Source organism: Cynocephalus volans, chromosome X (assembly GCF_027409185.1).
Source record: "Cynocephalus volans isolate mCynVol1 chromosome X, mCynVol1.pri, whole genome shotgun sequence".
Classification (NCBI taxonomy): Eukaryota; Metazoa; Chordata; class Mammalia; order Dermoptera; family Cynocephalidae; genus Cynocephalus; species Cynocephalus volans.
In genome coordinates this window covers 63,998,497-64,070,585 of record NC_084478.1, presented here as the reverse complement: position 1 = coordinate 64,070,585, position 72,089 = coordinate 63,998,497, and the positions used below count along the sequence as shown (strand labels likewise).

Below are 72,089 nucleotides of genomic sequence, written 5' to 3'. Positions count from 1 at the left end.
GGTTTGTTGAGGGTGGATAAATTCATACGAAAACAAAGTGAAGGCTTTCCTTTTTACAAAGAAAAGGAAATGAGCTGCATCCTGGGGCCGTGACAGGGCAGGAGGAGGAGCTCGGCAGGGTTGGGGCTTGAGGAGGGGACTAGGGCTCCTCAAGGAGACAGTGTCCAGCTGTCACCCAGGCCCAGGGTCTACTTCTACACATCTCTGCTCTCCTTTCCCTTGCGCCCAGGTAGCCCTTTATCCTTATCAGTCCTCCTTTGTGTCCCCCACGTAACAAACCTGGAATCTAACCTCTTACTCCATATGCCTCTTGAAATCTCCTGCTAACATTTCTCTGCTCAAAATAGTTTAGAGGGCTGGCCAGTTAGCTCAGCTGGTTAGCGCACAGTGTTAACACACCAAGGTTCGGATCCCTGGCCAAAAACAAAGTTTAGAATCTCTCAATTGACCTAATGAATTGAAGAAGTCTATCCACGCCTGACATTAGCAGCATGCACATTTTGGCCCTGATTTAGTGTCCCAGTATCTGCACTTTCTTATATATGCATTTGTGTCAGACAAGCAAGCAGCTTTCCCTCCTAAATCCTCCTCCCCGGCCGATGGTGCTCAGGGCAACCCGTGCCAATGGGGGCACAGCACACCTGGGTGGTAAAGGCGGGCCCAGAAGCCTTTGGTGCAATAGATGGAATTGAAATCAGAAGACACAGAGGCGACATGTGCCAGGCACGTACCTAGTGCTCAGTACATCTTTGTGGAATAAAATAGACATTAAAATGCCACCTGCCTAAGATAAAATATTGGCAAACTGACAAGCAACTTGTAGAATGTTTTTTTTAAAAAGATCTCAAATACACAAAGATAGAGAATGAAACAGTGGTTACCATGGGGGGTGGGGGGACAGGAGGAAATGGGGAGATATAGGACAAAGGATATAAAATAGCAAATATGTAGGACAAACAAGTCCAGAGACTTTCCTGTACAACATGAGAACTACAGTTACTAAAATTGTATTGTATTAGGGATTTTTATTAAATAAGTAGATTTTAGCTGCTCTTGTCACAAAATAAGTTACTGTGAGATACGTTAATCTGCTTCACTATATAGCACTATATAGTAACCATTTTATTATATATATGTATCTATGTATCTGTGTGTATCCCATAATATCATGTTGTAAATTTCAAGTATACACAATAAAATTTATTTTAAAAATAAAATAATATACACATTCCATTTCAAAGTGTATAATACACTTTATAGTCACTTTTTAGGCACTGCTCAGGTTGGGCCCCTAAAAGTAACTTCCACTTAATTATATTGGGCTCAGGATGGCAGGTGAGGAATTGGCAGTCAGCCCTGACCAGGTGCTTCCCACGTGGGTGCAGGAGGACAGACTCGCTGGCAGCACAACCCAGAGGAAGACCTGACAGTGCCTGTGCAAATGTGAAGGGGAGGTAAGAAATGGAAGCTACCCCGATTCAATTCCCTTCACTCTCCTTCCCAGCCAGGCCCTCTCCTCCTGTGCTCTCTGCACCCGATGTGTCCCTTCTCTTCTGACTTGTCATTGTGACTGGAATAGATGGAGGGATGAGTCAGAACCTAGAGTGACTCAGGAGCTGGAAGGAAGGGGCTGGGCTTCTGTCTCTAATACAGTTACTGGCACAGTTACTGGCAACTGTTACTGTTATTCTGTCTCTGTTACTGGTAGCCAGTAATGTCTCTGTTACTGTTACAGCACTTGGTCTCTAGTGCTGTTACTAGCAGTGGGTGGCTTATAAACAACATAAATTTATTCCTCATAGTCTGGAGGCTGGGAAGTCCAAGATCAAACTGCTGGCAGATTCAGTATCTGGTGAGGGCCTGCTTCCTGGTTGATAGATGACACCTTCTTGCTGTGTCCTCCCATGGTGGAAGGGACAAGACAGTTCTCTGGGATCTCTTTTATAAGGGCACTAATCCCATTCATGAGGGCTCCTCCTGACCTAATCACCTCCCAAAGGCCCCACCTCCTAAAGACCCTCATATTGGGAATTAGGTTTCAACGTATGAATGGGGGGAGGGGGGAAACGAACATTCAGACCATAGCACAGACCACCAGACAGGGTACATATCGAAGTGGAACTAGAGAGATAAAGTGTGTTTGTGTATGTGTGAGTATGTGTGTGTGTGTAGAGTTTTACAATACCAGGACCATAGGGTTCTGGAAACTGCCTTCCTGCACGGTTGGCCTTGTGCTTACCTGCTCAGGTTTGGAGTTCAACTGTATCAGCAGTTTGTATCATATAAAGATCCAGAGGAGGATTCCAGTATGTCTTCCTTACAGACTGACTCACTAAGCTGGTAGAGTCTGACATGGAAAGGTGATTACTCATTAGGATGGCTACTATTGAAAAAAAAAAGCAGAAAATAGCAAGTGTTGGCAAGGATGTAGAAAATTGGAACCCTGGTGCATTGCTGGTGGGACTGTAAAATGGTGCAACCACTACAGAACACTTTGGAAGTTCCTCAAAAAATTTAAAATAGAGCTGGCTGGTTAGCTCAGTTGGTTAGAGTGCAGTGTTGTAACACCAAGGTCGAGGGTTCAGATCTCCATACCCGCCAGCCAAAAGAAAAAAAATTAAAAATTAGAGCTACCATAAGATCCAGCAATCTCACTTCTGAGTATATATTGAGAAGAATTGGAAAGCATGGTCTTGAAGAGATACGTGCACACTCATGTTCAGAGCAGCATTATTCACAATAGCCAAGAGGTGGAAGCAACCCAGTGTCCATCGATGGATGAACGGATAGATGAAATATGGTATATAGATACAATGGAATATTCTTCAGCCTTAAAAAGGAAGGAAATTCTGACACATGTTACAACATGGATGAATATTTAGGACATTATGCTAAGTGAAATAAGCCAGTCACAAAAAAGACAAGTACTGTATGATTCTACTTGTATGAGGTACTTAGAATAGTCAAATTCATAGGGACAGAAAGTAGAATGGTGGTTGCCAGGGGCTGGGAGGAGGGGAAAATGGGCAGCTATTTTTTAATAGGCACAGAGTTTCAGATTTGCAAGATGAAAAAATTCTGAAGATCTATTGCACAACAACGTGAATATGCTCAACACTACTGAGCTATACACTTAAAAATAGCTAAGATGGTGAACATTTTTTTGTTTTGTTTGTGTTTTTTTTTTGTTGTTGTTCTTTTGGCAGCTAGCCAGTATGGGAATTGGAACTGTGGACATTGGTGTTATCAACACCGCACTCTAACCAACTGAGCTAACTTGCCAGCCCAAAGATGGTAAATTTTATTTTATGTATTTTTTTACCACAGTAAAAAAGAAAGAAAGAAAGACATGGTGTCTGGAACTCAATTCTGAATATTCCACTGGGGGAGTTGAAGTACAGATAAAACAATTTTAGTTATATGTTGATTTTTTTTTTTTTTTTTTTTTTTTGGTGGCTGGCGGGTACAGGGATCCAAATGAACCCTTGACCTTGGTGTCATAACACCATGCCATAACCAACTGAGCTAACCAGGCAGCTGCACATGTTGATCATTGTTGAAGCTAGATGATAGATACATGAGGGCCTATTTTACTAGTATTTCTTCTTTTATGTAAGCTTAAAAATATCCATAATAAAAATAATAAACACTTTCAAAAGTAGGTTTCAAAATGATACCAGAGATTTTTGGATGCAGTGTGTAGGCGAAAATCATGGCTAGAAAAATACACAGAGAAGTATTAACGATGATAAAGTCTGGGATGTCAAATTATAAATGATCTTTTCCATATTCAAATTGTTTGCAATGATTGGATATTACATTTTATCATTAGGAATATCAGAGGAAGTAAAAGAAAAGATTTTTAAAAAACAGAGAAAAATATCAATGAAAGTAAATGAAGATGTATTTCCAAGAATATTTAGTGTAGCTCTTAGAAATAGTAAATAGGGAAAAAATTCCATAGTGGAATGATTTAGTAAATTATGGTACAGACTTAATGTGCCATAAAGGAAGAGTATGCAGCCATTTAAAGGATGAATCTTGACAATTTCCCTCCTAAATGTTTTTACCAATTGCATTTCCTCTGAGAGTGAATCAGAAGAACTGTTTCCTGACATCCTTGTCGATGTTGTATATTATTGACCTGTCCTAATGGGAAAATCAAAAAATGACATTTTCTTCTTCTATACTGGAGTTTTGTTTTGCAGCTGGTCAGTATGGGGATTGAGCGCTGGACCTTGGTGTCATCAGTACCATGCTCTAACCTACTGAGAGAATCGGCCAGCCCTATATTGGAGTTTTAACAAATCGTTATTGAGTTTAAGCATGTTGCCAGGTGGAATCAGCCCTACAACATGTTGGGCAAAGGGACTGCTGGTGGTTAGGGAGCAGGGGATGGTGTGGTCTTGGGTCTGGGGAGCTCAGTGCAGAGAAGTTGCTGTGGTCCTGTCTCCAGGGCCACAGGAATCAGATTCACTGAAACTTAGTTAAGAATCTGGGGGAATCAAGAAGCTCCTGAATGTGCCCTGTTCTTTAGTGTGTCATCCTACCTGAGGATGAGCCCAGAGGGGCAATGCTATCCCTGTTCTCACTGCAAAACTACCCCCCGTTGTACCACTACTGTGAGCATATGCCATGCTACAAGCCTGACGGTCTCTGCACGGGGGAGGAATTTACAGTTGTCATCAAATGAAAGTAACTTTATTGCATTGGGGAGTGAGTGCTATAGGGTGTTGAGTCTCCATGCATGTCTTTAATGTGTACTGCACACATTCCAACCAAATTTGTATTTAAAAACCCTGCTTAGGAAGGGTGAAGGACTTCTTAAAGAAAATCACAAATGCACAATCTACAAGGAAACAATTTGATAAATATCATTACATTAGAGAATTTCTGCTCAATTAAGGAAACCATAAAGTTTATAAACATAGGAAAAATTGTGAGAAGATATTTTAAATGTCTTACACCAACCAAGGGTAATATCTAGTATATACAACTAACTCATCCAAATTAGCAACCACAACAAAAAGGTAGGAACTCCAGCAGCAAAGTAGGCAAAGCATATGACAGGCAGATCACAAGAGAGATGCTAAGAAACATATGAAGAGATATTTGAACTCAATAGTTAGAGAAATGAAAGTTAAAACAACTAGGATGTATTATTTATACCCACCAGATTTTCATAAATTGGAGAGCTGGATTATGACAAGTATTGGCAGGGATGAGGGGATAAAGGAACTCCATGCCCAGTGGGTGACAGCAGCTCAGACTTCAGCAGTTCATCAGCTACGGTTTAAATCTCATACCCATTCCTGGCTCCAAAGGCTTCTACTCCTGGTAAGCTGTGATTCTCTGTATTTGTCTGTCTTTCCAGTTTTCAGGGCATCAGTTTGCCCTATGACCTCAACTCTCTGATAAATCTAGAAAGAGTTGTTGTTTTTCGGTTTGTTCAGCTTTTTTCTTGTTGTGAGGATGGGAGTGATGACTTCCACACTACAAGGTAATGGTGGTTGGTGGGCTTTTATGATGTGGGCTCTCTAGGGGTCAGTGGCTAGTGACTGTAGGTGGCTTTTGTTCTGTGTGGCCTGTGTGGGGCCTTAGTCTTATAAAATATATGCCATATAGTGGTTAAGTGTCAGTAATTAAGCAGTTTGGGGTTCAATTAAGTTGGTTTCCTGGGGGACAATAGATGCAGGTGATTCCAGATTAGTATTTGCTAATCAACAGCAGATTCTGGGGTCAGTGCTGCTGAGCATGTGATACAGTGATCTGGAGCCTTTGGAAGTCAGCAAATGTAGCATTCCATGGTGGTCAATGATTCACAGACCAGGAATTGCACCTTTAAAAAAAAAAAAAAAAAAAGATGACCAGTAAGGGGATCTTAACCCTTGACTTGGTGTTGTCAGCACCACGCTCACCCAGTGAGCGAACCGGCCATCCCTACATAGGGATCCGAACCCATGGCCTTGGTGTTATCAGCACCACACTCTCCCAAGTGAGCCACGGGCCGGCCCTCAATTGCACCTTTAGGAGATAGCTATTGAGAGATAGAATATATAACTCCCAAACATCTAGAACAACCTTGTTGTTGGGGCCATACTGTGCATTGTAGGATGTTTAGCAGCATCCCGGGCCTCTACTGACTAGATGCCAGTAGTGCCAACACTCCCCTATTGTGAAAACCAAAATACGTCTTCAGACATTGCTGAATGTCCCTTGGGGGGCAAAATTGCCCCCTGTTAAGACTCACTGATCTAGAAATGTGGCCAAAGAATCACATTGAATATAAATTATTAAACTAACCTAATAATGATAGAGAATCTCAGGTTGGATATACAGATGAAAGATAGCTATATCCAGTTTAGAATGGAAACACGTAAAATGAAATGGAAATGCTGAAAATGATAAGACAGAAGGTGTTTCTCTGTAAGCATGTTGGGTCTAGTTATGCAGCTCACTGTTGGCCCGCACATTTCAATTTGGGGAAATGACTGGATTTCTAGAGGTTAAATGACTGGATTTCATGGGAATTCGGTTCTGGAGAGGAAGATAATGGTGGGGTTTACTCGTATTCAGGGAAAGTGTGCGGTTGATGGGAAAGCGTGGAGTCTTAATCATGCTGTTAGCAGGCAGCAGATACTTCGTTTTGAGGATGTCTGTGAAGAGAGACAAGCATCCCTGTCCCTGTGGACTGTCTTGATTTTAAATTGAGGTTTGGGGCTGGTGGCAGGTAAGCTGCTGTCTTCTAATATTTTTGATTGCATAAAACTTAAAGCAGACTATACTTCTGGCATGATGGAGTAAGGAGGTTGGCAAATCCTCTCCCCAAAAAGCAATCCTAAAAGCTGGAAAAAAAAAAACTGTCAAAAACAACTGTTTCAGTATTTTGGAATTGGAGCAAATGTATACTACAAACTGAGAGGCGTTTAATTCATCAGAATGGCACAACTTGGGCCCAGCACAGTGCAGTCTGTGGTGGGTTTTTTTCCCAGCGCGGCCCATCCTTCCTCCAGCTCTGCTGGGCAGTAGTTCCCCCAGGGCAGGCCATGAAAACAACAAGCTTCACCCCTGCTGCTGGAGACGGCTAACAGGATTTGGAGCGTGGTAGTTTAAGTGACTATCTCAGCAGCAAGCAAATGGGAAGGGTGAGCAGTGCCATCAGCTTCATCTAATAGCCTGTTTGGGGCAAGCAATGGGCTTGTCTGCTGGGAATTTAACATGGAGATCTGGGAGGCAAAGGGGACTTGATAAACTCTCTCTATATCCTGGGCAGATTGGAGACTATGTGCACAGGGAGCATAGATTAGAGCAGACCCACACCATCCTCATATCCCCAATCTACTGAGCCTGCGAATGCACAGAGGAGACACAAGCAAGTCCAACAAAAAGTAAAAGCCAGGTGAGGCTTGTAAAAGGCCTGAAGTTTGAATGTGCTCCCCAGCAGTAAAGCAAGTCGAACATGGCTTGACATGTTTGAGCACAACCTCTGATCAATCTTTGGCTGAACCCAAAGCTGTACAGACAAGGGGTGACCCCTATAAAGCCAGCCTGAAGTATACAGAGTGAGAAAAAAGACCTGAGCAGAAACATCAGTGGTTGCACATTGCAGAGGAGACAGACTTCTCAGATTTCGTTCAGCTATAAAACCTGGACAAAATACTGTGAGATTCCATTTTTATTTTCCTCTGTACTCTCCCAGCCTGGAAGTATACATACACCTTCTTTGGTATAGACAGAAAGAGTACCAAGAGAAATCTTCTGTTTCTGGTTTAAGGAGCAAGAAAAGGAGCCCTTATGGGTGATAGAAAGTGGTCAAAATCTCCAGGGTTTTGCTGCTGTTGTTTTTCACGCAGGCGATCCTGCAACAATGCAGTAGCAGCAGTGGCTGGAGAGATACCTAAAACTAAGAGGAAGGGGACCCCTTCTCTATGACCAGAGGAACTGCAGTCCCACAACCATGGGGATCCCCATTGCTTTTCTCCCCTCTATCCTCTTGCTGCATGGCTAAAAGGCAAACCAAGCTGTGGGAAGTGTATGGCAGAGTGTGGAAACTAAAGTCATGGCTTTCTAGTCACAAGAAAAGAAGGGAGGCCACTAGAAGCAGGAAAGTGTCAAGGACACTGTGGAGATGAGAGAATTCAAGAAAATGATCATAAAGTTGTATATAACCTCCTGGGTAGACCCATGAGCTGCATCTGCATGGATCTGACACTAAAGACTAGGAGATTTGTTTTTGTTTTGTTTTGTTTTGTTTTGTTTTGCGGCTGGCTGGTAAGAAGACTGAGATCTGAGCTATGGGATAGACCACCACCTAAGTCCTGAACTGGCCACCGGGTGGAGATTCACAGGACAGATCTGAGTAGGACTGCAAAGGCTTTGAAAACTGAACTGACATTGTAACCACAGTCCCCAGAAGGTAGATAGGAACTTGTAGCCTGAACCTAACCTAGATTATTACCTGCTAAAGCAAAAAATTCAACACCTTATATAAGATGTAAACAAGACTGAGTTCCATAATATTCAAGATGTAGGGGATACAATCCAAAATTATTTGATTTTTGAAGAACTAAGATAATCTCAAAATCTTGCTCAGGAAAACACAATTAACAAATGCCAACCCCAGGATAACACAGACATTGGACTTGTCAGACAGAGACTTGAAAGCAGCTACTATCACTGTGCTCCAAAAAGTAAGGGGAGATTTTCTTGAAATTGATGGAAAGACAGAAAAAATCAGCAGAGAATAGAAGCTATTAAAAATGGAAATAGTAATAAGTGAAAAATACAATAACCATAATTTAAAAAGTCACTGGATGAGCTCAATAGTAGAATGGAAATGACAGCAGAAAGAGAGAATCTGAAGTTAAATCAAGAGAAATTGTCCAATCTGAACAACAGAGGGAAAAAAATTGGAAAAAAATTAAGTGAGCCTCAGGGACCTGTGGGACAATAACAAAAGGTCTAACATTAGTGCACTAGACTGAATAATGGGCCTCAAATAGCAGGACTTACTCCCTGGAACCTGCGCATGTTACCTTATGAAGACTTTACAGATATGTTAAGTTAATGATCTTGTAATGGGGAGATAATCCTGGATTAGCTGGGTGGGCCCTTAATGCAGTCACAAGTGTCCTTATAAGGGAGAGACAGAGCAGTATCTGACACATACAGAAGAGAAGAAGGCAATGTGGCCATGGAGACAGGGATGAGAGTGATGAAGCCACAGCTAAGGAATGTAAGCAGCCACTAGAAGCTGGAAGATTCCAGAAATGGATTTTCCCATAGAGCCTCCACAGGAAGTGGGGCCCTGCCAACACCGTGATTTCAGCACAGTGATCCTGATTTTGGACTTCTAGCCCCCAAAACAATGAGAAAACAAATTCATCTTGTTTTAAGTCATCAAATTTATAGTAATTTTTTTACAACATCTACAGGAAACTAATACACAGCTAAAGTAGTGATTAGTGGAAATTTTATAGCACTAAAGGCTTGTATTAAAAAAGAATAAAAGTCTTGAATCGACAACCTGTTTCCAATTTTAAAAACTAGAAAAAGAAAAGCAAAATAAACACAAAGCAAGCAGAAGGAAGGAAATAATAAAGGTAAAAGCAGAAATAATGAAATTGAAAATAGAAAAACAATATAGAAAAATCAATGAAACCAAAATCTGGTTTTTAGAAAGGATCCATAAAATTGATAAATATCTAGACAAACTGAGAAATAAAAAAAGAGAAGACACAAATTATTAATATCAGGAATAAAAGAAGGGATATCACTTCACACTCCACAGAAATTAAAAGAAAAACTCTACGCGCATATATTTAATAACTGACTTGAAACAGACAAATTCTTTTTTTTGTTTTTGTTTTTCTTTTTAATTTAATTTTATTTTGTCAATATACAATGTGGTTGATTATTGTGGCCCATTACCGAAACGTCCGTCCCTCCTCCCTCTCCCCCCTCCCTCCCAACAATGTCCTTTCTGTTTGCTTGTCGTATCAACTTCAAGGAATTGTAATTGTGTCTTCTTCCTCCCACCCCCGCACCCCCCCACCCGGTTTTCTGTCTATTTATTTATTTATTTTTAGCTCCCACAAATAAGTGAGACCATGTGATATTTCTCTTTCTGTGCCTGACTTGTTTCACTTAATATAATTCTCTCAAGGTCCATCCATGTTGTTGCAAATGGCAGTATTTCATTCTTTTTTATAGCTGAGTAGTATTCCATTGTGTAGATGTACCACAGTTTCCTTATCCACTCACCTGATGATGGACATTTGGGCTGGTTCCAACTCTTGGCTATTGTAAAGAGTGCTGTGATGAACATTGGGGAACAGGTCTACCTTCGACTTGATGATTTCCATTCCTCTGGGTATATTCCCAACAGTGGGATAGCTGGGTCGTATGGTAGATCTATCTGCAATTGTTTGAGGAACCTCCATACCATTTTCTATAGAGGCTGCACCATTTTGCAGTCCCACCAACAATGTATGAGAGTTTCTTTTTCTCCACAACCTCGCCAGCGTTTATCATTCACAGTCTTTGGATATTAACCACCCTAACTGGGGTGAGATGGTATCTCAACGTGGATTTGATTTGCATTTCCCGAATGCTGAGTGATGTTGAGCATTTTTTCATGTGTCTGTTGGCCATTCATATATCTTCCTTTGAGAAATGCCTACTTAGCTCTTTTGCCCATTTTTTAATTGTGTTGCTTGTTTTTTGTTGTAAAGTTGTTTGAGTTCCTAGTATATTCTGGATATGAATCCTTTGTCAGATGCATATTTTGCAAATATTTTCTCCCACTCTGTTGGTTGTCTTATAACTCTGTTAATTGTTTCTTTTGCTGTGTAGGAGCTTTTTAGTTTGATATATTCCCATTTATTTATTTTTCCTTTGGTTGCCCATGCTTTGGGGGTCATATTCATGAAGTCTGTGCCCAGTCCTACTTCCTGAAGTGTTTCTCCTATGTTTTCTTTAAGAAATTTTATTGTTTCAGGGTGTATATTTAATTCCTTAATCCATTTTGAGTTGATTTTAGTATATGGTGAGAGGTATGGGTCTAGTTTCATTCTCCTGCATATGGATATCCAGTTAGCCCAGCACCATTTGCTGAAGAGGCAGTCCCTTCCCCAGTGTGTAGACTTGGTGCCTTTGTCAAAGATCATATGGCTGTAGGTGTGTGGGTTGATTTCTGGATTCTCTACTCTATTTCATTGATCAGTGTGTAAACAGACAAATTCTTTGAAGTTCACACACTACTAAAATTCACCCAAGGTAAAATAGATAAACTGAATATTTCTATATGAAGTCCAATTCAAAGAAATTGAATTGATGCTTAAACACCTTCCCAAGAAAGATAATTCCAGGTCCAGATGGTTTCACTGGCAAACTATACCAAACATTTAAAGAAGAATGAACACCAGTTCTACACAATCTCCTCCAGAAAATAGAAGAGGAGGGAACATTTCCCAACTCATTTTGTGATGCCAGCATTACCTTGCTACCAAAACTAAACAAAGACATTACAAGAAAAAAAAAAAAAAGAAACAGTACACCAATATCCTCATGAACATAGATGCAAGAATTCTCAACGAAATTTTAGCAAACTGAATATAGCAATATATAAAAGAATAATAAACCACATCCATGAATAGTTTTTCCCAGGACTGAAAGGTTGGTTCGATATTTGAAAATGTATCCATGTAATCCATAATGTTAACAGAGCAAAGAAGAAAAAACACATTGTCACATCAATTAATACAGAAAATACATTTGACAAAATCAACATCTATTCATGAAAAACTAGGAGTAAACTAGGAATAGAATGAAACTTCCTGAACCTGATAAAGGGTGTTGTGACAAGCAGAATAATGACCCTGAAAGATGTCCATGTCCTAAGCCCTGGAACCTGTGATATGTTAGGTTATGGCAAAAGGGAATTAGAGTTGCAAGTGGAATTAAGGTTGCTAATCAGCTCACTTTAAGAAAGGGAGATTACCCTGGATTATCTGGGTAGGTCCAACTTAAACACAAGCGTCCTTATAAGTGGAAGAGGGAAGCAGGAAAGAGAGAAACAGAGGGATGACAGCATGAGAAGGACTCAGTCCTCTGTTGCTGGTTTTGAAGATGGAGGAAAAGTACCAGAAGCTGAGGAACTTGGGCAACCTCTAGAAGGTGGAAAAGGCAGGGAAATAGATTTGCCCTTAGAGCCTCTGGAAGCAATGCAGCTGCTGTGGATTGAATGTTCCTCCCAAACTCATTGGAGCTTAAATTGTGTTGCCCAAAGTTCCAGATATTAGAAGCTTGGCCCCCACTGTTAAGAGAGTGGGAAATCCTATTATGATAATTGAAAGGTGGGACCTTGAAGAGGTGATTAAGTTGATGGTTTGATGGTGGTCACGGGCATGGTTCTGAGGGCTTTGAAAGGAGAGCACAAGAGGACCTCTCTCTCTCTCTGCTTCCACCATCTCACAATGTGAGACCCCTGGGTCACTGTCGCCACCAATAAGACCCTCATTTAATGTGTTCCCTGGACTTTAGACTTTCAGCTTCTGAAATTGTATGTAATAAATTTCATTTTCTTACAAATTACCCAGCTCCAAGTATTTTGTTATAAGCAACAGAAACAGACTAATACATCAGCCCTGCTGACACATTGATTTTATCCCAGTGAGGACCATTTTAGATTTCTGACCTCTGTAACTCTAATATAATAAATTTGTTTTGTTTTAAGCCACTAAGTTTGTGGTAATTTCTTACAGCAGCAATAGAAAACAAATACAGATTTTGGTACCAAACATAAGGTGCTGCTGTAACAAATAACTAAAAATGTGAAAGTGGCCTTAGAACTGGGCAATGGACCAAGGCTGGAAAGATGTGAGGAGCATGATAAGTGAAAACATATATCACCTTAGAGAATATCTAAATCGTCATGAAAAGACAGTTGGTAGAAACACAGACATTAAGGGCACTGCTATTGAGGGTCAGAAGGAAGTAAGGAACATGTCATTGGAAACTAGAGGAAAGAGGATCCTTGTTATATAGAGGCGAAAAGCTTAGCAGAATTTTGTCCTGCAGTTATGTAGAAAGCAGAACTTGTAAGTGATGAAACTGTACATTTTGCTGAGGAGCTTTCTTTCTTTCTTTTTTTTTTTTTTTAAAGATGACTGGTAAGGGGATCTTAACTGGTAAGGGTGTTGTCAGCACCACGCTCTCCCAAGCAAGTGAACTGGCCATCCCCATATAAGGGTCCGAACCTGTGGCCTTGGTGTCACCAGCACCACACTCTCCCAAGTGAGCCACAGGCCGGCCCTGCTGAGGAGCCTTCGAAGCAAGGTGTTGAAGTTGTGACCTGGCCTCTTTTTGCCACTTTTAGTAAAACACAAGAGGAAAAAGAGAAATTGAGAGAATAACCGTAAAGGAAAAAGGAACTAGACTTAATGATTTGAGATAGTCTCAGCCTATCCAGATTACAAAAGATACTAAAATTAAAAGATTCATTAAAGATTCATTGTGAAGAAATCATGTTCTTGAAAAAGGTGTAACTGGACAACTTTTTCCTAATACATCAGAAAGATAAAAATGTCACAATATTCACTCACACAAAAGGCTGTGTGTGTGTGTGTGTGTGTGTGTGTGTGTGTGTGTGTGTGTGTGTGATTTTCGTGGCTGGCCGGTAAGGGGATCTAAACCCTTGACTTTGGTGTTAGCAGCACCATGCTCTAACCAAGTGAGCTAACTGGCCAGCGCATAAAAAGCTTTTGAAAATATTAAATATGTGACACATAGATGCCCTCAGCCATCACAGCAGAAGCCCAAAACAGAGATGGGATTATCTAGGAAACCTCTGTGGAGAAGCCTCTTGCTCTAATAGAGTGAATCTCCATGACACACACGGGAGACCTGCAAGGTTCTTGAGAATTTTATACCAACAGAAACAGTGCCAGCTTAAATTAAAGAGATGAAGAGAATATGGAAGAAAGCTGTTGGGCCCTTGAAATTCTACAGACAGGAAGCAGGATAATAAGACTCCTGAGCTACACATGCTATCTTTCATGAAAAAGCCCAGAGGGGAGGGCTGTGAGCCATGGAGTATTATTCCCAGGCCTTGATACCAAATGGAGACCGCCTAGCTGGATTTTAGAATTTCTTGGGACTAGTGATTCCTTTTTTCCTTCCATTTTTTCCCCTTTTGAAATAGAATATCTACAACTGGTATCCTTTGGCTATCTCACCCTTGTATCCATTGTATTTGGGGAGCAGATAACTCAGTCTTAAGTTTCACACATTCACAGATAAAGAAAAATTGTGCTCCAGGATGAATTACATCCAGAGCCTCATCCATATCTGAGTTAGATGACCTACATGATGAGATTTGAGACTCCTGAGCTGATGAGACTTAGATGCTATTTGGACCTAAATTGATGCTGTAATTGGTTGAGAATTGTGGGGACCCTGAGATGGGTGAATGTATTTTGCATGTGGAATGTGTTTTGGGGGCCATCGGGAAGACTGAGTCAGCAGAATAATTGCCCCCAAAGATATTCACATCCTAATCCCTGAAACCTGTGAATATATTTGGTTACATGGCAAAGGAGAATTGAGGTCATAGATGGAGCTGGAATTAAGTTTTCTAATCAGCTGACCTTAAGATGGAGAGATTATCCTGTATTATCTGAGTGTGCCCAATGTAATCACAAGGATCCTTATAGGTGGAAGAGAGAAGCAGAAGAGAGTGAACCAAAAGAACAGCAGTGTGAAAAGAACTTGACCCTCTGGTGCTGGTTTTGAAGATGAAAGAAGAGGACCACAAGCGAAGGAATGTGGGCAGCCTCTACAAGTTTCAAAAGGCAAGGAAATTTATTTTCCCCTAGAGCCTCCAAAAGTAATGCAGCCCTGCCAACACCTTAATTTTAGGCCATTGAGACCCATTTAGGACTTCTGACCTCCAGAACTGTAAGGTAGTAAATTTGTTTTGTTTTAAGCCACAAAATTTGTGGTAAGTTAGATCAGCAGCACTAGGAAACTAACACAAGCATCTACTTTTAAAACCCGTGGTGTCTGATGGTAGTGGGATATCAGAACTTATTTTAACAGTAGTGCCACAAAAGTTGGTATACAACCCTCTACTAATTTTGTTGTTGTTTTTTGTTTGTTTTGGTAGCTGGCTGGTAAGGTGATCTGAACCCTTGATCGTGGTGTTATAACACCAACTGAGCTAACTGGCCAGCCCCTGTCTCCCTAAATTTATCTATAGATTTAATGCAATTCCAATCAAAATTCCAGTATAATTTGTAATAGATATAGACAATCTGATATATATGGAAAGACAAAAGAACTAGAATAACCAAAATTATGTTGAAAAAGAATAAATTGGAGGATTCACACTACTCAATTTTAAGACTTACTGTAAGGCTACAGTAATCAAGACAGTGTAGTTTTGGAGAAAGGATAGTTAAATAGATCGATGGAATGGAATAGAGAACCCAGAAACAGACCCACACAAGTATGGCTGATATCTTTGGGGGGATGGGAAGTGCAAAGACAATTCAATAGAGAAAGAATAGTCTTTTTAACAAGTAATGTTGGAACAATTGGTTATTCATATGTGAAAAAAAGAACTTCACCCTAAACCTCATACAAAAGTTAACCCCAAAATGGATGATAGACAAACGTAAAACACAAAACTATGAAACTTTTAGGAGAGAACATTCATATTCCTTGGTTGAGCCAAGAGTTCTTAGATATAACACTAAAAGCACAATCTCAAAAAGTTTTTTGATATATTGGTATTCATCAAAGTTAAATAGTTCTGCTCTGTGAAGATAACAAAAAGAGAACACTTCTAACCCATTACATGAGGCCAGCATTACCTTGATGCCAAAGCCAGATAAAGACTTCACTAGAAAAGAAAATTACAGAAAAAACATTTTAAAAAACAAGCAAAAATTTTTTAAAAAATACCCAAAAGTAGAAAGAAAATTACAGGTCATGATCCCTTATAAATAAATGTCCAGAAATTCTCAACAAAATACTAGCAAACTAAGTGCAATAGCACATTAAAAGGATAATTCATCATGACCAAGTAGGATTTGCCACAGGAATGCAAGGTGGCTCAGCATAAGAAAAACAACCTTAATAGAACAAAGGATAAAAAAATGATATGATCATTTCAATTGATACGCAAAAAGCATTTCACAAAAGCCAACACCTTTTCATGATAAAACACTCAGAAAACTGGAAATGGAAGGGAATTTCCTCAACGTGATAAAGGCCATTTATGAAAATCCCACGTCTAACTCCATATTCAATAGTTAAAGACTGAAAGCTTTCCTCCTAAGATCAGGAACACGACAAGGATGCTCACTTTCACCCTGCTATTCAGTATTGTACTGGAAGTTCTAACCAGAGAAATTAGGCAAGAAAAAACAACAACAAAAAAAAACCAGTCATCCAACTTGGAAAGGAAGATGTAAAACTATCTCTATTCACACATGACATGATTCTATATATAAAAAATCCAAAGAATCCACAAAAAACTATAAGAGCTAATAAACAAATGCAATAAAGTTGCCCCATACAAGATCAATACACACAAAAAAAACCAGTTGTTTCTATATACCAGCAGTAAGCAATCTAAAAAGGAAATTAAGAAAACAATTCAATTCCTAACAGCATCTGTATTAGTTTGCTAGGGCTGCCATAACAAAGTACCACAGATTGGGTGGCTTAAACAACAGAAATTAATTTTCTCACAGTTCTAGAGGCTAGAAATCCAAGACCAAGATGTCAGCAGGGTTGATTTCTTCTGAACCTCTCTCCTTGACTTGTAGATGGCTGTCTTTTCTCTTCATCTTCACATGGTCTTTCTATTGCATGCATACATGTCTGTGTCCAAATTTCCCCTTCTTATAAGGACACCAATCATATTGGATTAAAACCCACCCTAAAGGCCTTATTTTAACTTAATTATCCCCTTAAATGCCTTATTTCTAAATATGATTACATTCTGAGGTAGGTTAGGACTTCATATGAATTGGGGGTGGTGGTGCACAATTCACATAACAGTATCCAGACAAATAAAAGACTTAGGAATAAATTCAACCAAAGAGGTAAAAGAGTTGTATGCTGAAAACTACAAAACATTGCTAAAAAAAATTAAAGAAGACCTAAATAAATGAGAAGACATCTTGTGTTCATGGATTGAAAGGTTTAATATTGCCAAGATGACAATACTACCCAAAGCAAAGATTCAAGCATTCTCTATCAACATTCCAAGAGCCCATTTGCAGAAATGGAAAAGCTGATCTTCAAATTCATATGGAATTGCAAGGGGCCCTGAATAGCCAAAAAATCATGAAAAAGAAGAACAAAGTTAGAGGACTCACTCTTTCTGATTTCAAATATACAACAAAACTACATTAATTGGAACAGTGTGGTACTGGAGTAACAGTAGCTGTATAGACCAAGGGAATAGAATAAACCCAGAAATAAACCCATTCATCTCTGGCCAATTAATTTTCAACAAAATTGTCAAGACCTTTCAATGGAGAAGGAAAAAAACAAACAAGAAAACCCCCCCAAAATGCAAAAAGTGAAGTTGGACTCCTTCTTCATACTATACATAAAAAATAACTCAAAGTGGATCAATGACCTAAACATAGGAGCTAAAACCATAAAATTCTTTGTTTGCTGTTTGTTTCAAGGTTTATTGAGATATGATTGACAAAAATTGCATATGTTTAAGGTGTACAGCATGATGTTTTGTTGTTTTTGGTGGCTGATCAGTACAGGGATAGAACCCTGTTATCAGGTTTTTGTTGTTGCTGCTGTTGTTTTAAATAAAGCCAGGTTTTTTGGTGGCTGATCAGTACAGGGATCAAACCCTGGACCTTGGTGTTATCAGCACCACACTCTAACCAACTAAGCTAACTGGCCAGCACATACAACATGATGTTTTGATCTATGTATACATTGTGAGATGATTACTACAGTCAAGCTAATTAACATATATATATCACCTCGCATTTTATTTGTTGGTGAGAACACTTGAGATCTACACTGTTAGCAAATTTCAAGCACACAATAAATACATTTTAATTAACTATAGTCACCATGCTGTATATGAGGTCTCCAGAACTTATTCATCTTATAACTGAAAGTTTGTACCCTTTGACCAACATCTCCCCTTTTCCCCCATTCCCCAGCCCCTGGTAACCACTCTTCTACTCTCTGTTTCTATGAGTTTGACTTTTTTAGATTCCACCTGTAAGTGAGATGCAGTATTTTTCTTTCTGTGTCTGGCTTATTTCACTTAGCATAATGTCCTCGAAGTTCATCCATGTTGTCACAAGTGGCAGGATTTCCTCTTTTTTAAGGCTGGATAATATTCCATTGTACATATGTACTTACCATTTTCTTTATCCATTCATCTGTCCATGGACACTTAGGTTGATTCCATGTCTTGGATATTGTTAATAGTGCTGCAATGAACATGGGCATGCAGAGGTACTGATTTTATTTTCTTTGGATATATACCCAGAAGTGGGATTGCTCGATCACATGGTAGTTCTGTTTTTAATTTTTTGAGGCACCACCATAGTGTTTTCCATAATGGCTGTAGCAATTTACATTCCCACCAACTGTGTACAAGAGTTTCCTTTTTTTCACATCCTCACCAACACTCGTTTTCTTTTGCCTTTTTGATAATTGCCATCCTAATAGGTGTGAGGTGATATCTCATTGTAGTTTTGATTTGCATTTCCCTGATGATTGGTGTTATTGAGCACATTTTTGTACACCTGTTGGCCATTTTTATATCTTCTTTGGAAAATGTCTATTCGGGTCCTTTGCCCAGTTTTAAATTGGGTTATGTGTTTTATTGCTATTGAGTTGTATGAGTTCCTTATATATTTTGGATATTAACCCCTTATTGGATATATGATTTATAAGTATTTTCTCTCATTCTGTAGGTTGCCTTTTCACTTTGTTGATTGCTTCCTTTGCTGTGCACAAGCTTTTTACTTTGATGTAGTGCATGTGTTTATCTTTGCTTTTGCTGCCTATGCTTCTGGTGTCATATGTAACAAATCATCACCAAGACCAATGTCAAGGAGATTTCCCCCTATGTTTTCTTCCAGGAATTTTATGTAAAACCATAAAACCCTTAAAAGAAAACATATGGGCAGTTACCTTGGAGTTAGCCATGGATTTTTAGATATGACATTGAAAGCATGAGCAAAAAAAAAGAAAAAAAATAGATAAATTAGACTTCATCAAAATTAAACACTTTTGGGCTGGCTGGCGAGCTCACTTGGTTAGAGCATGGTGCTGATAACACCACGGTCAAGTGTTCAGATCCCCGTACTGGCTAGCCTCAAAAAAAAAAAAAATTAAACACTTTTGTGTATCAAAGGACATTCTCAGAAAGTGAAAAGACAACCTACAGAATGGGAGAAAACATTTGCAAATTATATATCTGATAAGGACCTAGAATCCCAAATATATAAAGAACTCTTACAACTCAACAACAAAAATACAAACAACCCAATTAAAAAATGAGCAAAGGACTTTTTCCAAAGAAGACATACAAATGGCCAACAAGCACATGAAAAGATGCAGAACCTCATTAGTCATTAGGGAAATGCAAATCAAAACTGCAACAAGGTACCACTTCATACCCACTTAGATGGCTATAAATTAAAAAAACAGGAATTAACAAGTGTTAATAAGAATGTGGAGAAATTGGAACTCTCGTACATTGCTGGTGGGAATGTGAAATGGTTGAGCTGCTGTGGAAAACAGTTTGGTTTTCCACAGCAAAAAGTTAAATGGAATTACCATGCAACCCCAATATTCTACTCCTAGGTACATACCCAAAATAATTGAAAACAGGTACTCAAACAAGGACACATACAGCACTATGCACAACAGCCCAAAAGTGGAAACAACCCAAATGCCCACCAAAAGAGGAATGGATAAATGGAATGTAGAATGACCATGCAATGCAGTATTACTCAGCCAGAAAAAGGAATGAAGTACCGCTACATGCTACAGTGTGGATGAACTTGAAAACATTATGCTGAGTGAAAGAAGCCAGATACGAAAGGTCACATATTATATGATTCTATGTATATGAACTATCCAGAATAGGCAAACTCAGAGACAGAATGCATACTGGTGGTTGTCAGAGGCTTGGGAGAGGGGAGGAGGACAAACTACTTAATGGGTAAAGGGATTCACTTTGGAGTGATGAAAATGTATTGGAAGTAGATAAAGATGGTGGTTGTACAACATTGTGAATGTGCTAAATGCCACTAAATTGTTCACTTTAAAATGATTAATTTTCTGTTATGTAAATTTCACCTCAATAACTTTTTTTCCCCATCGACATGACGCTTTATTTAATCACCTCTTTACATCAAATTGTGTCTAAAAAACACCTTACTATGTGGCATGTCAACATCACAGGGCCCTGGGTCAGTCTGGCATGCAGCACTAACATGGTACAGGCTTCCCGAGCAGGACACGCTGTCACAGGAAAAGGGGATGCAGGTTTCCCGACCCCGCACAGGTCCCAAGAGATAGGAGGCCAGACCAGGGCTCGGGCCCTCAGAGGGTGATGGAGCACCTGAGGGACACCTCAGGGAAGGCAAGGCTCCTGGAATCTGGCCCCACAGCTGTGTGTCCAACGAGAGGAGCTCGCCCAACACCTGCCCGCAGCCCACGCTGCTGTCACAATAGCAGACACTTAGACAATTTCCATTTTGACTTCTTATGTATCAAATGGTCCAGAAATATTACTTTGAGTTGTTGCAGAAACAAGGATTTGATGGTCTCATAAAAATACTATTTCTACAACAGGTGTTTATATACAAACCAGTGATGTTGGAGATAAGGTCCAGGGGGCCCAATAGTCAGCCTCAACCTACACCATCCTCTTACCAGGTTCTTGATTCCGCCACAGGAAAGAACTCAAGAGCAGAGTCATGGTAGAAAATGAGAACAGCTTTAATATAATGTATAAGAGACACATATTTCACAGAGAGAGTGTAGCTTAGCTCCAGATGCTGAGCAGGGCCCACTCCAAGTTTAACACAAAAGCAAGAAATGCGCACTTAAAGTTCAGTCCAGAGTGCAGGTTGGCTCAAGAGAGTGAGCAGCTGCTTGCTGAAAGTAAGCATGATACGAAAAGAAAGAAATACACACTCCACAGGCAGAACACAGGCTGGCTCCAGGAGAGTTAGCAACAGCCCCGCCTTCTGCTGGGATCTGCCTTTTATAGTTTCTCTATCTAAATAATATTCAATTAAGGGGATGGTTCCCAGTTATGTAACATTTAGTCTTGCACATGCTCAGTTGGTCTCTTCTTGGAGCATGTTCATTGGTCAGACACTATCACATGCACCAGGTACATTCAAGAATATTCTGTGCTCTCTATCACCTCTAGTGGAAAGTCATCCAACTACCAGGGTTATATAACCCTTCTCTACTGAGCATGCCCAGCCACTGGATTTGCATAAGCCAGCCCCTTGTGGTCTCATTTTCCAGTGTTGGTGCTGCAAATAGGATTAACTGGCAACAGTAGCTCTCCTCTAGTGGAGGGCCCAGAGAAGGGGCCTGAGACCTCAGGGAGTGGCTTGTAACCCAGACGTGTGTCCTGAAACCCCCACCCAGGGAAACTGAGCACCTCCTCTATCACCAGGATGGGGGCTCTTGGGTGGAGCCAGCCTGGAACCCACTGTGAGAACTACTGCCTGGAGACTATTTTCAAGAATTACATGGTGCCCTTCATTTTTTCTTTTTTTTTTTTTAGAGTGGCTGTTACGTTTTTTTTTTTTTTTATTTTTATTGAATCAGAATTGATTATGCATATTTTGGGGGTTCAACATTGAGATATGTTGATCAAATCAGCCTTACTAGCATATATATTGTTATAAATCATAATTATTCTTTATGTCTCTTGTCCAATCTCTCCCCATCCCCCTCTCCTTCCCCCTCCCCCTCCCCCCTCTAATTACCCTAGATTTCTTCTCTCCCTCTGAAAGCATGATTACTGTTGATTTGTTGCCTAGATGATCTGCCCAATGCTGAGAGGTGTGATCAATCCCCCAATATTATCATAGAGCAGATGCTTCTTCTGTCACTCTGAAATGGGCTTTATGGAGAGAGACATCCTCTCCTTTTCTTTATCTCTGCTGGTGACTCTCCTTATGTCAGTGCACTCCAGTGGTAGGCAGACCATCTGCGTGGTGGTTGTGGCATCTAGCCGCTTTTGCGGCAGCCATGGTTATGGTGGGGGCTGTGGTGGGCCACCCACATGGAGGTGATGTTTTTGGCATGCTCCTTGGCACTGGTAGTGTGCCTGGTTGTGGGGAGTGTCTGGCCCCCAGATCCATGCCTTGGGTCCCCAGGCAGGCCCCGAGGTGCAGGCACGGTGTGCCTGGTTCTGGGAGGGGGGTCCAGTCCCTGACTCCATACCTTGGGTCCCTGGGTGGGCCCCAAGGCACTGGTGCAGTGTGCCTAGTTCTGGGCGGGGAGTCCAGTCCCCTTCTCCATACATTGGGTCCCTGGGCGAGCACCAAGGTGCTGGCATGGTGTGCCTGGTTGTGGGACGGGGGTCTGGTCTGCGGCTCCAAGCCTCGGGTCCCCGGGAAGGCCCAGAGGCGCTGGCATGGTGTGCCTGGTTATGGGAGGGGGGTCCAGTCCCTGGTTCCATACCTCGGGTCCCCGGGTGGTGCCCTTTATTTTTAAAAAGTGTAGACTGTGATATTCCAAAATGACTCTGGAAGTCACCTGCCAATTTCCCAAATCCCTACATGAGAAGTGGGCATTTAGGTGGAGTAGAGAAGGAAACACTGAATTCCCCTGTAGAGAATTCCACTTTCATTTTCAACAGGTATGGACATCCCAGCTCCTGAAAAGCCATGAAGGTTGAGAGCTCAGGCATGCGGGGAAGTCAATAACTTATTTTTTAAGAAAGCGGTACTGTATTTACCTCCCTCATCATAGGATACAATGTGATGTTGAGTTCTTCCTGAACAACAAACACAACTAGGACCAAAAAAAAGAAAGAAAAAGAAAAAGAAAATGAAAAGACAAAATACAGACTGGAAGAAGATACTTGCAAATCAAGTATTTTAGAGATGCTTTTGTTCATCCATCATTTGGCTACCGATGCTACAGGTTATTTAGGAAAGGCAGGATAAGTAATTTATTCTCTTCCCTTTATTAACCAGTTTTCAAGAAAATGATTTGGTTCCCTATCATCTTCCGGAGGCAACTACTTTTTAAAAGATCATTTAAACTCATGAATTCAAACATATTAGATGGGTCTCAGTCAAACTGCAATTATTACCTTCGTGAAGCTCACATTGTCTCATCTGTGGCCAGTGGAATTGGTTCCAAGTCCTTTTGACATGACCCTAGTAGGCTTTGATGGCTTCGTCACTATCTGCTATTATGATAAGATTCCGGGGTCATCTTGTACATTTCCAGTCCCAGACCTGGAAACAGCCATTTCTTCAAGAAGCACTCCATGGGAAATGGTATTTCAAGGCTGCATGCTGGTGCCAGGGTTGCTTATCATTACTTTGCTGATCATTGTTTCTAGGCCTCTTCAGCAGAGAGAGCTAGAAAATGCAGTGTCCATGCACACACGTCCTTTTTAAAAATAAACTATCTTATAAGATCATATTGGCATTTTCAACTCAAATTCAGGAATACAGGTTTGTTTTTTAACTTAACCTCTTCTATAAATTGTATCTTTGTTTCCTTTCTTCCACACCAAAAATGCAGGTCCTCAAAGATGCAGGGATGATTGGATTAGAATATCTCATAATTATTTATTTACTTTATCCCACTGGGCTGGGGGCTCCAAAGACCACCCCATGTTCAGTGGCTTGCTAGAAGGACTCACAGCACTGAGCATATAGTTGTACTCACAGCTAAGCTTTATCACAGCAAAAGGATATGCAATGGAATCATCAAGTGAAAAAGACACAGGCGAGTCTGGAGGATGCGGTGCTCAAGCTTCCCCATGCTGTCTCCCTCCCAGGAGGGCTCAGGCAGAGCACATTCTTCTCCTAGCAATGGAATTGCAGGAAGATGTGTGATGCTTCTGCCCAGGGAAGCCCATTAGAGACTCAAGTGCCCAAGGGTTTTATTGGTACCCTCTGCCTAGTGCTTACCGAAATTCTAGACTCCCAGAATGAAAGCCAATGATCAGCATATACCACTGTTTGCACAGTTTAGGCACAATAAGTTATCCTTATTAGTTAAGGAATGCTGGGAACACTCTCAAAATCCAAGTTCCCAGCTGCCAGCCAAGGGCCAATCTTGCAAACAGGCCTTTCAAAGGAGAACAGTCCTAGGACTGCTATGTTAACCACTGTATGCATAGTCTACTCTTTAGCCCTTGGCCAAAGCATCTTTACAGCAAAATTATCAGTAGGACCCATGCAGCAGGGGGAGAGCAGCCTGCAGGACTGACCTCAGGGGTCCTGGATTTAGCCAGTTAAAGTAAATCCCATCAAACATGAAGGTCTATCCTAGAAAGGCAGGTGACTTCCTGCTTAAGTTTCTGTATTAATTGTTTTTGCCTGGCCCAAGTCACTAATTGATGCTGAGCGCAACTCTGGCCACTAAGTAGAAGCTGACCTGAGTGCCTTCCAGGGTGGAGGTGATGTCAGATAGTAAGGGTACACATGCAAGTACAGTCCCAGGGGGCACTCATGGGCCCCCTAGAAACCAAGAGTTTACGATTGTTAGGGCACCCATGCAGGATATACATTCTTCAGGCAGGACAGCTGACCAGGAACCCCAGTGTGGCCTTCTACCGTGGGAACTTTCACTCTAGGGTTCCCCGTCCAGTCCAAACAATTCATTTGTGTTTTCAGAGGGACTTCCAGAAGGCAGTCAGTTCCAAATAGTTTTGCTAGTGCACGAAATCAGTTCATCTTCTTTATGGGAGTGTATGCCATCTGGAGGTGTTCTGTGTAGGAAGGTCAGGACTTGGGATCACTCCTACTGTCTCATAGTCAATGCTGTCAGGTGTATGATTGGAGGTTCAGCAGCCAGTTTAAATTCAAAGCACTCACAGCAGATTGGAAATGAAACATGGGGCATCTTTCTACAGGAAGAGGAGAAAGCTTTCAGGAGCAGTTCTGAGAAAACAAAAGATCGTTAATGCTTTCTCTACTCCCCTGCACCTCCCCAGGTTTTTCTTTTTTCTCCATTGTTACAAAATCATCATGTCTCATCTAGTCATTGTAACTTCACATTTCCCAATCATTTCACTCTCATCTGGACCTTTTGTCAGGGAAGGTTGTATGCAAGAAGGTAAGAAACATTTTCCTAGGAAAACATTTTTATGCAATTTAACCAGAAGGACACATCATGTTCAGGAATTGGTCAGGAAGAATTCTGAACTTTAAGATTTTTTTTTTTCAAAATGGGTTTCCATAACTCCCCATTCCTTTCATCTTGCTCATTTACCCAGTGAGCAGCCTAGAAAAAAATCCAGTGCAGCTAGGGACAGCTGCATTGAATAATCAAACTGCTTTACTAAGAGATGCGTGCACCAGGAGAAAGGTGAGGGAAGTAGAGTCAGGCCATCAGTCCATTGGTACAAACTGCAACTGATCCAGAAAGCCAAACACAAGTCAACACCCACAAGGGACCTCTAAGAGGGGACGCAAGACCAACCTGTGGGAAGCGGGTGAAATGAACACACTCGCTGTGATGTGTTCTCCCCAGCCCACAGCTTTCCAGAGGAATCACAAGTCAGGAATGCAGTTTGTCTCTGTATCAGAAATCTAGAGCTGCTCAGCAGCGCAATATCAGATGGTTTCATGAGAACATGCCCTTTCCTGTCAGCATTCATATGTGACCCAGACAGTCCAGTCAGCATCCATGTTTTTGTCATTTATGGCCCCACAGAGGCTGTCTTAAATGGGCAACAGTTCAGATGAGTCCTGCTCTTTGAAATGAGTGTTCAGTTCTGCACTGCACAGCTCACCGCGGCTGAAACAGCTGCAGAAGACAGCATCAGCTTTCAGCTCAGACTCAGGCCCTGGCAATTAGGATCTGTACTGGGATTTTTACAAAGCTGGCGGCTTTTCTTCAATAGCAGCAAAACCGAGACAATCAAAGGCCAGACCGCTGTGTTCCAAGTCCAAGTGACAAACAAGGCTTTCCTAAAGTCCTTTTTATCTTGTCCGTTTTAGAGTCTAAATAGACCCCCTCAGATGTATGCATTCCAGGCTGGAAGATTATCCGTCAGCCTCCTGGGGCAGGCATTTCACATCAACAAGAGCACATTAGCAAACTAAAAGCTGTTTTTGAAAACTCCAAAAGTGCGTGTCTACCTGAGCATCGCCTCTCTTTTCATGTTGTCTCTCTCTTTCCAGAGGCTCCAATAGGCAAAATCATTAGTTATGGAGACTTGTTTTCTTTCCAATACTCCTAAGAGTTTAAATTGTGATCCTCCCACAGGCAGCAAAAAGTAAGGGAGCGCTGATCCACTAACACTTTGTTTGTTTATTTGTTTGTTTTTGCAGCTTTCCCTACCAGAATGATCTGTCTAGCATTGATGAAATGAAGCATATAACATTTTACATCACTTTTTATCATACACCCAGATGTGATAGCCGCAAGATACAAAGCATTTTTTTTTTTTAATTCCCCCATTTTTCCCTCAAACCCCTAGCTGTAAAATCAGCACTTACAGGATTGACATTACAGCTGCCTGGAGACCCAGGCTGCAGTGTAGGAAGGACTACCTTGTTGCAGAGGCAGTTACTAAGCTGTAGAAAAGGCTGAAGTGCTTTTTTGTTTTTTACCCTTTTCTCCCTCTGGTTTATCTAAAGCCTTGCTCCAACCCTGGGAATTGATTTAACTACTTATTCTTCTTCCACCTGGAGGAGAGAGCAACAACAAATGAGCTTTCAGTGTCTTTAAATCATAGGAAGTTCATGTTTGGGCCCTTTCTCCTCCTACTTGGAGGAGAAAACAAAAACCAAAGTCGTCATCTGAGCTGCACTTTTTCCTCCCTTTAGCAAGCATGGCCAAAAGCAGCCAGGGGATCTAGCAAGCCAGCTGTCTATGGCTAAATTTATCATTTTCAAATCCCATAGGTAACTTTTACCTCACAAGAGACAGCAGCTCAGTTGCTATTTTACACCACAGGTAACTTCATAGCCACCCATGCACCATGATTTTCCCATCTTCTGTCCCTCTTTCTTTCTTTCTTTTTCCCAAGTAACACTGTAGCCATATTACAGTGTGGTGGGTTTGTTCTGTTGAATCCCACCACTGCCACCACTGTCACCACTGTGTCACTGGATCCCAAGATCACCCCCACATTTGATGATTTGCTTGCTACAAGGACTCACAGTACTCAGGATATAGCTGTCTTCACAGCTAAGGTTTATTACAGCAGAAGGAAAAAGGCACAGGCAGAGTCTGGAGGGTGCCTGCTCAAGCTTCCTCATGCCGTCTCCCTCCCAGGAGGGCTCACACAAGGCACACTCTTATCCCAGCAACAAAAATGCAGCAATGCATGTGTCATGTTTCTGCCCAGAGAAGCCCATTAGAGACTCGATGTCCAAGGTTTTTATTGGGACTTAGTCACTAGGCACCCTCTGCCTAGCACGTACTCCACACTCCCAGAAGGCAAATGGCCAGCACGAACCACGTCGGAACAATCCAGACACAGTGAGCTACCCTCATCAGTGAGGGAAGGGAGGGAGTCCTCCCAAAATCCAAGTTCCCAGATGCCAGCCAGGAGCAAACCTCACCAGCAGGCCTTTCTCACGATAGCAGTCCCAGGCCTGCTCTCTTAACCCCTTTCTGAGCACTCACGTCATTCAGTGTCAGAATAAAAATACTAATGCCACTGATATAATTAATGAGAATAGTTTAAACCTGTGAATATATTCTCTGCATTATCTCCCAATATTTTTCACAGTTGTGCTATACAAGGGTACTTCAAAAAGTTCATGGAAAAATACAATTAAAAAATAATACAAATCTTTTCATGAACTTTTTGAAGTACCCTCGTGTCTATATTACCTGAGCCATTACATACTAACCTCTCCCTTTTAACCGTTATTTAGTCTTAGCTCTCAGTTCAGTGCCCACCATCAGTCCTTACGTCAATGACTCTCTAGTTATTTTGATGTCTGAAGCTTGTTCTTTGATAGATTCTTCAGGAAGGGCTTATGAGGACAATTGTCCTTGAGTCCTTGCATGTTGAGAACAGTTTGTCCAAGTCTTTTAAAGTCGAAAGACAGCTTTGCTTGCTATAAATTCCTTGGCTCACATTTTCTTTCCTGCTATATCTTTTTTTTTTTTTTTTTTTTTTTTTGGCAGCTGGCCGGTGCAGGGATCTGAACCCTTGACCCCGGTGTAACAACACCATGCTCTAATCAACTGAGCCAACCAGCCTGCCTTTCCTGCTTATATCTTAACTGTTATTCTACTTTATTCTGGCATAAAGGATTGCTATCAAATGTGATGCTAATCTAATTTTCTTACTCTTATAAATAATTTCCTCTTTTTTTCTACATGCTGAAAAGATTTTTTTCTTTCTATTTAAAGTCCAGTAATTTGTGAGAATATGACTTCTTGTTGGTCATTCTGGGTGGATATTCTCAGGTACATGGTATGCTCTTTCAAATATTTTTTTTGTCCATCCCACCTCCCAGAGACAGCAACTACATGTGTATTAGGCAGCTTGAATTTATCCCACAGCTGATACTCTGTTCAGTTTTTCAGCCTTTTTTCCTTCTGCATTTCAAGTTGGATAGTTTCTATTATTATGTCTTCAAGCTCACTAATCTTTTCTTCTGCAATGTCTAATCTACTGTCCATCCCATCCAATGCATTTTTCCATCTCAGATATCATAGTTTTCACCTCTATAAATTCTATTTGGGCCGTTAAAAAAAATCTTCCATGTCTCTATTTAACATGCTTAATCTAGGCTTTTAAACATTTGGAATAAAGTTATACTGACTGTTTTAATGTTCTTGACTATTGATTCTATAGTCTGTGTCATTTCTGAGTCAATTTTAATTGATTAATTTTTTCCAAATTATTGGTCATGTTTTCCTGGTTCTTTGCATGCTTGGTTATTTTTGATTGGATGATAGCTGTTTTGAATTTTACTTTGCTTGGGGATAGATATTTATTTATTCCTATAAATATCATTAAGATGTATTCTGAGACACAGTTAATTTATTTGGGAACAGGTTGATCTTTTCAGATTTGCTTTATTAGGCAGGGCCAGAGCAGCATTTAGTCTAGGGCTAATTTTGCCCCCACTACTGAGGTAAAAGCCTTCCAAGTACTCTACTCAATTCCCTGTCAGTTATGAGGATTTCCACTCTAAATGGCAGGAATAGGAACTATTCCCAGCTCTCTGTGAATGTCAAGGGTTATTCCTTCTAATCCTCTCTGCTGGTTCTTTGCCCAACCTTGGGTAGCTTCCCCACATGCATGAGCTGAGGAATACTCAGCCAAAGACTCAGGTGCGGCCCTCTGCAGAGCTCTGGAGCTCTTCCACTCTCTGTGTAGCTCTGTCCTCTCTGGCGCCCTGCCCTGTGAACTCCAGCTGCCTTGGTCTCCTTGGACTTCCAGGTCCATCTCCTTAACTCAGGGAGAGTGCTGTGCTCTGCCTGGACTCCCCCTCTTAGCACTGTGACTATCCATAGTGAGGCATGGTAGGGCTCACTTCATTTCCCCTTCCTCAAGGATCACTGTTCTTCATTGCCTGATGTCCAATGTCTTGAAGACCACTGTTTCATATATTTTATCATTTTTTTAGTTGCTCCAGGTGGGAGGGTAAATCTGGTTCCTGTTATTCCATCTTGGCCAGAAGCAGAAGGAAGTATGGTGTGCTCTTTCAATATGTAGTTTCAAATGTTTTTCATTTTTAGGTTTTTTATTCCGGAAAATTTTCTTGAATTATAGTTTTTAGTGTTTGTTTTCTTCCCTTACTCCTTGTTTTCTTCAAAGACTCCTATAGCATGTGAACTGGATCTTCTTTTCCTAACTTTGATATTTATTATTTGCTCTCAAATCCTTTCCTTTTTTAAAAAAAAGTTTCTCCATTCTGTCTTCTGTTTCTCTTAAGTCAACATGTGCTGTGTTTATTTGCTTTGTGTTCCTTTAGTTTAATCTTCTATTCTTTTTTTTTTTTTTTTCCCCTGACCAGTAAGGGTATCGCAACCCTCGGCACGGTGTTGTCTGCACCACGCTCAGCCAGTGAGTGCACCGGCCATCCCTATATAGGATCCGAACCCACGGCCTCAGTACTACCAGCACCGCACTCTCCCGAGTGAGCCACGGGGCAGGCCCTAATCTTCTATTCTAAAATGATGTTTTCATTTCCAAATATTTCCTGAGATCTATCATCATTTCTGTCTTATTTATTTCATTCTTTCTTTGTCTTCTATCATTTTATTAATGACTTTTAGCTTGTTCAACACAACTGGGTATAGTTTTGATTTGTTCTGTGAGCATGTGTTTCATCATCTCAAAGAATGGTATTCTACCCCTTATTCCTTTATCCTTATAGCAATATTTTATGGGATTTGCCTTCTGTACATTTTTGTTGCTCTTCTTTATATCAAATTAGTTTTGCTGAACTTTCAGAAGGAGGTGGGGTTCAGGGTAGCTTTTCAAATGTCAGAGCTCCCTCTTCTGTTGTTTTTGCGTAGTGTTAAAAAATAAGGAAACTTGTTTCTGAGACTTCTTGGCTATGTTTTCTCTCTTTTATCTGAGATCAACCAAATAATGACCCCCTAAAAGAAATCTATGTCCTAATCCCTGGAACCTGGAACCTGTTACCATAGGCAAAAAGAACTTTCCAGATGTGATTGAGTTAAGGATTTTGAGATGGGGATATTATCCTGGATTATCTGGCTGGTCCCTAAATGCAATAACAAGTGTCTTTATAAGAAGGAGACAGAGGGAGATGACACAAATAGAAGAGGAGAAGAAATTGTGACCACAGAGGCAGAGATTGGAGCGATGTTGTCGCAAGCCGAGGAATGCCAGCAGCCACCAGAAGCTGGAAGAGACAAGGAGTGCGGGGAGCATGGCCCTGCCAACACTTTGATGTTGGCCCAGTGGTACTGATTTTGGACTTCTGACCTCTAGAACTGTGAAAAAATAAAGTCCTGTTGCTTTAAGCCACCAAGTTTGTGGTAACTTGTTACAGTAGCAATAGGAAACTAATACAGAGTTTGGTAATAGTGAGGTGTTGCTGTAACAAATACCTAAGAATGTGGAAGTGGCTTTGAAAGAAGGTAATTGGATAATAGACAGATGCTGGAAGAATGTTGAGGAACATGATAGAAAAAGCCTAGACTGCCTAAAACAGGCTGTTGGCAAAAATATGGATGCTGAAGACACCATTAGTGAGGGCTCAGAGGAAGTGAAGAATACAGTAAAGAAATTCTGTCTCATCTTGGAGAATACCTATATCATCACAAGCAGAATGTTGGTATCAATACGACCATTAAAGGTGCTGCTAGTGAGAGCTCAGAAGGAAATGAGGAACATGTTATTAGAAACTGTAGGAAAGGTGATCCTCGTTATAAAGTGACAGAAAGCTTAGCTTAACTGTGTCCTACAGTTACGTGGAAAGCAGACTTATAAGCAATGAACTTGGATATTTAGCTAAGGAGATTTCCAGTGAAAGTGTTGAAGTGCAGCCTGGTTGGCTTTTTCTTGCTGCTTATGGTAAAATGCGAGAGGGAAGCAATACACAGAGGGAAGAACTGCTAAGCAAAAAGGAACCAGGACTTAATATGGGAAATTCTCAGCCTACCCAGATTGCAAATGACGCTAAAATTAGGGTATTTGCCATTAGGAAAGCATTCTCCGCAGAGGACAAGTGTGGCTGGGCAACCTTTTGCTAGTACTTAAGAGATTAAGCATGTGATTCATGGATCCTCTCAACCTTCACAGTAGAAGCCAGGAATAGAGAGATGATTAACAAGGAAAGATCTGTGGAGGATCCTCTTGCCTAATGGTGTGACTCCCTGGAACAAACACAGGATATCCACAAGGTTTTTGAGAATGTTATATCAGCAGAAACACTGCCAGCTTGTACTGAAAGGGACAGAGATAGGATGAAATAAAAGAAGGCTGTCAGACTCCAAAAATTCTGCAGGCAGGAAATAGTGATAAAACTACTAGCTTCAAACATGTGGGAGTCTTGGGCCCATAGGGTGGATCCTCAAACCACAAAGGATTTTTCCTGGGCCTTGATGCTTAATGGAATCTGCCCTGCTGGATTTCAAAATGACTTGGTAACAGTCACTTCTTTATTTCTTCCATTTTCTCTCTTTTGGAATGGGAATGTCTATAACTGTTATCCTATGCCTGTCCCACTATTGCATTTTGGGAACAGATAACTTATTTTCTTGTTTCACAAGTCCACAGATGGAGAAGAATTTTGCATTGGGTTGACATACTCAGAATCTCACCCATATTTGGTTTACATGATGAGATTTGGGGTTTCTGAGCTGACGATATTTAGATGAGATTTTGGACTTGAGTTGATGCTGTAATGTGTTGACACTTTTGAGAGTGTTGGGATGGGTGGATGTATTTTTATGTGGGCTGGAAATCAATGTTTGGGAACCAGAGGGTGGAGTGTGGTAGGTTGAATAATGGCTCCCCAAAAGATATCCATGTTTTAATTTCTGGAACCTGTGAATGGCACCTTATTTGGCAAAAAAAGGACTTTGCAGATGTGATTAAGTATCTTGTGATGGAGAGATTACCTGGATTATCCAGATGGGCCCTATATGCAATCGCAAGTGTTCTTACCAGAGAGAAGTAGACAGAGATGACACAGAAGAAGAGAAGATAATGAGACAACAGAGGCAGAGATTGGAGTGATGTGGCCACAAGCCAAGGAATCCTGGCAGCCTCTGGTGGGAACAGGTCCCTGTCAACATTTGATTTTGGCACAGTGATACTGATTTCAGACTTCTGGCCTCCATAATTATGACAGAATAAATTTCTGTTGTTTAAGTCATCAAATTTGAGGTAATTTGTTACAGCAGCCATAGGAAAGGAATATGTAAGTTCAAGAGATGTATTGTACAAAGTGGTGACTATAGTTAATAACAATGTATTGTGTACTTGAAAATTCCTAAGACAGTAGGTTTTAAGTGTTCTCACCACAAATAAACAAGTATTTGAGGTAATGCATATGTTAATTAGCTTTATTTAGCCATCCCAGAGCATATACATATTTCAAAACATCATGTTGTACACCTGCAATATTGTGATGCGTAATAAGAAATATATAAGGGTTCTTCAAAAAGTTCATGGAAAAATGGAATTAAAGGATAACATGAATCTTCCCATGAACCTTTTGAAGTACTCTCGTATGTCTGTGGTCTTCATTTCCTGGCATAGAGCTCCTAAAACCCTTGGAATCTCTGGACTGATGAGTATCTTTTGGATGCTAATGAGGTGACTAATGTATGGTGATCCTTAGATACCCTCAGGATGGGTGCTGGTCACCAGAAAGACCAAGGCATGATTAAAGGGTTGGGACTTGTATCTCTACCCCCCAATCTCCAAGGAAGGAGAGGGGCTGAAGGTTGAGTTGATCACCAGTGGCCAGTGATGTAATCAATTATGCCTATGTAATGAAGCTTCCATAAAAACCCTTAAGGACCGGGATGAGATGAGTTTCTGGATGGCTAAACACATGGAGTTTCCTGGGGAGGGCATAGAAGCTCTGTGCCCTTGCCCCCCATACCTTGTCCTGTGCATCTCTTTCATCTGGCTATTCATCTGTATCCTTTGTAATATCCTTTAGAGTAATAGGTAAAGTGTTTCCCCAGGTCTTGTGAGCCACTCTAGCAAATTAAGTGAACCCAAGGAGGGGGTCATGGAAACCTCAATTTATAGCTGTCCAGTCAGAAGTACAGGTCACAACCTGGGACTTGCAATTGTCATCTGAAGTGAGGCACAGTTTTGTGGGACTGAGCCCTCAAACTATGGGATCTGGCAGTATTTCCAGGTACATAGTGCCAGAATTGAATTGAATTAGAGGACTCCATCCTAAGGAGAATCTGGTGTCAGAAGTGTTGTGTTGTCTGTGTTAGAGTAGGAAAAACGTTTTGGCTTTTTTCCCATCTTTTATTTTATTGCTTTTTTGGGGGGGGGGGAGGCGACTGGCCTGTGAGGGGATCCGAACCCTTGGCCTTGGTGTTATCAACACTGCACTCTAACCAACTGAGCCAACCAGCCAGCCCCTGTCTTTATTAACACCATAAATATATACAATTTTCTTTCTCAATTAAAAAAAATTTTTTAATGTGTACACTTATTCTCCATTTTCCTTATTCTGCTCCATTTTTATTTCCTTCTCAGCAGTTTCTCCTTAGTGTAGGTCCTTGTTCTAGAAGAAAGCTATGGTGGATCATCATATATTGTATTATTAATTGAAGAGGTCTGGGTTGTATAAACCTTGGACATTCCAAGGAAAGCTTTGGCCCTTACCCAGATCCTGGGAGATAACTTCTAAGTCCTTGGAATATCTTGCTTGTTAAGAAATCTTTGTTTACTTGAGTCCATGAGCCATGCTAGATAGTTTATTCTAAAACTGTGACTTATGGTGGGGGTCTTGGGCCATACAGTATCAGCCTGAACTTTGTGGGGACTGAGTAACTAAGGTCAGCCACATATGTGGTCAGCCATGCCTGTGTGGCTAACCCCAAATAAAAACCCTGAACACTAAGGCTCAGGTGAACTTCCCTAGTTGGCAATATTTCAAGTGTGTTACCTCACATCTTTCTGGGAGAATTAAGCACTGGTCATATGACTCCACTGGGAGAGGAGAACCAGAAGCTTGCTCCTGGTCTCTCTGGGACTCTGCCCTAGGTGCCCTTTTCCATTGATGATTTAAATCTCTATCCTTTTGCTCTAATAAACTGTAACTAACCATCAGTATAACAGTTTTGCTGAGTTCTGTGGGTCTAGTGAATTGCTGAACCTGAGATGGGTCTCAGGGACCCCCAAGCACAATCCTTATACTCACTTGATCCCGGATTGTGCAAAACCCCTCTCAGTTTCAGCTGTTAAATTCAAGCTGGCCTGCCGTGTCTATTGACTGTTTGGGTATTCTCCTGTTCTCAGGTCTGGCAGATGCCTCTTACTTCCCTCTGCATTTTCCTATACAGATCATTGTACCATGCAATTCTAGTGGCTGTTGGTGACTTGTCCTTGCCCGTATGTATTTTGATATTCATGAATATTTCAGCTATCCATTACTGTGTAAATAAACCATACCAAAAAGTGGCTTAAAAATAACTATTTTATTGCTTAGGAGTCTATGGGCAGGTTTCAGTGGGGGTGGCTGTTTCTTCTCCATATGATGCCTGGAGCAGCTGGAATGGAACTGGAGAATCCATAATGATTTCATCACATGAATTGGACCTCAGTGCTAGTTGTCAGCTGGGACTTCAGTTATGTACATGGCCTCTTTTTTAAATGGTGTCTCATTCTCCAAGGCCTGTCTTCAGAGGAGAGCATTGACTTCTTTACATGGTGTCGAGGTTCCCCTCTCATTAAAGCAGTTCAATGCCCCTTAAGGTCTGGGCTCAGAAGTCCCAGAATGCCATTTCTACCACATTTTATTGGTCAAGCAGAACAGAAGGCCAGCCCAGTCACAAAGAGTGAAAAAATATACTCCACGTCTTGATCAGAGGAGTGGCAAACATGTACAGGACTGGAAATACTTCTGGCAGCCATATCTGCAGAAAATCTACCACACTGGGGACAGCACGTCCACTAGCTTCATTGTAAATGTTTTCCATGGGTTTTGATTTTGCTGTCTGGTTGCTCTCTCTGTATGTTGATATGAGTAGAGATTAAAAACTATGCAGCTGCCATTGTGATTCCCAGCATCCCTTCTAATTTTTAAAAAATTATCTCAAAAAAGAACAGAAATTTGGGGTGAAGGTAGAATTAAGAAGTAAAAGCATTCTAAATGGTTCACTCTCCTGAGAAATTAGGAGTAATAGCCAATAACGCATCTGTGTGTGCATGCATGTGTGCACACTTGCGTGTGGGCTTAATCTACCAATAGAGGAAATTTGAATCATGCTTATAAGGAATGGAAAGACAATCACAAGAAGAATTGATAAACAGAGTAGAACTTCCAAATTATTAAGGGCGGGAGAAGGGGAATGAACAGAAACTTGACAGAGCCAGCAAATATAAGGAAATCCAAAAGGAGGAAACAGCAACAAAGTAGAAAAAAGGAAAGAAAGTTAGATGGAAGATATAAAGTCAGGCTTATCATTGATAAATTGAACGGACTGGGTCCTATAAAAGAGAAAGACTGTGAAAAGAGGTTTAAAAATAAAAGTTATGTGTTGTGGGGCTGGCCAGTTAGCTCAGTTGGTTAGAGCATAGTCTTATAATACCCAGGTCACCGGTTTAGACCTTCCAGTACCGGCCAGTCACCAAAACAAAGCAAAACAAAAAGAAAGTTATGTGTTATTTACTAGAAACACATTTAAAATAAAGAGACAAAGAGGCAAAGCTAAACACTGTTGAAGGATACATCAGGCAAATGCAAACAAAATATAAGCAGGTCTAACTATATAATTACCAAGTTAAAATCCAAGGCCAAAAGCATTCAACACATAAAACAGAGACATTACATAATAATAAAGTGTACATTAGATGATATAATATACACAAACTTTTACACAAACACAAATAAGACCAAGAAAAATTCATAGAAATGTAACAAAACCTTAAAATCATAATTTATAGTGAGAGTTTATGCTTTTGTCAGGATAATGGATCATGTTATCAAAAAAAATTAAAGGTAAAAAAGATATGAAAATTATAATCAGTATGCTGGATATAACAGGCATAAAAAGAACTTTGTATCTTACAAGCAAACTATATAATCTCTACTCCTATGTCCTTGCAACATTTAAAAAACATTGAATTGTCTAACTTCACCCGAGAGAAACGATACATTTTTAAAAGTAGGACTTTGAAGGTTCGCATTCTTTAAGATGCAATAAAATCAGAAATAAATTAAAATATTACCAAAATATCTTAACCAGTTCGAAATTAATAAACACTTTCCTAAATAAATAAGGACAAAATAGGTCTATGTTACATAAACTCTCTCAGTCCATAGAGAAAGATGGAAAATTCCCAATTTATTTTATATAAGAATAATCTGAATACCAAAACCGAAATATATTGCTTGAAAAAGAAGATTACTAGAGACAATTCTTCATGAATATGGATGAAAAATTCTAAATATCAGCAAATCAAAAAAAGAAAAAGAAAAAAACAAAATTAAAAATTAAAAAACAACAAAAAAGAAAATTAAAAAGATGAAGATGAAAAGAAAGAATAAATAAATAAAAAGACCATAAAAGATAAAAAAAAAAAAATCAGTAAATCAAATCCAGATGCTTCTCAAGAAAAATACATACACTATAATCATTAAGATGATCCAGGAATGCTAATATGGTTTAATATTTGTAAACCAATCAACATAATTCATTATGCCAAATACTTTAGAAAAGCCACATCGCACTATCAATTAATATCAAAAAAGTATAAGATAATGTTTGAGTGAGCAGGACTGTAGCCATGTTAGGACCTAAAACCCCATGGTCTCTCCAAGATTTTAAAAGGACAGTTTTTTCTTAGCATGAATTTCTCTGAATTCCCTCTTTTCCCATAGTTATTTGATATTTTGAAACTTGGTTATGGGGCAAGATGACATTATTTACATAAATGTAAAGTTGTTTTCCAGCCAGCATAAAGCTGCAGACTTGCAGCTGAGAAACTAAGGAAGAAATAGGGAAAGCTATGCTGATTCCGCGCCTCCAGTAGAACACTGAGATAAAAGCAAGGACAGGAGCAGAAACTAGATGGAGTCTTGGTGAGGCCTTGTTTGTACCTGACTCCTTGCACAGAGCCCCTGAGGTTCACATCCCCCTCCCTCCTGCTTTTCTTTTCCCACATTCCATTCCCTCAATCCCCTCTTTTAAAACCATTCAGTAAATGTGAGTCTTTGAGATGGCTTTAGTCTGGCCATTCTCCTTCAGGTTTACTGGAGAGATGGGTAAGCCCAACATCTCTGGTCACATCACCAGTATTCCTAAATAAACCTGATGTCCCCACTATGGAAAACAGTATGGAGGTTTCTCAAACAACTAGATAGATCTTCCATATGATCCAGCAATCCCACTTCTGGGTATATACCCAAAAGAATGGAAATCATCATGTCGAAGGGATACCTGCACTCCGATGTTCATCACAGCTCTGTTCACAATAGCCAAGACATGGAACCAACCTAAATGTCCATTGATGGATGACTGGATAAGGAAACTGTGGTATATATACACCATGGAATACTACTCTGCCATTAAAAAGAATGAAATTCTCCCACTTGCAACAACATGGATGAGCTTGGAGAAACTTACGTTGAGTGAAATAAGCAAAGCACAGAGGGATAAATACTGTATGTATTTTCTCATAACTGGGAGCTAAGAGATAAAAAAGAAAGGAAAGAAAGACCACAGTGGTGTGTTGGACTTGCAGAGGGAGAGAACATACCTAGGGACACAAAGTGGAGTGGGGGGGAAAGTGGGATGAGGAGGTAGGTAGGGGATAATTGAGCGGATAATTGGGTGGGGGACATGGGGTATAATCACAATTTGTGGTAATGGACATGCTGCCAGTATGGATCTGGCCATCACATCTTAGGCACGAGTGGTGACAATTTGATTTGTACCCCATGAATATTCATAACCAATAAAAACAAAACAAAAAAGAACTGCAGATTGAAAATATTTGAAAATAAAAACAAATGGTTGCGTCTGTAAATAAATAAATAAATAAATAAATAAAAATAAAAAGCACTTGATTGTTTAAAATTTAAAACAAACATTGATTTTAGAAAAACCAGTGAATATTTTAGGTGCATGCTTAATATAAAGTTCCTTTTATTTATCTGTTTTTGATAACAAGTGCTCTCCATATTCTCTTCAAAAAATAAAATAAATAAATAAATAAATAAAAGATGTCTTCCATTTTCACCAACATCTGACTTTTGGATGGTTTGTTTTTGAAAGCAGGCAGGCAGCCTGACCTGTGCCTGGTAACAATACAATTCAGTAGCCACTGTATTAATAGAAACTTCATATAAAATAGCAATAGAAGGAAATTACTTAAAATTGACAACACCATTGTCCAAAAATTGCCAGAAAACTTTATACTAAATGGTAAAATGTTTAAATCATTTCTATTACCATTGGCAGCAAGATAGGGATGTTCTCTATCACATCTACTATTCAACATTATTTTGAAGACTCTTTCTCAGCACCGTCCAATACAACTTTCTGCAATGATGGAAATGTTTTTACTTAGTGTCATCCAATACAGAGGCCACTAATATGTGGATATTGAGCGCTGGGAATATGGCTAGGTGACTAAGAAACTGAATTTTACATTTTTTTTTTTAAGATGACCAGTAAGGGGATCTTAACCCTTGACTTGGTGTTGTCAGCACCACGCTCACCCAGTGAGCTAACCGGCCATCCCTATATGGGATCCGAACCTGTGGCCTTGGTGCTATCAGCACCACACTCTACCGAGTGAGCCACGGGCCGGCCTTGAATTTTACATTTTACTTAACTTAAATTTAAATAGCACATGAGCCTAGTGGCTACTGTATTGGGTGGCTAATACAGTGAAAAAAGAAGAAATAATCATATCAAATGTTGGATAAAGAAACAATATTATCTATATCTGATATGATTGTATAATTAGAGAATCTAAGAAACTATACCAAGAAGCTATCAGAATTGGTAGGTAGTTTTGATAAGAAGCTGGATACAAGATAAAATTATAAAAATAAGTATTTTTCCTATACTAGCAGTAAGCAAATGGGATTAGCAAAAATAAGTCTTAACAACAAAAATATTATAAATATCTAAAAATAAATTTAACCAAAAAAGATTATGTATTCATAGGAAGAACACTATAAAATATCATTGCAGCATATATTATAGGACATTTGTATAGATATATATTTTTTGCAGCTGGCCAGTACGGGGATCAGAATCCACAACCTTAGTGTTATAAGGCTGCAATCTAACCAACCGAGCTAACTGGCCAGCCAGGACACAATCAGATACACACCAAATCCCTAGATACAAAGGCTTAATGTAACAAAAATATTAAATCTCTCCAAACTATTATGAGGAGTCTTCCAAAAGTTCATGGAAAGATTCATAGTATCTTTTAATTCCATTTTCCCACAACTTTTTGAAGTACCCTCATAGTTTTATTTTGTTGTGGATTTGTGTGTGTGTGTGTGTGTGTAGCAGCATTCATCTTGAAACTTGATTATTTTAAACTTCAGAGAGTTCCTTAAAAATAAATTTGCAAGAACAAAAATCCTTTGAAATCAAATAGTTTACAGAGACACAATAGAGTTCAGGTTAAGCTAAATATATCTGTGACCTTACATGACAGAAACAATTATTTTTATTCAGTGGGCATAGGGCAGTGTGTTCCATCAATGGTGCCAGCTGACAATGTTGAATTTCATCTGATCCTGGTAAACAGTGAACCCCTTTACTCTCTGTAAGGAGAAAATGGCTTTTCTGGAAAATGGCTTACTGCAAAGAACCACCCTTCCCCATATGACTTAAGTAGAACTTAAGACTGCCCCCCTTGTTTACCTATGAGAAGACCAGACGCACTCTCCAAATTCCCATTATTCGCCCCGTGATTGATAAGCTGAACTGCTTGTCCCCACTGACCGATCAGAACAAAATGTTTTTTACCCAAACTTCAGCCAGGCTTCTCTTTTTCCTTCAGGCTCCTGAGCTCTGCTTGCCCCCAAGCCTAAGCAAGCACCAAAAAAAGTGGATCATGCCCCCGCTCCTCCTCCTCACCTTCTCCTGGGATTGGGCTGACCACAGACACTTCCCTGTCAGACCCCGCTGGTTATGTCCCCTTGCTCGTGCAGCTTCCTCTCCATAGATTCTGCTTATCTCTGCTTGCCTTTTCCTTACACTATAAAGGAAAAGCCTTTTCTGTTTGGTTTCAAGACACTTGCAGATTTCTGAGATGGGAGCATTCTCCCTATTGCAGTAATCTTTCTTTCTTTCTTTCTTTCTTTTTTAAAAGATGACCAGTAAGGGGATCTTAACCCTTGACTTGGTGTCCTCAGCACCACGCTCTCCCAAGTGAGCCATGGGCCGGCCCTAATAACCTTTCTTTCTAATGAAAGTCTCTCCCTACCTAAATCCAGATTTGTTTTTATTTGATACAGTAAAAACAAAGCTTGATCTTGATCTCATACTATAGGCCAAAGTAAATTCCAACTGGATTGAAGGTTTAAGTAGAAAAAAGTAACACAATAAAAACACTGAAATGTTAAGATGATCTTTCTAGAACTACCTGGAATAGGGAAGGGAAACCGTGCAAGACAGGATATACAGAAGCCATTAAAAAAAGCTTAGACATTTCCGAGCACAGACTATGTTTTTCTAACTACATATTGAAGGACACATAAAATGCAAAGGACAAAAAGAGTTAGGAAAAAAATATTGCAATCTGACAGAGGGTTAATATCCCTAATGTACAAAGAGCTTCTACAAATTGATAAGAAAAAGACAAATCACCCCAAAGAAAACTGGACACAGGATACGAAAATTTGCGGAAGAGGAAATCTAAATGGCCAACAAACAGGAAAAGATCCTCGATTGCACGCGTAATAAGGAAAATGCAAATGAAAGCAATTGAATCCTACTAGCCCTCAGAATGGCAAAAATTAAAGATAGCATCAACATCCAGTGCTGGAGTGGATTTGCCTTAATGAACTCTTAGTTTGCTGGAGGGACTAGGAAATGTTCCACTTTTTGGGGGGAAGGAATTTGGCTATATCTATTCAACAACAACAGAATGCCCTTACCTGTATTTAATGATAAAACTTCAAAATACACAAAGCAAAAATTAACCAGCACAAGGAAAACCTGACTTATCAACAGTAGGCGGGGATGACTTCTCTTTTTCTGTCTCTCTGTCTCTCTCTCTAACTCACGGCTCACAAGCCAAGGGAAATCTTCAGGAAGGATATACTGTACACATTTGAAACGGCCCAGCTAACAAGCTTGAAGTAATAGACACATAGAGTATGCTAACCTAACAACTGGAAGATAGTCTTTTCAATCAAGACATGAAACAGTTTTGAAAACTGGCCCAGTATTGGAGCCTTAAGGCAAGTTTCATCAATTTCAGCCTCAACGTCACTCAGACACCATTCTTGGGCCACAGTGCAGTTAGGGTAAAAATCACTGACATAAGGATTAACTTTTTGTTCGTGTGGGGAAATGGAAAATGGTGTCAGGAACTGTAACATTTTCTGCCCTCCCTCTACATTCCTTCTTGGACAACAGGACGCGACGGGCTGAGCTGGGCCAGGTCACGAACAGCTCCTTTAGGCAGCATTTCCACTCCCGCAGACCAAAGCCCAGTCACCGTGCAGCCGGCGGTCGGCCGCCTTTGTCTCCCTCCGCTAGGATGACACTGCGCTCATTCCCTACGTCGCCGGAGACACGGTGTTTGGGTGTCCCCCAGCGCAACAGCCGGAATAAAAAAGCCATTCTCTTTGTCCTTGAGTCTCAGAGGATTTCTGCAAGTTCCACAACGGACTTCTAAATAATCCAGGGGTCGAAGGGGGGCAGGGAGGGTTTACAGATTAGCGGTTGAAACCGAACACTAATGAAAATCAAACAAATCCAAACTAATACAGCAAATGAAAACTTGGACCTTGAGAAGAACTTGAGCCTTCATGCTTACACAAGGAAACCTGAAAGGCTGATGATTCGATTTAGAAAATGAGCTAAGATGCCCCCCAACCGATGTCACACACACCCCATGACTCGTTCCACAGACGCTTGGTCCCTGGTACGAAGTCACCTCAACCTCCCGCGCCCACAGAGGTTAAACTCTGCAGGCAGCGACTTCCGCTTCCTGGCCTAAGTCTCACACGTACCACCCCCCGCGGCAACTGCCAAGGTTCGGTGACAGCCGAGACGCCCGGCGTTTCCCGCGGCCGAACGGTCCCTTCCGTGGCCAAGGTCGGAGCTTCCGACAGAGCGGCCGCCAGGTGGGCTCGGAAGGGCGCCGCGGCTCGGGCACCGCGGGAAGCGCCCGCCCTGAAGAACGGTCGCCGCGCCCAGCAGAGAAGTGCGGCGGGGGCAGGGGCGGGTCCGTCTCGGATGCGGGGTGACAGGAGGGCTGGGCGATGCTTAAAGAAGCCGGGGCTCCCCTGGGGAGTCGGCCGAAGGCCGGGATCTCCTGAAGGCGTCCGGCCCGCCCGGGCCTCGGAGGTCACCAACTCCTGGCGGCGGCGGCGGCGGGGGAGAAGCCCTGTGGGACAGTCCACGGTCTGGTGACTTGGCCACAGGGACATCCCACAGGGGATGATCGGGTAGGGGATCCCGGGCTCCGTGACAGAAATGACCACCCTCCCAAGATGGCGGCTCCCGTAGAGACACTCCCAAAGGGACAGCCATGTTCCTTGCCTGACAAAGTCACTAAAGAAAATTGGAAAGCCCGCCTGTGCCCGACACACACGCACACGCGCGCCCCGCCACAGTGTGAGGCACCAGGTGTACTTGGCGGGCGGCCGCTTCCAGGCTGACACTGAGCATGTGCGGAGCAATCCAGAAGCGACAGGCTCCCTCGAGGCTCTCTGGATTTAGGGCTCTGGGAGTTTGACAGAGGCGGATTTGGGGCCAGTTAAGCATTGAGATAATTATGGGGTGTTATGACATGGATTTCGTACTCAAAGATGGTACTCAGTAGGGTGAGTGTGTTGCTTCTCTGGTGTCACTTATAGGGAGGTGCGGAGAGTGAGTGACTGGGCCGTGTGGGTGAGTGATGGGATCAGTAGGGAAAGTGACGGGTAGTCTGTGGGGTGAGTGATGGCGAGTGTGAGGGTCTGTGGGGTGAGGGATGGGGTTTGTTGGCTGGGTGGCTAAGGTTTCTATGGGCTGAGTGATGCGCTAATTTGGGATAGTAGTGTGGGAATATGGAATCAGATGCAGCTTCTTGGGGTCACTGATAGGTGGGCTTTAGGTCTGAGATGAGGTTGTTTCAAAAACCTACTTTTGACTCTGTTGGTGGGTGGTATCTCTGTTTGCTTTCTCACGAATTTCTACCCTTGACTTCATTATTTCTTTACTTTGGGCTTTTCCTTTTGTTCTTATTTTTAAATTCCTAAACTGAATGCTTATCTCATTACTAGTCAGCCATGTTCTTTTATGATATAAAGCGTTAAGTTTATGAATTTTTCTCTGAGAACACTTTAGCTCCGTGTCACAGCTATGACGTGTAGTATTTCCACTATAGCTTACTGCTGATGTCTTCTAATTTCTGTTAATTTCTCTCTTACCCCTGAGTTATTTAGTTAAGAGATTTTGATTTCCCAAAACGCTGAAATTTTTGTTATAGATTTCTAAACTGTGGTCAGAGACTGTCATCTGAGAGATCATTAGATACAGGAATGGATGTTTTTAACTTGGATACATACCACAAAATTACTTTTCAAAATTTTTGTAAAATTGAAACTCTCACCAGCAATGTATAAAAGGACTTATTCCAAGATCCTCTCCCACACTGAATGTTGTTGCTTTTTTAATTTTCCCCATTCTGAGGGCCAAACACAAGGGTATCCAGTTTGCTTTGGTGTGCATTTTCCTGACAACTAGTGCTTGAACATCCTTTCATATGTATTGGCTATTGGTATTTCTAAACTTTTCATATCTTTTTCTCTTTTCTTCCTTTAGGTGATTTGTTTTTCTGACTAATTTGTGAATATTAACCTTTTGTCATTTATTGTAACTATATTTTCTTAACTCTATATCTTGATTTTTGAAAGGCGTTTTCACATTTAATTAGAAAATAATCATGTGATTAGATATATCTGTCTTTTTTCTTTACAGGTTCTGAATTTCTTGTCTTGCCTAGTGGGTTTTCCCCACTTCATGCTTAAACAAATATGTGCCTTAAATTTATTTTTAATATATTTGTTTTAATTTTTAAAGTTAAATTTTGATCCAGCTGGGACTTATTCTGGTGTGTGGTACGAGATGGGATCAGTTTGTATTTTCCATTTGGATAGCCAATTTGCCAGCACCAATCATTAAATGGATACCCTTTTCTAACTCAATTAAATGCCACTTTTGTCACATAAATCCCCAAAATGTATACTGTTTTATTTCTGAATTCTATTTTGTTCTTCTGATATATGTATCTATTCCGTTCTAAAAATTATGTTGGCTTTAGAAATAGTTTTGATATCAAATAGTGCTGCTAGTACGCCTCACTGTTCTTTTTTGTTTTCTTTAATGTTCTTTAGCATTTATTCTTCTTTATGAATGTTAAAACTATTTTATCTAGTTTCAGAAATAACCATTAAAACTAATATTTGATAATTTCATTCATATAGATGTAGCACCTTTTTTAAAAGTTCATTCTTAGATATTTTGTATTTATTTTTATCATCATTGTGAATAGCATATTTTTCTATTTCCATAGAGAGAATGTATCAATTTTTGTAATTTTATTTCTTCTCCAATCAAATTATCAAATTCTCATACGAATTCTAGTTGCTTTTTATAGTCTCTCACTTTTCCTATATATCATATCACATCCAATTAAAAATGATACTCTCTCTTCCTTTCAAATATTTATTCTGATCACATCATCTTCTGTTGCATTAGTTAGAGCTTTCGGAACAATGTGATAGTTGACAGAGGCTATTGCTGTCTTGTTGCTAGAGTTAATGAAAATAACTTGGACATTTTTGATTTGAAAGTAAAAGGTGTTTATTTATTCACTCATTCATTCAACAAACATTTATTGAGTACCTACACCTTGCCACATACTGGGTTTGAAACCCTACTTGGCCACTTACTAGCTTGCTAGCTATATGATTCTCTCTCTCTCTCTCTCTCTCTCTCTCTCTCTCTCTCTCTCTCTGGTGGCCAACCCTTGATGTTGGTGTTACAAGGCTGCGCTCTAACCAACTGAGCTACTGTTTTTCTAACCGATTTGTTGATATAATTCACCTACCATAAAATTCGCCCATTTGAAGCTTACAGTTCAGTGGTTTTTAGTATGTTTGCAGAATTTTGCAACCATCACCACAATCTAATTTTAGACTATTTTATGACCCCAAAAGGAAACATTATACCCATTAGCAGTCATTCCCACCCCTGACCCCCAGCTACAGGCAACCACTAATTTACTTCTTATCTCTATAGATTTGTCGACTCTAAGTATTTTATATAAATGGAATTATAAAATATGTGGTCTTTTATGACTTTCTCCTTTCACTTAGAATAATGCTTTCACGGTTCATCCATGTTATAGCATGTATCACTACCTTATTCCTTTTATTTATTTTTTTATTGTAGTAAGAACACTTAACTAATGAGATTTACCCTCTTAACAAATTTTTAAGTACACAATACAGGATTGTTAACTGTAAGCATAATGTTGTACAGCAAATCTAGAACTTACTCATCTTGTATAATTGAAACTTTATACCCGTTGAACAGCAACCCCCTATTTCCCTCTCCTCTCGGCCCCTGGTAACTGTCATTCTACTGTTTCTATGAGTTTGACTACGAGTATTTCATTCCTTTTTATTACTAAATAGTATTCCATTGTATGAATATACCATATTTTGTTTATCCATTCATTCATTGATGGACATTTGGGTTGTTTCCACTTTTTAGCTATCATGAATAATGCTGCTATGTGCACTTGTATAACAAGTTTTTGTATGGACATATGTTTTCATTTCTGTTGGGTGGATACCCAGGAGTGGAATTGCTCGTGTAGGGGAGTGAGAAAGAATTTCACGTCTTCTCTTTCAGGATTTCTTTTAGACTGGGCCTGAGAATTAAATCGACATAACATAGATCAATAGGAGAAAAGCATACAAATTTATTAAATACAAGTTTTACCTGGCACGGGAGCCTTCATAAAATGAAGACCCAAAGATGCAGTTAGAGTCAATCACTTATATACTGGATTGGACAAAGAATAGATAGTTGTGAAAAAGCAACTAAATTATGTGGAGAGGCTTTAAACATAAGAGTTATTTTAACAAGAGCTGTACAGAATTCTCTTGATCTCAACTTCTTGTCCTTGATGATAAGAATGTTGCTTTCCTTCTGTTATAGGGAGGACATCTTTCACATGAGAATATCATCTGCTTTAAGGTCAGAATGATCTTCTGGCACCTGCTGTTTTTTAAGTGCCTTTAACTCAAAATAGTCAGTATGCCAGAGGAGTATATTTTTAACTTCTTCATTGGTACCTCTATGTTTAACATTTTGAAGAACTGCCAAACTGTTTTCCAAAACAGCTGCACCGCTTTGTATTCCACCAACAATGTGCAAGGGTACTTCCAAAAGCTCGTGGAAAAATGGAATTAAAAGATAATATGAGCCCATGAACTTTTTGAAGACCCCTTGTATGAGGGTTCCAATTTGTCACATCCTTGTTAACACTTTGTTATTAACACAATTTGTTATTTTGATTTTTATTCTTGCCATCCTAGTAGGCGTGAAATGGTATCTCATTGTGGTTTTGATTTCTATTTCCCTAATGATTAGTGATGTTGACCATCTTTTCTTGTTCTTATTGGCCATTTGTATGTCAACTTTGGAGAAATATCTGTTAAAATCCTTTGCCTATATCTAAATTGGATTATTTGTCTTTGTATTATTGAGTTGTAAGAATTCTTCATATATTCTGGATACAGGTCCCTTGTCAGATATGTGATTTGCATATATTTTCTCCCATTCTGCGGGTGTCTTTTCACTTTCTTGATGATGTCATTGTAGTTTTCATGTTCTCACTTTTTTTTTTTTTTTTTTGGTGGCTAGCCTGTACAGGTGTCCGAACCCTTGATCTTGCCCATGCTGTAACCAACTGAGCTAACCAGCCAGCCTTCCTATCTTAATTTGTATTTTTATTAGGAGAATGGCTCTTGAATTGTGTCAGATGTCTTTTTGATGTTAATAACCTTCTGGTGTTATTCTCCTTAATTGGTTGTTGTGATGAATTATCCTAGAATAATCTGTTTGGTCAAGGGCAATTTTTCTTATGAGTCATGGTTGGATTTGAGTTGGTAATATTTTATTTAGGATTTTTGCTATTATAAGAAAATTGCTTATAGTTTTCTTGTTTTGTCTATGTTTAACAAGTGTTGGTATTAAGGTTATGCCAGTTTTAAAATGAAAATTAAGAGATTTCTATCTTTTATGTGTTAAAATAGCATAGACATTATCTTCTTTAAAGTTCAGCTACAAACACATTTAGAACTGGTGCCTTTTTTAAAGAGTAAATTTTAAATATTTTCTCTGATTACTGATCTTTATGGATTTCTACTTTGGGGGGATTAATTTTGGTAGTTTATGTTTGCTAGGTATTTCATATTTTCATGGAGCTGCACATAATGTTTCATTAATTTGTTTTGATCACTTCCATACCTGTGGCAATAGCTCCTTTTTCGTTCCTAAAATTGAATGTGTGATAAACATGTATGTATATATATGAGGGTACTTCAAAAAGTTCATGGAAAGATTCCTATTATCTTTTAATTCTATTTTTCCAGGTACTTTTTTTTTTGGCGGCTGGCCAGTTTGGGGATCTGAACCCTTGACCTTGGTGTTGTTATCAGCACTGCGCTGTAACCAACTGAGCTAACCTGCCAGCTTCCACATACTTTTTGAAGTACCATCGGATGTATATATGTATATTCTTTCCTTTCTTTTTTACCTTGATCAGGATTCTAAGGAATATTTTGTTGTCTTTTTCTAATTTCTTAGGTTTAACACTTAGTCACTTATGTTTGGCTTTTCTTTTTAAATACTAAAAACATTTTAGACTAAAATATCCTTTATAGCTTTAGCTGTGTCTCAAAATTTGGTATGAAGTCTATAATTTCATTATCAAATTTTATCTTCAATCTTGACATGTTTGGAGAGTATTTCTTAATTGAAAACTGGGTTTGGTAGTTTGGTTATCTTTTTATGGTATATTTCTGATTTTACAGGATTGTAGTGAATATAACCTGCCAAAACTCTGACTTTTTTTTTTTTTTTTTAGCAGCTGGCCAGTGTAGGGGTCCGAACCCATGACCTTGGTGTTATAACACTGCAGCTGGCCAGTGTAGGGGTCCGAACCCATGACCTTGGTGTTATAACACTGTGCTGTAACCAAGTAAGCTAACTGGCCAGCCCCTAAAACTCGAATTTTTAGAATTTATCAAGGGCTGGCCAGTTTGCTCACTTTGGTGCTGACAGCACCAAGGTCAAGAGTTCAGATCCCCTTACCAGCCAGCCACAAAAAAAAAAAAATCAAGATTTTTTTTTCCTTTGAGTCCAAGTTACACAATTTAAAAATGTTTTTGTAAACTATGCCATGGGTCAAAGAGAAGACAGTATATTCATTGGACACGATAAAGTTATGTATTGATTATATTTTTCAAATCTGCTTTGCTTTTTTTTGGATTTTACAGGATGGATCTACTTGATCCATCATTTTATAGAAGAGATACAATAAAATCTCTCAGCGTAATTATGATTTTCTTAAACTTTTTATTTTGAAATAATTATAGATTCATAGGAAGTTGCAAAAATAAATTACAGGAAGTTGCATACATAGTACACAGAGGTCCTGTATACGCTTTACCAAGTTTTCCCCAATGGTTACATCTTATACAATCATAATACAGTATAAAAATTTGGTACTTGACATTGGTACAAGGCATGTGCGTAGTTCTGTCATTTTGTCATGTGTGTAGTTTTGTATACCACAGTCAAGATACAGATCTATTACGCTTTCATAGTCTTTACCCCCACCACCATCCCTAACCCTGGCCACCAGTCATCTGTTTCCCAGCTCTATAATTTCGTCATTTTGAGAATGTTATACAGATGGAACCATATAGTATGTGACATTTTGAGATTGTTTTTTCAATCATTATAATGTCCTTGAAAGCCATCCAGTTTGTTGCCAGTGACAATAGTTCATTTCTTTTTACTGCTGAGTAGTAGTCCATATTGCAAATACACAAGTACCACAGTTTGCTTAACCATTCATCTATTTAGGGACATTTTGGTTGTTCCAGTTCTGGGTCATTACAAATCAAGCTGCTATGAACAATCTTGTACAGGTTTTTGTGTACACATAAGATTTCATTTCTAAAAAGAAAAAAAAAAAAAAATTCGTTTCCCTGGGATGAATGCCCAGAAGTGCAATTGCCAATTGCTAGGTCATGTGATGAGTATTTTAGTTTCTAAAGAAACTGTCAAATTACTTTCCGGAGCGGCTGTACCACTTTGCATTCCCACTGGCAGTGTATGAGAGATCCAGTTTCTCTGCATCCCCTGTAGCATTTGGTAAAGACCAGTAGTCAGAGGAAAGAAAACAGTTAAAATTTACCATTTTAAAACGGCACCAGTTCTAATATGTGTTTATAGTTGAACTTTAAAGAAGATAATGTCTATGCCATTTTAACAAATAAAAAGTTACATATCTCCTGAACAGAACTGAGGTTACCAGAGGTGAGAAAGGGAGAGGAGGAGGGGGGTTAGCGAGAAATTGATAAAGGGCCACAAAAAATTTAATTTTGAATATACTAACTATCCTGATTTGAGCATCACATATTGCACACAGATACTGATATTCAATGTGGTACCCCACAGATATGTACAATCAATTATGTTTCAATTTAAAAAAAAAAGCCTAAGGCACAGGGAGGTGAAATAAAAAGAAAGTTACAAATCTCCTGAATTCCTTTTAAAAACCTGGATAACCTTAATATCAACACTTGTTAAATATAGTTAAAAAGCAATTATGATTTTTAAGACATTATGTAGTTCCATGCATTTGTGCTGGTTTTATTTGTGAATGTTGAATGACCCTAAAGGTTTATGTAAGTTAATAGGTTTTTTTTTTTTTTTTTTTTTTTTTTTTTTTTTTTTTGTGGTAAAGCATACATAACAAAAGAATTTCCATTTTAAGCATTTTTAAGCATACAATTGCATGGAACTAATTACATTCACAATGCTGTGTAACCATTACCTCTAAGTTAATACTTCTTTATTGTATATTTTATTATTAAAAGAAGCCCCCCTTTTTTGTTAATCTATTGAGTACTTTGGACCTTAATTTTCACCTTGATGATTATATTCCCAGACCTGCTTTCATTTTCTTTCATTTGCCTGGTATATTTTTTTAATCCTTGTTGAAATATGACATAATACAAAAAAGTGTACACATTATGCACGTTTAGCTTGGTGATTTTTTTAACAGACTGGACAAACCTTCATAGCCACCACCCAGATGTAGGAATGCCCGTTACGAGCTCTCAAGAAGCCCCCCTTGTATTCCTCCCCAGTCACTAACGTCCTCCCAAGGGGTACCAATAGCCTGACTTCTGCCAGCATAGATTAGTTTTATTTATTTATTTATTTGGCAGCTGGCCAATATGGGGATCCGAACCCTTGACCTTGGTGTTATAAGGACACGCTCTAACCAGCTGAGCGTTATAACTGGCTAGCCCCAGAATAGAATCATTTTGCATGTTTTTGAAATTTATATAAATGTAATCAAACAGCGTTGCTTCATTGTTCTTCTGGGCCTGGCTTCTTTGGCTCAACATAAAGTTCATGAGATGAGATTCACACATTTTGTGTTTAGCAATTTGTTCTTTCTTGTTGCTGTTTAGTATTTCCTTGTACAAATATAGCACAACTTGTTTATCCATTCTAACGTTGGCTATTTGTATAATTTCCAGTTTTGAATAAAGCTACTATGAACGTTATTGTACTTGTGTTTTGGTAAACATATATTCACATTTCTCTTGGGTACATCCCTAGGATTGGAATAGCTGGGTCATAGGATATGCATGTGCTCAGCACTAGTAGACACTACCACACAGTTTCTGTACTATTTTATGCTCCTAGCAAGCAATTTATGAGTTTCACTTGCTCCATATCCTTGCCAACTCTTGATTATTTCCCATCTTTTTCATTTTAGCCATTGCTGGTGGGTATGATGGAGGATTATCTTATTGTAGTTTAATTTCTATTTCCTTGCTAATGGAGTTGAGCATCTTTTCATATGCTCATTTGCCATTTGTATATTTTCTTTGTGAAATGCCTGTTCCTTTTGCTCTTTTTCTATTGCTTTTACTGATTTCTAGAAATTCTTGATATATTTGAGATATTAACCATTTGTCAGATAAATGCATTGCCATTTTCTTCTCCCACTGTAGGATTTGCCTTTTCACTCTTAATTTTGTCCTCTGATGAACAGAAGTCCTTAATTTTTTTGAGCTAGTGTTCTTTATTTTTGTTTTAATTTTTAATTAACACATAATTGTACATACTTATGGTGTATGATGTGATATTTTGATACATGTATACACTGTATAATGATCAAATCAAGGTAATTAGCATATCCATCAACTCAAACATTTATCATTTCTTTATGGTGGAAACATACAAAACCCTATTACTAGATCAAAATAATATTGTACTAATATCTGCCCATAATTTGCCTTCTCCTCATTTTACTCAGTAAATTTTCCCAAAGTTTTTAAAATTTTCACTTAGTAATAGCAGTAACCTTATTTACTCCAAATGCCCCATAACATTATTTTTCTTTATTCAGATATAATTATATATCAATTGCAAGAATCATATCTCAAAACTGCCTTCCTCCTATTTTAATTGTACTGTTACTATTCAGTTTATAATTGACTATTCCCTTGAGTATTCTCCTGAGATTGGAATATTGGCATATTATGCTATAAATGCTTTTATGTCTAAAGTTGTCTTTCTTTTGCTCTGATAGAAGAATGGTATCTAGCTAGGGTAGGTTTAAAATTTTTGGATCTGTTCTTTTCTCTCATAATTTGTAAATGTTTTCTTCTAATACGGCTTCTATTATTGCAAATAAGTCTAGTGCCATGTGATCCCTTTTCATTGTAAATAGCTTGTTTCTGCATGGAAATACTTTAGGTTTTCTTTTTATCCTTTAATTTCAATGCCAAATCAAGTTTGGGGTTGATTGGGTTCCTCTGGCAGTCATAGATTGCAGGGATTTCTGTGTGGGAGGACCAATGAGTTAGGGTCCCATAGGATTAGATAATTCAGAGTCTATAGCTGTCGTTCATATGGGGGCAGTGAGTGACAATTTTGGGGAATCCTTGAGAAGAAATAATAGGAGACATGTGGGTAAGTGTTCGGGACCTCTGTAGAAATTCTTGAGGTTTTATGTGAGTTGGAATGTATCTGAGTTCATTGATTTGGTTCATGAGAGTATATTTATTGGAACACCAAAGTGATGAATGATTCATTGCAATCCTGGGATTCTCAAGGGATTACAATTCTTTGGGAGTCGGTTTTGGGGGGCCTGTAGAAGTCATGGATTGAGGCTTGTGGACATTTGTTATTGCAAGACTGTGCATTGTTTTGTGATGGACTGGGAGGTCTATTACTGAGGGATTTATGGTGGTCACTGATTCTATATATGGTTTGTAAGTTATGTGGTCCTAGAGCAGGTCAGGTTTGGCCCCCACAGGTTCAGCATTTTGACCCCTAGAGCAGATCAATGTTGGTTTTCTGTTGAGGGAGTATTTCCTGTGTTGGTGATTATTTGAGGAGCCTGTGGAAACAAGTTGATGACACTATTTGGAGGCACAGTTTTTGTCAAGCAATGTGGGCTAATGATTTAGAGCCTATGCAGACTGGCTGGTTTTCAGGGCCCAGATGGGCATTATGGGGGAGAGGGGTGAGTTTAAGTTTATTTGTTTGTTTGTTTGTTTGTTTTTTCAGCTGGCTGGTACAGGGACTGAGCCCTGGATCTTGGTGTTGTCAGCACCATGCTCTAACCAACTGAGCCAAACAGCCAGCCCTGAGTTTTCATCTTTGACAGAGGAGGGTGGACTCTTAAGTTGTCTAGAATGTGCACTGAATTATACAGAAGCTCAGTTTATGCATTTGTGATATGGACACCACTCAGCCAGAGCACTTTGAAGGCAGCAGGAAACAAATAATGTTTATTGTGACTGTACCATGAATAGAATACCATGTGGCTCTCTAGTTAAGAAAATGCACTTTGGAGTCAGGAATACCTGCATTTGAATTCCTGTCCTTCCCCCTAATCTGAGTGATCTTTGGGCAAATTTCTTAATATCTCTGAACAGCCCTATCTGATGGTAAATGGGAGTAATAATAATAGTAATGTCTAGTCCACAGGATGAGTGATAATTAAGTGAGGTACCTAATAAAACATGCCTTGCACCTTGTAATAATTGCAATATTTAATCTTAATTGAGTCTGTTCCAGGTGCCAGGAATGTATGGGTGCTTTGGAAGCATCATTTTATTTAACTCTAACAACTCTATGAGATAGATGCTTTCATCCTGTTTTAATGTAAAGAAACTCAGCCTAAAGTGACTTCTCCGGATTTTAGCTGGAACGTAGAAGGAAGAGCTAGAATTCAAACCCTCATTCATTTCATATCAAATCTTGTGAGTTTTTCCCATATTCCACGCTAGTACTTGGTGCTGGTTTTACTGAACTTTTCTGCAGCATCTGGCACAGTGAGCTGCCCCTTGGTGCCCCTAGAAAGCATTTGTAGGTGAATGTTGGGTGACTAACCATGTGGACACTGTCTTTCCAGGTTTCTTGGAGCCTCTGCAGAGTCCTGGGGCCAGCCCCTTAGTGAGAACTGCAGGACCCTCCTTCTGACCCCAGCTTACCTGGCCCCAGCAGCTCCAGTTGAGTCCACAGATGCCAAGCTGGCTTCAAGCTCCTGGGAAGAACACAGTTGTCAGCAGGCGGGCCTGAGGGCTAAGGCCCACTGTGAACATGGCAGCTGACAGGGACTCTCCCCTTTGGTACCCAGCCCTGGCTACAGAGGGACATGACAGCTCATGTGAGGTGAGGAGGGAGAGGACCCCAAGGGCAGGAATTCATTCAGTGAGGAGATATCCCTGACCTGTCCCCAGTGCCTCAGAGAAGGGGCAGGTGAGTCACAGGAAGCAGCAGATTCCAGCCTTGCTGCCCCAGAGACAGATCAGGATCCTCCCACTGAGAGTGAGCAACATATGGCTGATGTCACCATGTCCCAAGGCCTGTGTGTTTCAGCAGAAAATGTGACATAGCTGATGGAGGAGGGGTAAGATGTGGAGGTTCCAGCCCCAGGGCCTTGGGACAAGGGGAGCAGATCCCAGCAGTGTATTGAAGGTGAGGTCCAATTGGGAACAGCCACCTGCCATAGACAGGGAGATGCTCCCCCAACCCCCACAGGGCCTGTCACTCTCCATGGGCTCTTCACAGGTGCTCAGCTGATCCCACCAGAGTCCCCTTTCCCTCTGGTTACTTGGGATCTAATGATTTCTCCTCTATCTTGATTTAGGTGCAAAAAAAATCCCTTTTCTTTGGAACTGAGAGACTGGCAGAGTAGTAGGGCGACCACAGTCTCTAGGGCCTTCTGGCTTTTCCTCCTCCTTTCAGAGATAAATAAAATGGCCTGAGAAGGTGCGAGACTGGCCCAGGACTCTCAAGTTGGCGATGACAGCACTAGGCCAGAGCCAGGTCTTCCACCTCTCTTCTACTCTCACGGTGCCACAGAAGAAACCAAGTCTCCCACTCAGAGTTCCCTTTGAGATTTTTTTTTTTTTTTTTTTTTTTTGGCTGCTGTCCAGTATGGGGATCAGAACCCCCCTTTGAGATTCTGTAAGCAGAAGAGGACAATGAGCGAGCCAGTCCTTGCCCATAGCTCCGTCCTGTCAGATCTTCCTGCAGTGCTGTCACCTCTGGGGAAGGGCTCGTCATCACAGGGGCTCAAGGTCATGTGGTCATTAGAATAATATTAAACTTTTAAATATTATTTTGTTTTTTATCATTTTATAATTTCATAATAAAATGTTAGAAAATAGAAGAGAATGAAAAATTACTTGTAATTCCAGCATTACTCAAAGTTAAATGTTAATTAACATTTAACTATATTTCCTTCCAGTCGTTTGGTCCTTCGTGTGTCCGTCATGCATGTGTGTGGGTACAGGTGTAGGGCTGAAAGTGTGCGTGCATACCATACACAATATAGCTAAAGTTTAAACATCGATGCATACCATTTGGTTATCTCCTTTTTAACTTGGCAGTTTAAGATAATTTTCTAGAAAATAAATATTTTTCTTCATATGAAAAAATTTTAATGATAAAATAATATAATAATAAAAAAATAAATACTTTTCTTCATTATATGGAAACATATGATGTCTATCATAATTTAACCAGTACACTATCTTTTAAATTTTATTTTTAATTGACAAATAATAATTGTACATATTTACAGGATACAATGTAATATTTTGGTATATGTATGCATTATAGAATGATTAAATCAAGCTAATTAACATATTTATCATTTCACATACTTATTATTTCTTTTGTGGTGTGAACATTTAAAATCTGGTCTCTTAGCAATTTTGAAATATATATTACATTGTTATTAACTATAGTCACCATGCCATGTGATAGATCTCAAGAACTTGTTCCTTCTATCACAAACTTTGTATGCTTTGACCAACATCTCCCCATCACCCCACAACCAGTCCACTATTAACGTGTAGTGAGAGTGTTTCAGGTTTTCTATTGTGATTAAAACTGCTATAGTAAAATTCCTACATTTAAATCTTTTTGCCCAAGCCATTGAAATTATATTTTTGAATCAAAGGTATAGGGGCACTAAATGATAAATGAACCAATACTTGATGATATTACACTTCTGCCTTGTCTAAACTCTGCTCATCGTATCAGTCACAGACCCACAGGTTGGGGCCACAACAATGTGGTCATCCCCAGTCCTGGAGATGGCCTCTTGCCCAGCTGATGTGTGAGGATTCTAGACAAATGATTCTGGGCTCTGCCAGGCACATTTCTCCATTCATCTCTTCCTTCCCAGCCACAGATCTCTGGCCCTTCCCAAGAAGAGATGGAAATGGCCAAGACACTGGTGAATATTAGTTATTCACTTATTTATTTGTTAGGTTCTTGGTTTTTTCATTAGATGTCAGGGAGCAGGGTATAGGAAGAGATACCGAGAAAACAGTGAAAAATGTCCCCAGGGGTTGCGGAGCAGCCAGCTGGAGCGAGAAATAGTGGCTGGAGCTGGATAACAAGCAGAGGAGTCAGTAAGAGAAAGAAGGCCGAGGGGACAGCTGGAGGGCCATGATGTACTTACTGGAGATGGAGAACAGCCAAGGGGTCCTGGGAGCAGGTGGAGGCACAGTGGGACAAACAGAAGAAACATGTCAGACACTGGGTGGCAGCCAGAGAGGCTGGAGAAATGATGATCGTTGGGGATCGGGGAAGAGCCAGAGGCTTAAAGAACAATTGGAAAGATCATGAAATAGGAGGAGAGACCAGGAAATAGAAGAACCAGACAGCAGCCAGGAGCAGGGACCATCCAGAGGGATGAGGAAACAGAAGCATCAGATAAAATGGAAAAAGTGAAAACATTCAAGGAGGTGGGTATGAGCCTGAGGGACAAGCAACTTCCAGACGAGCCAGGGAGCAGTTCCTTGGTTTAGAGGAGAATTTGAGGGCATAGGGAAAAGGCAGAGGTACAAGGCACAAGAAATGGAGGAAATGGGAAACATGACCCTGAGAATGGGTACCAGCCAGAGGGACCAGGAGACAGTTGCTGAGGCTGTAGAACAGGCGGAGGGATCAGGGAAGGAACAGAAATTGTGAAACAGTTGGAAAGGTGCGAGAAGAGCCTCTAAGGCTGAGGAAAGGCCTAGGTTAGCAGGGAACACATGGTGCAAAGAACAGTCACTGAGGTTGGGGAACAGCTAGAAGGAACAGCAAAAATGTGCATGGGGCTGGGAGTCAACCAGAGGTCCCAGGAAATAACCAGAGGAACTAGGGGGCAGGCAACACGAGTGTTCAATGTGTGCCTGGTGTGGGGTGGCAGCCTGATTGACCAGGGAACAGCTAGAAAGCCTAGAGAAGAATCAGAAGGGATAGCATAAATGACTGAAGCAAGTTAATAGCCGGAGGTCCCAGGCAGTGGTCACTGGGGTTAGGGCACAGTTGAAGAATCCAAGGAGAGGTTGGGTACAGCCAGAGTTCCCAGGAGTAGGGTGACCAACCATCTTGGTTTGCCAGTGACTGAGGGGACATGGGACTTTTGGTACTAAAATAGGGAAATTTCTGGGCAAACTGGGATGGTTGTTACCCTACCCAGGAAACAACTAGTGGAACCAACCAGTAGTCAGATGGAATATGAGTAATGGAGACGATGGGAGTACAGAATCCAGCCGTGGCACAGAACACGGAAGCACTGTCCTCTAGAGGTTGAGTGTGGGCTGGGGGGCAGATGCACGAACATCAGGGGAGAGCACATTAGAAATGTACTCAAGGGACTGTCCAAGGTACAGGGAAGAATCAGGAGACCAGAGAATAGTCCAAGGAGTCCAACAGCAGCCAGTCTAAGTGAACCAGGAGCAGCTGGAAGAAGCAAGAAGGGCTCTTAGGGACCAGGAAACAGGACAGGGCACCATCAGAAGAATGGTGCCACAGAACAAGGATAGGCTGGAGGGACAACTGTCTAAGGGAACACAGGACAGCAGAACAGGAAACAGAAGGGATTAACAGCTAGAGAAACAACCAAAGGAAGGAATAAATAAGAACAAGGGCACTCAGAAGGAACAAGAAACATGTAGAGGGAACAGTAGGCAGAGAGACCAAGAAATAGTCAGATGGCAAACACTTGAAGGGAACAAGAACCTGCAGAGGGAGCAGGGAGAAGTCTGGGGACGAAGAAAACAGTGGTCAGGGAGCAGCCAGAGGACACAGGGAAAGCCAGAGTGTGGGAGAAGCAGTTGCAGGGCCCCAGGGAACAGAGAATTGTCAGAAGGACAGGGAGCAGCAGACAAAGCAGGTTCAGTGGTCACTGGCTACCAGCTTGTCTGAGTCCAGTGAGACAGAACCCCCCCCACACACAAGTCACATGGAGTAGGTTTCTTACTTACAGATAGGCAGCAAGGGACAACAGAAGCCTAAGATTGTGAGCTGGTCCCCCACGGCTCAGGAAAACTGCTGGGGTGGATGGAGTCTCATCTGCGCATGCCCCATTTGTCCTGCAGATGAAGGACCACGGAAAACAACCTGCCCTGGGTTTTAAACCCTGGGCCAACCCGATTTGCTGGGCTAAAGCACTAAGGACATCCTGTTTCATCCTCTTCCCCACTGCCTCCTACTCTCCCAGCCCCTCTCTCAGCACATAGCATCACAGTCTAACATGGTTGTAGAAAACCAATAACTGAGAATTGCCCTAGAATTCTTTATTTTTCTCACACACACCCTCCCCCCAGTTCTGCCTCCTTAAAACATGGCATCAACACCTTCCTCTACATCCCCATTACAACGAGCACATTAAGTCTAGATTTTCTCATTCTCTCACACTAACTCTGCAGTGCATCTCCAGACTGGTCTTCTGGTCTCCCCATTTCAAACATTCCCCCTAATGCATCTGAATACTGTTTTAAAGCACACAATTATGATCAGGTCTTTCCCTGCATATAAATCGCAGCCCGTTCTCTACTAGGAAAAAAAAAGACTTGTTCCTTGTTCTGACCCCAATATATCTCTGCTGAATTTTCCTCAAAACCACCTTGTCAATATACTACACAGACTCCTCTCCTTTATATAAAATTATTTGTAATTCCCTGAATCCCCCATGTATTTTTCTTTTTTCCTTCCTCCACACTTTTGTTCATGCTTCTCCCTTCTAGATAATTCTTACTCCACTATCTCTATGTAACCTAACCTTATACCTCCCATCCTTTTCTTCCAGATGCTTTAGCCCCCTTTGTGTCTTCCTATGTTGGTTATCCAAGTCCTTAAGTTTTATATTTTATTCAATTCTATATTGTCATTGCCTAGGACAACATCTAGTACATAATCGATTGGTAAATTCATCGTATCTAGTTCCTAAGTTAACTAGAGGACTTGAAAAAAGCCCATTTAAATTCTCATTTTTGAAAAAAGAATGAATGAATAAATGAATGAAAGTAGCACACAATGAGTGTCAAGATACTTTAATAAATTCTTTCCTCTCACAAAATAAAATACAAAACTAGGTATTTAGTGAAAACTCTATATGATACATTATGGTAAAAAGAATTAAAACCAACTTCTTATCTATCTCCTTCCATCCCCCAGTGCTGACCATGTTGCCTTGAACAGGATTGTGTCCTTACAGGTATTGGTGTCATTCAAGGATGTGACTGTGGACTTCAGCAGGGAGGAGTGGCAGCACTTGGATGCTGCTCAGAGACGCCTGTACAGGGATGTGACACTGGAGAACTACAGCCACCTGCTCTCCGTGGGTAAGCACAGCCGCCCCATGCATCTGCCAGGGGCCTCAATGAGACCATTTCCATTCTCAGCTGCTGAGTGCTCTGAGACATCTGAAGTGTGTGATGATGTCATCCTTATTTGTCTGGGATTCTTCAGCCCCTTTTTGAAATTTGGGTACCTTTCTGAAGAGCATTGAAAGGCCCTTGAAACCCAATCAGCTGGATCCAATCCTGTATCATGTCCTGTTAACAGGCTACCAAATCCCCAAACCAGAGGCCATCTTCAAGTTGGAGCAAGGACAGGGGCCATGGATGTTGGAGGGAGAGGCCCCACATCAGAGCTGTCCAGGTGAGTGAGTGGGACCCAGGCAGATGAGGGACATGGAAGTAAATCTCACTTTTTCTTGGAGAGGCTGATGCCTTTGAAAGGCTCTGAAGATAACATCTTGAAAGTTCTAAACTTTTGCAGTTGATTGGAGATAGCTGACAGTAGCCCTCAGATATGTAGATGCCATCTCCCAGTATGACCCTTGCCACATCTATTGTCTTCTTCTTTGCTTGGTTGGCAAGAGAGCTGTCTCTAATCTTTATACTCTAGATCACATACCACCCTATCTTATCTAGTACCTTTTTAGTTTTCCTACTCCACCTCCACCCCCAATCTTAGATTCTTTCCTTGTACATTCGTGTGTTTTAAAATTTCTTCCCTTCATTCCAATTCCCCATATCTATTCCTTATGCCTCCTCCACAGGCAACTGGTCTAGTGTGATCTTTGAACTTGTGTGGTATTCTCTTAAAGCCTGTAGTATTAGTTTATGAGCATATATTTTTAGTATATATCAACCATATCATGCTATGTGTCTTAATTCTGTTCCTTTTTCTCACTTGTCCCTAAGGTCTGTGCATATTGCAGTGTGTTCATCTGGTTTTGTTCTTCAAATCACTGCCCAGCATTTCACAGTGGGTCAGCACCGCATCTTACTCAACTGTTCACCCAGTCATGGACACCGAGGGTTCTGTCTAACTCCCAGCAAATACAAACAACTTTGCAATAAATTTCTATATAAATGTTTCCTTATAGGGTGTGAGAGTTTCTCAGGGGTATGTGGAGAAGACAGGATTTGCCTAATCATTGAGTACTCTCATGCTGAATTCGACTGAGTACCACCATACTATTCTCAGATTGGCTGCACTAATGTATACTCCCAGTAACAGTGCAAAGGGTTCTTACTTTTCCAGAGTTTCTGCCAACAATTAGTAGTACCAAAGTTTCCCATTTTTTTGGCCAACAATGGGTATAAAGTGGTATCTCATTTTTTATTTTGCATTTCTCTAATACCTAGCTTGAGTATTTCATGAGTTACCTATTAATTTTCTGAGTTTCCCTCCTATGAATTACCTTGTTCAAAACATTTTCCTTGTTCAGAACATTTTCCTTGTTTCAGTTAAGCTTCTTCAACTTGTGTTTTTTACTGATTTGCATCCAACTTATTATTTGCTTTTTTTTTTCCAGCCTTCTCCACCTCATTTTCCTCACAAATAAGGTTCCTCTGGGGACCCTGTCTCCTATTCACCAGTCTTTTCTTCATATCCATGCAGTGATGCAGCCATACAGAAATTCTGATGCCTACTCTTTTGATGTTCCCAGTCTCTCTCTTTTACTGGAGATTTAGTTCTATGTTTAGCTACCCAGGGAGTTCTTATGAGATGTTTCTCTTGATTCCCAGTATATCAGAAATCATAATAACCACCTCACATGTCAGAAACCCTTCTCACCTTCCAAATTCTTTCATATTCTGCCAGTGCTTCTTAAATATTTCCTCTCAGCCATTTTTTTAAACTAATCTGTATTACCTACTGCTTTTCCATTTTTGCAGATCTTATTTTCCATTCTCAGTTCTTCTCTCAGTTAGTTCATCTTCTCAGTTCCCCCAAAATCAGCATCAGGTTTTCTTCTGCCTGAATTGTGATTATTATATTCCTGATTAGATTTGCTGATTCCATTCTTGTTACTAGTTCATTTTAAATGCTAATGACAGATTTTATTACCTAAAACATTCTGTTTATCTTGTCATGAGCTTTATGAAACAAACCTATGATTGCTCCCCATTTCCTAGTCTGTGACAATTAAGCTGTTCTTTCAGAGAGATAAACTACATGGTCACATATTTCCAGTTCAAACTTGTATTTGCATATTTTCCGTAACCTCTGCTCAACTTCATTTTTCTTTTTTTATTTTTAAAGATGACCGGTAAGGGGATCTTAACCCTTGACTTGGTGTTGTCAGCACCACGCTCTACCAAGTAAGCTAACCGGCCATCCCTATATAGGGATCCGAACCTGTGGCCTTGGTGTTATCAGCACCACACTCTCCTAAGTGAGCTGGCCTTTCAACTCCATTTTTAATATTTTCTTAATGTCTACCATATTGGATAATCCTCCCTGAATCTGACTCTTTATTCTGTGCTCTATCTATTCAGATGATACATTTTCTGCCTTGTGATCAGATTCCATCTGCCCCATGAAATGACTCTTAATTACTCCAGCAGACATGGCACTTTCCTTTTTCTCATCCTCTGTCCCACAGGAACTCAGAAAAAAGCACAGGATTTTAGGGTGTGAGGTAACTGAGGCTATTACCACTATAGTTTTAGAAAGTCTCCAGCTTTAAAAGCCTGTTTCTTTTTAATTAATTTTTTAATTGACAAAAATTGTATTATTTATCATGTACAACATGATGTTTTGAAGTTAATGCATACTAAGATCCTGTTTCTTATTGTGTAACTCGGGGTCTAATCAGGAGAGAGAAACCACACATTAATTTGAACAGGGAAAGTTTAAGATAAAGATTATTAGTAAGATTGGAGTAATGAGGGATTAGCTACTAAAAAGTAAAAACAACTCTGAAAAATAAAGAACACCAGATATGAGTATAAGGCACAGCCAATTCGCTAATGCTGTGCCCAAGGAAGAGGCTCCCCTACTTCCCAGGGATGAGATCCAAACCGTGTTAGGAGGGCACAGGTGTGGCTCATGGCATGGCAGAAGATTTGCTGTGGTGCCACGCTGGTGGAACTTGCTGGAAATCTGCTCTCTCGGGTTCCAGAGAAAACTGTTTGTATTAGTCCGTTTGTGTTACTATAGCAGAAATACCTGAGACTAGGTAATTTATAAGGAAAAGAGGTTTATTTGGCTCATGATTCTGGGACAGCTGCATCTGGCACGGGCCTCAGGCTGCTTCTGCTCATGGTGGAAAGCAGCAGGCAGCCAGCGGGTACAAGCAGATCACATGGCGAGAGGAAGCAAGAGAGAGAAAGAGGGAAGGTGCCAGTGTCTTTAAACAACCAGCTCTCACAGGAACCAATAGAGTGAGATTTCACTCACTACCCCTCCTCCCCCAGGGAGAGCATTAATCCATTCATGAGGGATCCACCCCCATGACTCAAACAGCTTCCAGCACTGCCACATTGGGGATCAGATTTCCACATGAGTTTTGGTAGGGAGAACACATCCAAAGTCTATCACTGTTCATGAGAGGTGTCTCGCTAGAAGTATTCCACTACAAATCATCCAGAAGGGTGTCAGAGTAAGCTGTTGGGTGCTGGGTGCTGCTGCTGCAATGTGCTGCAGGAGCCTGGAGCTGGAGAAGCTACTAAGTGTGCTGCCCCAGCTGGGTGCTTGGGCAGCCATATGAGCTGCAGGAGCAGGTGCTGCAGAAGTCACCCACATCACAAGACCTGCGTGCTGAGGATGCTGCATGTGTGTCAGGAGCCAGATGCTGGTGAAGCCACTGGCTCTACAGGAGCCTGGTGCTAGACAAGCTGCCCTTGCTGGAAGAGCCTGCTGAGTGAGCCCCCTAAAACCTGGAAGCAAAACCCCCTCCTCCTGCAGTGTCTCTCCAGCGCTCTGTACTGGCAGAGCTTAACATCATGCCTGGCAAAGGAAAAAAATATTTAAAGAGACCCAGATCCATTTTTGTAGAGCAGGCAAGGAAGGGTGAATTTGGAGTTGAGAGGCAATAAATTGATAAGTGGCACACTTATTCTTCAGTTTTCTGAGGTGAAGCATGTAGAAAATATGTAATGAATTTAAATTTATTGAATTTGGGGAGATAGGCAGAGGAGGATGTTTTGTTCTCATTCAGGATTTTTCAAGCATCTGCTCAGAGGAATTCAAAGGATCATGTATTATATTTGGAAAGGGAAGACAACTGAGTTGCATGAAATGTTAACACTGACAGCCTTTGTGTATTGGTTCTTTCTGTTATAACATAAAGGTGTGCCAAGTTGAGTATCAATATGAGTGGTACAGTGTATGCTTTATAAATCTGTAGCAAATATAACCTTTCTAGAGGTGTACTGAAATTAGAGCTGATATTGGAAAGACAACACATTTTGAATATGCACAGAGGGGCACAACAACAAGCTAAATGTGGATGTATATATAAGAATTATATAAGAATTCTGAGGTGAATGGGTCCAGTTTAACAAGTCATTTCTGATCCTGACAGGTCATTCAGGGACCACGTTCCAAGTCATTGCTCTGCCATCTCCTAGGACATTTTTGTCAACTGCACAGTTGATGGGTCACTGTGGAGTCCAGTGGGAAGGGGAAGAGGGAGTAGAGGAGATTTGCCCACTGTCTTCAGGCCTGCCTGGAAGCAGCACATATCACTTCTGCTCATATTCCAGTGGTGAAAACAAACTGAGACTGGTGAATGTGAGGCCCCCACCACATCCTATCACTATGAAAGAAGGGCAGTGTCTGCCACACATGGCTTTCCCTCCCTATTTTACACTTCTTGTCAAAAGCGTGTATTCCTGGGACCAAAAGAAACTTGCAGCTGCTTAAGAGTTGGAGCACAGATGTCTATTTACTGTTTGTCTAAAACAGGATGGCAATGTTGCAAGTTTTCCTATAGATATAAAGGAATTGGTGTTTGAGGCATATAAGTTTAACGTTGATGCTCATAATGGTTCAGAGGGAGAAGCAAGAGAAAGCAGAGAGGTTAGTAAGGTCTTAGAGCTGATATGTAATAAGCACATACATTTTGAAATATGTCTTCCAGGCCAGGCTTCCCCTTAACAGGTTTCAGTGTCTTCTCGTTACTCTATTCACTATTCCTCCATAGTGGAGCTGGATTCTCAGGATTCAAATCCCATTTCTCTCACTTATTTAGCTATTTGACATCTAACAAGTTACATAATTTCTGTATGCCCCTGTTTTCTCAGTTGTAAAACAATTGATAATGGTAGTTACCTCACAAGGTTTAGTGGGGATTAAATGAGCTATTGTGTGTAAAGCACTTGGAGCAGTGCCTGACGAATCTTACATGGTATATAATTGCTTTGCCTCTATTAAGTATTCCATGATAATTTTGTATTACTACATTATTGGCATTATTATTGACATGTGGACTCTTCTATTTCTCTGGGTTCATCTTGTCTGAACTACACATACCTTATATCCACTGCTAATTGTTCTTTATGTCATTTTTCTTTTCTTTTCCTTTTTAGACGAGGATATTGGGGAAACTCAACAACATGGAATTTCTAGAGACATTTCCTTTTCCTGTGAGAGATTTGATCAACCCATAGAAGACTCATTATGTTCTATTTTAGAAAAACTGTGGCAAGATAATGACCAGCTAGAGAGATATCAGGAAAACCAGAATAACCCTTTAAGTCAAGTGAAAGTATTGATTAAAGAGAGGGAATATGAATGTAAAAACATTGAAAAAATAATTAATGTGACTACCAAGCTTGTTCCTTCAATTAAAAGACTCCATAACTGTGACACATTTGGAAAGAGTTTGAAGCATACTTCAAACTTACATAATCATAATAGAAACAGTGCAACAAAGAACTTTGATAAGATTTGTGGAAATGGTAACAATTTCGCCCGTACCTCTTCCTCTGCTAAGAATGAGAATTCTAATACAGGAGCAAATTCCTGTGAACATAATCAATGTGAAAAACATCTTGGCCACAAACAAGCTGTCATACACCATCACAAAATGCATACTGGGGAGAAACTTTACGTATGTACTAAGTATGTGAAGGGCTTTACCCAGAAGTCACATCTCTTTGAGCAGAAGAAAATTCATGATGGAGAAAAATCCCATGAATGTGACAAAAATAAGAAAGTCTTCACTCAGAAGCAACAAATTGATGTACATCAGAGTGTTTACACAGGAGAGAAACCCTATTTATGTACTCAATGTGGGAAGGCCTTTACCCTCAGGTCAAACCTCATCACACATCAGAAAATTCACACTGGGCAGAAACCCTATAAATGTAGCGAATGTGGAAAAGCCTTTTTCCAGAGATCAGATCTCTTTAGACATCTGAGAATTCATACAGGAGAAAAACCTTATGAATGCAGTGAATGTGGAAAAGGCTTCTCCCAGAATTCAGACCTAAGTATACATCAGAAAACTCATACTGGAGAAAAACACTATGAATGCAATGAATGTGGGAAAGCTTTCACAAGAAAATCAGCACTCAGGATGCACCAGAGAATTCACACAGGAGAGAAACCTTATGTATGCACTGAATGTGGGAAGGCCTTCATCCAGAAGTCACACTTCAATACACATCAGAGAATTCATACTGGAGAAAAACCGTATGAATGCAGTGATTGTGGGAAATCATTCACTAAGAAATCACAACTCCACGTGCATCAGAGAATTCACACAGGCGAGAAACCCTATATATGTACAGAATGTGGAAAGGTTTTCACTCATAGGACAAATCTCACTACACATCAAAAAACTCATACTGGAGAGAAACCCTATATGTGTGCTGAGTGTGGGAAGGCTTTTACTGATCAGTCAAATCTCATTAAACACCAGAAAACTCATACTGGGGAGAAACCCTATAAGTGCAATGGCTGTGGAAAAGCCTTCATCTGGAAGTCACGCCTCAAAATACATCAGAAGTCTCATATCGGAGAGAGACACTATGAATGCAAGGAATGTGGGAAGGCCTTTATCCAGAAATCAACACTAAGTGTGCATCAGAGAATCCATACAGGAGAGAAACCCTATGTTTGTCCTGAATGTGGGAAGGCCTTCATCCAGAAATCACACTTCATTGCACACCATAGAATTCATACTGGAGAGAAGCCTTATGAATGCAGTGACTGTGGGAAATGCTTCACTAAGAAGTCACAACTCCGTGTCCATCAGAAAATTCACACAGGCGAGAAGCCCAATATATGTGCTGAATGTGGAAAGGCCTTCACTGACCGCTCAAATCTCATAACACACCAGAAAATCCATACTAGGGAGAAACCCTATAAATGCAGTGACTGTGGAAAAACCTTCACCTGGAAGTCACGCCTCAATATACATCAGAAATCTCATACTGGAGAGAGACACTATGAATGCAGTAAATGTGGGAAAGCTTTTATCCAGAAAGCAACACTAAGTATGCATCAGATAATTCATACAGGAAAGAAACCTTATGCTTGTACAGAATGTCAGAAGGCCTTCACTGACAGATCGAATCTCATTAAACACCAGAAAACTCATAGTGGAGAAAAACGCTATAAAGCTAGTGACTGAAAAAGGCTTCATCTGGACATCACAACTGGGTCAGATATCAGATATCCACAGGGGGGAAGAGGAACACCCAATGCTGCAATCATTGTACAGGGGGAAAGAGATATGAGAGACTATGGCTCGAGTGAAGAGAAGGTAAACAAAGCCAAGCATCCTTCAGTCAACTGGAAATACGAGTTCCTACATCACCACGGTTGCTGTGCAATTATATGCATTGGGAGACCCTTCAGATAAAGCATTTGTGCAATAGCCATATTTAGTTACCCAGTTGATACAGGGACTCTCAAGCTCCTGCAAGTAGAAATAAACACCTGAGGAGATGACTTTCACCTTTTGGATAAAGGACTTTATACATTCAGTACCGATTATTTCTTCATACCTTGGGATATAAAAGTGCTCAATACTGGCCAAAATTTTTTCAAATTTTTAGGGTGGGGAAAAGAGTTTTCATTGTCCAGACACTTTCAGGGCACTGAAGTCAAGGCATAAAACCTACTTGGAAATGCAGATCTATGCGCAGAAGCCACAAGTTTTTTGTGATCATTGACATTTAAGACACGGTAAAGATTCCCATGAAGAACCGTTCTTTCTCTTCCCTTTGGGAAGTCACCATGGTATATGTTTTTAAAAGCAAAACAGAGTTTTTAAACTTAAGGTTTAACTTTATAAATTTGGAAATTAGGCACAGCTGTAGCCTATGTTACAGGAATATAGTCATTAAATGTTACAGACATCTAAAGGTGGCAATTATTCCCTGCTGGGGCAGCAGGTGATTCACACCCTATAAAAGGGACGCGTGCCTTCTAACCCATGCCCACAAAGCTATCACTTCTGTAAACTGAAGACCAGAGACTCCTCACCTCCTTAGTAACTGACCCTAAGACAGTGGAACTGAGCCATTATACCCTGGATTTTCAGTTTTGTTAGCTGATGCCTCTGCTTTCCTTGGGATTCCTGTTTGGAAAGAATGGTTGAGAAATTGAATTTCAATACATAAGATTTTGTTTTTCTTCCAATTTGGTTAAAATGTATTCAGTTCCTACATGCACATTAAGGGTAGTTTTGTGTAGGTTGCTATGGGCTAAAGTCATTGCATTGCACTTAGTTATTCTAAGATATAATTATAGTTTATTACAGTTGAATGACCAGAAGACTTCTCTAGAAAAAGCATTGCTTTTTTAAACACTGATATATAGACACTTCCTCATTTTCCCTTAAACATTTTTTACAATACCCATAAGAAAAAAGTTTTCTTTCTAGCATGCAATTGTCTTTTATTTTATTAAAGTACAATGCATATGGGAAATGCGTATATCATAAGCATACAGCTCAATGCATTCTCACAGACTGAACATACTCAGATCAAGAAACAACATGACCAGCACCCTAGAAACCCTCCCTGTACCCCCTTCCAGGCCTTCCTTCCCCACCCAAGGGTGAACACTATCCTGACTTCTAACAGCATAGATTTGTTTTGCCTGTTTTGTTTTATGTAAACTGAGTCAAACATTTTATATAAATCAAGTCAAACAATTATATTTCATATAATTGAGTGATATACTCTTTAGTGTCTATCTTCTGTCATTAATGTTATGAATGTGAGATTCATCCATACTGTTGCACATAGTTGTAGATAGTTCATTCTCCTTGTCATGTTGTATTCTATTGTATGAATTTGGTGCAATATATTTTTCCATTCTATTATTGATAGACATTTGGGTTGTTCGCAGCTTGAGGCTGTTAGGAATAGCACTGCTATCTATTGGTGAACGTATGTATGAATTTCTGTTCAGTATATACCTAGGAGTTCAACTACCATAGTGTATCCATCTGTTCATCTTAAATTTATAAAACCAGCTTTCCAAAGTGGCTATACCAATATACACTCCCACCAACATAGTATGAGTTCTAGGTGTTCCACATTCTTGCCAACACTTGGTATTTTCCATCTTTTTTACTATAGCCATTATGGTGTGTGTATAGTGATATCTCAGAGTGGTCTTAGTTTTTATTTCCTTGTCCTCCAAACGATTGTAGTATCTCCCCAGGATAGATCAGTGATGTCTGAGACCTAAGACCCAGGCATGTCCCTCATATGGCTGCACCATTTTACATTCCCACCATCAATATATGAGGGTTCCAGTGTCTCCACATCCTCACCAACTCCTGTTATTATCAGTCTTTTTCAATTATAGCTTATTCTCATACATATGAAGTAATATTGTGATATTAATTTATATTGCCCTAATGATTAAGGATGTTGATCATCTTTTATGAGCATCTTTGATGAAGTGTCTGTTCAAATCTTTTGCCCATTATTAATTGGGTTATTTGTTTTCTTATTGTTGAACATTAAGAGCTCTTTAAATATTATTAGTACAAGTCTATTATCCATGCAAAAGTTTTCTCTCAGTCTTTGTATTGTCTTTTTATTCTCTTAACTGTCTTTTGAAGAACAGAACTGCTTATTTTGATGAAGTCCAATCTTTCAGTTTGTTCTTTTGTGGGTTGTACTTTTGGTGATGTATCTAAGAAATCTTTGCATAACCAAAGATCACAATGATTTTTTCCTGTTTTCTTCTAGAAGTTTTACAGTTTTAGGTTTTACATCTAGGGCAATGATTCATTTTGAGTTCGTTTTTGTATATGGTGTGAAGCATGGATCCAAGTTCTTTTTTTGTTTTGTTTTGCATGTGGATACCCAAATGTTTCCACACCATTTGGCTAAAAATACTATGCTTTCTCCATATTGTGACTTTTGTCAAAAATCACTCGTCCAGAGGTGGAACTTTGGGAATGGCAGAGTGAGGAGCTCATCAAATCCCCTCCCCCAAAAGCAACTGTAAAACTGTTTTTTTTTTTTTAAAGACTCAATATCATCAACACCAAGATCAAAAGGTTAAGAATCCTTCAAAAATAGAAAGAAAAAAAATCAAAAGGACCTAGTTCAATAGAAGACATTAAAACAAAACTGCGAGCAAGTACAGGAAAGATAGCTCTCTTCCCAAAGTGGAAGACAAGTTCATCAATTTACGTGAAGAATTGCTTCTGGATGACTGACCTGGACAATATTCTAGATCTCTGGCACTGGAAAGTCTCTTTAAGAAAACAGTTTAAACAGTTTGTTGAAAATTTCCACCTTATTGCATTTTTGTAACAATCAATACCTGGATGTCCTTTTTATAATGCAGAATGAGAACTTTCCCTACTGTGTTTGATAAATGACATCCAGGTTCCATTGCCAAGAATGTGTTGTCCAAAGTGCCTATTTATTTTTTAAAGATGAAACTCCACCATTTTCTTGGCTTTAATTATGTATGGAATGTTATGATAGGCCATAGTAGTGTAGTGGTGGTCAGCCAAATTGAAGTGGTGGGGAAACAAAATCATACATGTGAAATAAACTCAGTATTTTAATTAAAAAACATTAATCATTATAATCTACCATACGAACAGGCTAAGGAAGAAAAGTCACATGATCTACTGATTCAGTACCACTTTATCAAATTTCTAGCAATCTTCCCCCATCCCCCACCCCTAGAAATTGATAAGGTATCCTAAAATCTATATGGAAACAGAAGTAACCAACATTAGCAAAACAGAAATTTGCCAGAGAAAATCAAAATGAGAGGAGAGTCATCTCCCAATTTCAAAATTATTATAAAGCAACAGTAATCAAAACAGTATGGTACCAACATGGGGATAGACACATAGATTAATGGAACAAAATAGAGAGTCCAGAAATAAACCTTCACAAATTGTGAAGCCCATTCAATAGGGAAATAATAGTCTTTTCAACATTTGATGCAGGGGCAACTGGATATCCACAAGCAGAGAGATAAATTTAGATCCTATCTCACACCATACTAAAAATTAACTCAAAATGGATCATAGACCTAAATAGAAAAGCTTAAAACTATAAAAGTTTTAGCAGAAAACAGAAGAGAAAATCTTTGTGATCTTGGATTAGGTAAGAAATTCTTAGAACACCAAGAGCATGATCCGTTAAAAAAAAAGATAA

At 40.0% G+C, this 72,089-nt stretch overlaps 1 protein-coding gene across 6 annotated transcripts; it reads left to right on the top strand.

Moving 5' to 3' along the window:
- Positions 1 to 32,198: 32,198 nt before the first annotated feature.
- Positions 32,199 to 69,565, top strand: ZNF41 (zinc finger protein 41). Of its 6 annotated transcripts, none has more exons than XM_063083638.1 (5): positions 32,199 to 32,322; positions 54,815 to 55,074; positions 60,407 to 60,533; positions 60,757 to 60,852; positions 66,021 to 69,565. In XM_063083638.1, exons 2-5 carry the CDS (start codon positions 55,003 to 55,005, stop codon positions 68,069 to 68,071), a joined length of 2,346 nt encoding a protein of 781 aa, XP_062939708.1. In that variant the 5' UTR covers positions 32,199 to 32,322; positions 54,815 to 55,002; the 3' UTR covers positions 68,072 to 69,565. The 6 variants fall into 6 exon arrangements, with proteins under 6 accessions (XP_062939708.1, XP_062939704.1, XP_062939707.1 ...); XM_063083634.1 differs by lacking the exon at positions 32,199 to 32,322 and adding an exon at positions 43,095 to 43,202; XM_063083637.1 differs by lacking the exon at positions 32,199 to 32,322 and adding an exon at positions 43,201 to 43,282.
- The last annotated feature ends 2,524 nt before the right edge of the window (positions 69,566 to 72,089 follow it).

What these genes read in the sequence shown, in the direction of transcription:
- ZNF41 (XM_063083638.1), top strand. Translation starts at nt 55,003, where the DNA reads ATGGCAGCTGACAGGGACTCTCCCCTTTGGTACCCAGCCCTGGCTACA. An exon ending in GACATGACAGCTCATGTGAG is followed by an intron (nt 55,075 to 60,406) that starts GTGAGGAGGGAG and finishes GTGTCCTTACAG; the next exon opens with GTATTGGTGTCATTCAAGGA. An exon ending in CAGCCACCTGCTCTCCGTGG is followed by an intron (nt 60,534 to 60,756) that starts GTAAGCACAGCC and finishes TCCTGTTAACAG; the next exon opens with GCTACCAAATCCCCAAACCA.